Here is a 72,089-nt window from a genome sequence, read left to right as displayed (position 1 = left end):
TTTGACTGCTGGAGGGTTGATTGGTATTTATTGTCTTCGTTTTATCGATGTTTATTTCAACTTACCAGTTTAAATAGGTTCGCTTGGCCAAAAAAAATTCGACGGGTGCGAAATATTCGTCTCACGGATGGTGTTTGACTAATGTATGTGATCCTATTTTGGATCAGCGTGACTCGTTTTGGTAGATGGTGTTCTGTTGGGTTATCCTTTTCTGTTCAAGCTCTTTACTTTGATGCCTCTTTACCTAATGTTGGTATTATTTTTCTGTATCAGGCACCGGGCATACATACTTTGGTTGTCTTAAAAAAATCATAAAGCCTCCTGAAAACATTTAACATCTCCTCTACTATGCATAAACTGTGACTAACACAGCCTGATATATGGACGACAACAAAACATAATTACTAGCAAGTAACTCAATTCAAGGATTCAGGTACAAATACACATTATTTAACTTCATATGAGAGATAGTCCAAATAGTATAGCAAATCTGTTAGTTAGGAAGGCCAAAAGGTGGTTTTAACACATTAAAGTCCAACATTTACCAAAAATAAAGAAGAAATCACTTACATAAAGTCTTGCAAAGTCTGCAGGCATATTTCGCTCTTTCGAAAGATGGAAATCAGAAATGAACTCAGCGGTAGACACTGAGATTATTAAGCCTTTGACCAGCTCAAAGGCTAGTCGGATAACTCTAGAAGTTTTCTCTTAAAGTAAACTATTATTCAAACTTCAATTCAACGTCCTTTACAGTAGACAAATTGACGTCTGAAAATGTCTTGTTGTTATTTTTCTTGAAGACTACTATTCTCCGAACTTTCAAGCACCGCTATGCAAAAGTTTCAACAATCTCTAGATCCAGATCGACCCTTTATACCGATTGAATGAAGGCCTATACATTGCTTCAGATTAATTATGGACTTCCTGAAGCAGCTCTCTCTGAACCCAATATATTCTCCCAAAATGTTCATACTCTTATATATATTTGATCATATCGATATTGGTATAAAGTACACGGTAAGACGTGGTTAATGCAGGGACGCATAAAAATTCGCATGGAATTTTAATAAAGTCACCCATTGCGGCAGCACAACATTTCAATTGAGTGGAATTTCATAGCCTCAGCGTAACCATAACAATTCGATTTGATGCGGTGCAATAAAAATTGGAAAACTGCGGCCAAAAGGCGACGAAGCAAAGTTGGGAGGGCAACCAACAGCAAACCAGCCAAATGCCGCGACTAAAGGCGAGACTGCACGACCTGATTTCAATAGCCGACATGCTAACTAACTGTAATGCTCGTTCGAAATTGTGACTGCAGGCAAATGCTCAGCATTCGCTTGGTTTGAGGGAAAATGAGAAGAAGAAAGGGTGGTGGGCGCAAACCACATAAACGGCATGATTGTTTCCGGGCTCACTTGGAGCGTGATGTTGAACGCCTGTGTGTATGCAATAAAAATTTGAAAGGCTATTGCCCTTTTATTTTTAATGGCTACAAAGGGCGATGGGAAGAGCCGCTGTTGGGTGATCGAAAGTGATTTGAAGGAACGCATTGAAAGCGATTAAATATTCATGAGCAATATGGTAATATGCGTACTTATGGCGTGCTCCTGCGACATCAGTGGCTCACCAGAAATTGCATGACAGATTTAATATTGTTTGTTTAAATATTTTTAATAAGTCTGCTCGCCGTCAATTGGTTTCCTGAAAATCTACTTAAGTCTGTGCCATATTTTTTTGCCCTTAACTTTGAGGAGAATATGTTGAGTGTTTAAAAAAAAAAAGTGGTGTATGTATATTAATAATAACTAAGTACGATGCTATATGGTCCTGTTATATGGTGCAGAGGCATGGACGATAACAACATCTGATGAGTCGACGTTAAGAGTTTTCGAGAGAAAGGTTCTGCGGAAGATTTATGGTCCCTTGCATATTGACCACGGCGAATAGCGCATTCGTTGGAACGATGATCTATATGTGATAAATGAAAACAATTACGTAGTTCAGCGAATTAAAAGACAGCGGCTACGCTGGCTAGGTCATGTCGTGCGGATGGACGAAAACACTCCAGCTCTAAAAGTATTCGATGCAGTACCTGCCGGGGGAAGCACAGGAAGAGGAAGACTTCCACTCCGTTGAAAAGACCAAGTGGAGAAGGACCGGACTTAGCTTGGAACATCCAATTGGCGTTACGTAGCGAAAAGGGGAAACGACTGGCGCGCTGTTGTTAATTCGGCTATAATCGCGTAAGCGGTGTCTACGCCAATAATGAAGAAGAATAATGCTTGTGAGTTCACTAATAACTTATTCTTAGCTTTAGATAGAATAAGAAAACTGTTGGTAGCAAAGCTATTTACAAAGATTTTTGCTCCAGAAGACTGTGTCATCAGTCACCACTGAATATGGATATATTCCAACTGAAACCGTTCATCTGATTCTACGGAAACTTTTAAAATCGTTCCTTTTATACCACTATTTTGGTTTATCTCGTTGCAATATTCAGTATTGGAGCTTATCTAGGGCTCACTGAGCTTAGCGAAGTTTTCCATCGTTAAGTGTTCCATATTATTCATGGAAAATTTATAAATTTCTAGTTATTCCAGAAGAGATAGCAGGAAGGTTGAAACATTCTAATCGCTTCTATGAGGGGACCATGCTAGTATTTAATCTATTTGCGATTAAGCGAAACTTTAAAAGGCACTTGCATTCCTGCCAGTTCGATTGGATGTCTGGAGGTATGTGCTCCCAAGTACTTAAGTTTTGACCTCCCAATGGTAGGACGGTCAAGAAGGACGTGTTGAGTTCATCTTCTACCATGCATTTTCTATTGATGGCGTCTGGTAGGATTCCCAGCCTTACTGCGTGGCTGTCAATAGGGCTATTGTCCATTAAAAGCTCCAAAACTAGAAAGAGAGGGTAGTCTTACTGAGGGTAAGAATCTGCGATCGATCTCAAGCCAAAACGGTACCGATGGCGGGCCAGCGCTGGCTTAGCTTCCGCGAAGCCCAGCTATCTAGTAGTAGAACACAAGAGAATATGGGAGCACCAACCCACTCCTTCTACCGATAGCGGTTTTTGGGTGCCTTTTATTGCTAGCTCATAGGCTTTACAGTTTCCTGCTATTTCGCTATGGCCTGGCACCAATACCAGTCTTATCATATAGTCACCGGTGCTATTGATAGCGAGGTTAGGCATTCTTTGATCAGTCCTGAACGCACTCTAATTGACTTCAAGGCTATTACCGTCGCTCTGCTATCTGAGTGGATGGTTACTCCTTTGAAGGCGGCTGTACTCCGGAGCAGTAAATCTACTGCTACCTTAATGACTGCAACCTTGGCCTGGAAGACAAGGAGTCTGAAACTGGAGCTCTTGGCAGTAGACCCCTCCATCAATCTTCCCCCCAAGCTTTGAGCCTCCTCCAACGGCTTATTCTCACCCACAACTTTCTCGCGGGTATATAGGTAGAGAAGGAGCCGCCAGAGTTCTGTCTGGCCACTCTACGATCCAAGTGATTCGGTTTGAAGTCACTGTGAGTGAAAATTTCCGAGTGTTCAGACCCATGTTCTTTTAGGAACCAGACTCTCTGTGTCTAATGGCAACTTCCTCAGCCATACATCTTCCGGCGATATCCACGGGAAATATGTGTAGGATGGCGTTAAGTGCCATGGTTGGAATAGACTTTAGTACTCTCGAGTTACTTGGCAAGTGTGGTTTTTCTAAAGCCCTCCCCCACAAAAAGACTCCATAGAACATAATGCTTGAATATGGTGTCGTAGAGAGGACCATTTCCGGTGAGAGACACCACCTTTTGCCAATGGCTCCTCTACAGCAGTACAAGGCAATCAATTTGTTTTCCCTTCGATATTGGTCTTCCATGAAAGCTTCCTATCCAGGATGAGGACTAGATATTTCACTGTATCCGCTGGTAGCTGACTATTTTTTACGACACCGAGATACCCCTCATATTTTTATTTCTTTACTTTTTGAATCAATACCTATCAGAGTCAGAGGAAAAAAGGGTCCAGGAATTGTAGTGAATTGTTGGTGAAAAACTGAGTCCTTTCAGAACTCCGAGTTCGACTGGAAATGTCTCCGATCTCTCTCGTCTCTCCTTCACTGATAACTATGAGAATGCGATTTTCAAAGACATGGCTTACGCCTTGGCTATTGTGTTATTGTGCCGATCATGCTTTGGAAAGCCACTGTTCTTGTGCGTCTTTTCAACCATTTGAAGTGTAAATAAGAAGAATTTTTTTAGTCTAAAAACGCATGTGTAACTTTATACCTGCAAAGATGTCGAAAATGACTTGAAACAATATTCAGGAAATTTTTTTAAATTTCAATTAGTCATTTCACATATCGGTCTATATATCGATATCTATCTGCCGAAAGGACGGATAATCTCACATTTGGGGTGCGGCATTATTAGAAGATATGAATCGATTTTAAGTATTTATGTCAAGAAACCTATAACACCCCGAAGGAAATGACGGTGAAAATATGAAATATATATAAATAATCAGCGTCCTTCAGTTTTAATGATATATATCTGAAAATTTATTTGTCGAAACCGCCGATATTCTACCACAATAGTCTGTTGCAATACAAAGCGAACGACCAAAATCCCCTTGCTGTAGGGAATACTTTTTTATTAAAGGATTATTGTTCAAAGCAACACTTCAGTATCTGAATAAATTTTGCAGATCGAACCATAGTGGACAACTCGATGATTTCGATGCCTCGTTCGCCCATTTCGACTGGTAACTAACGAATGATACGCGTGATGTTTTGCTCCAAAGCTTGACTTGTCCGCATAGACTTTAGACTTTACTTATCCCATGAAGAAGTCCAATAGTGTGTTATCAGACGATCTTGGTGGCAAATCGACTGAACCAAATCGTGAATTTATCTGCTCACCGAAGTGTTCTGTAAATAAATTCATTGATTGATGCGATGTGTGGGAAGTGGTGCTGTCTTGTTGAAACTAAATGTCGAACGAACTTCAATTTAAAGCATAAAATAATAGACGGTTACGTTCTCACCGTCATCATTTTTGAAGAAATATGGACCGATGATTCCACCGGCCTACAAACCTCACCAAACTGTGTTTTTTTTAATGAAATTGCTGCTTTTGAATATCTTTAAGTTGCTCCTCATCACAAATGTGGCAATTTTGCTTGTTTATATATCAATTGAGTCAGAAATGGGTTTCATCGCTGAATAAAATTTGGATCGAAAACGTCGGATCTTCTTTGAATTTTTCAAGAGACCAGAGAGCCAAGCGATGTCATAAAATTCGCCAAATCGTTCCATACGACTTCTTAATCACAAATGCGGTAATTTTGATTGCTTATATACCAATTGAGCCAGAAATGGACTTCATCGCTGAACAAAATTTGGATCGAAAACATCGGATGTTCTTGGAACTTTTCAAGTCCGAGTTACTGCGAATGGCACCAAATGAACTCCTCACGGTCTTCGTGCACACTCTCAGCTACGGCTGCTAATTTTTTACTGCTTGCTGGATCGCAAGATGGTTGATGGTGTCGCGAATAGTACGCTCAGTAGGCCGATTATGTGGATCATAAGTTGAGCGAAGCACACGAAACACATACTTTACAGACCGTGATTTTTTTTTTCGTAATAAAGTTGAACGATTTGTAAACGTTGTTCATGGAAAGACTTACTTCCATGATAAAATTCCAAACAATACTGAACAAAAATAAGATGACAGCTCGATACGACTATCACGTGATCTGTCAAAAAAAGGCTATTTGAAAAAGTCCCTCTATTAAGATCACCCGTTATTCTACTTAGCGCTATTCTTACTTCCATAACTCGCCTAAGGTAAGTATACTTACTTTTTTGAAAGTCTGAAAAGAGGTGAAAGGAGGCCGCGGCATTGATAGCCTACATATTCGATTTTTTTACTGTCTAGTTGACTGACTTTTTCAAGGTTTGGCGTCAATTTCGACGCATGCGCAGGTGTAAGCTGGCGTGAATCGGTCAAAAAATTCGACAGAGTAGAGCCCTGTGACCGTTTTGTCTTTTTTCATATAGTCGACGTATCTTTTCATTCCCCAAAAGAATGGTCTTTGACTTATCGACTTCTACTACAGTTTCCGTGATCTTTCTCTTGAAATAGTGATATCATCGGGTGATGAGGCTAAACAATTATCGTGCCGTTATTTTATGTACGTACATATACATACATATATGTATGTAAACGTTGTGTATTGTTGGAAGCACTTTTATAGAAATTTTGAAAATAATTTTAATTAACGCTTGAATGCACAAAATAAATGAATTTTTAATACACAAAGCGAAAAATCTCACAAAAGAATTTGCTTCTTTTATATTGTGCAATAAAAAGGAAAGTAAGAAATTCAGATAAATACAATAACGGTTAAGAGAAAATTCAATTTTTATTGAGGAGTATATAGGAGGAGCATATATGAGCAAATATGCACGAGTATGTATTCTAGGGAAATAAAAAAATCAAAGAAAGTGTATTTCAATGTTTACTTGCAGCCAAGATGTTGCAGCAAAACAAATCCGTCAACATTTTTGGTACTTAAAATACACACACACACAAAAAGCAAATAAAATTCATTGGCGGAAACGATTACCGAGTAAAAAATAATATATACTTAACGATAATCGCATGAGACGAATAATATGCGGAATATGAAAATAAAATTTGAAGTCTATGCGGAAAAAATGAAGAAACAAGTGAGAAGAAATTTGCATATCAAATAGAAGAAGGAACGAAAGAGTAAGTGTAGAAGCGGATTTTTTCGACTTTGATGTTATTGAAGCGAAAGAAAATGCGGCTGACTTGTGAAAAATTGCTTCGGTGACTGTTTTCTCGGCTGATTATGCGTCTGTGTGACTTTGGTATATTGAAAGAAAAGAGTTGACTTGCAAATATTTTATTTTAATGAGGCAGGGGATTTAAAAAATTCTTTGCATTTTATTATATCTATTTATAGACGTAAAGCCCTTGGGTGGAAGGAAGTATGTATTTTTGTTAATGAATTAAGGGATTAAAAAGGGGAAAGTACAATTTTTTTGGAATTTTCATTAATATTGAGTTATAATAAGCAGGTTTATTAAGATTTCATGCAAATCTCAACAAGTGTTTAGTGAGCTTTTGGTAAGCTTTAAAGCTTAAGAAACTTTAAAGACGGATGAAAACTTAATTTTATTAAAATAATTTGTTATATTTTAGGATTTGTTACGTTTTAAATATTTATTAAAAAATTATGTCAATGAAAATATCTAGGAAGTTTTCATTAGTTTTAAAGATTAGCAAGCTTCGGAGTTCCATAAAACCTTTTGTAACATTAATTTATTTATTAAATAATTAAAATACTGGAAGTGTCTAAGGAGCTTTCGCATGAAAGTTTAGTCTTATTAACATAATTTATTATATTTCGGAAATAATAATTTATCCGAAAAGAAAATAATTAAGCTTTGAAGGTTCGGTAGCTTCGAAGTGGTATAAAAACAAACTTTTATAAAGATAATTTGTTTTAATTCGGAAATAATAATTTAGTATGATTTAAAAATTATGAAATAATATATTGTTGAAAATGCCAAGGGAGCTTCAAATATTAAGAAGCTTCGAAGTCGTATGAAAGTATATTTTTTTGGATAATTTATTAAATTTCGAGAATAATGTTTTGCCAGAGAGCTTTCGTTAAGCTTTAAAGGTTAGGAAGTTTCGAAGTTCTGTGAACTTTGAACATAAATTTATTGTATTTTAGCGAAACTAATTTGCTATATTTTAAGGATTTATTAAATACATAATTTTTTAGACATAAGAAAGCTTTCGAGAGAGAAAGAACGTTAGATTTTAGACCATTGGTAATACTGTTTATACAGTATATTCTAGGACTGAGTCGATTTAAAAAAATTTATTAAACCAGTAATTACAATTCTTTCAAAACTTTCAAAATAGGCTCCTTCTGCGTCGATGCAGCGCTGCCAGCGCGATTTCCAACCATTGAAGGCATCACGAAAGGCATTCTCCGGAATAGCCTTAGAGCCGAAGTGGATGCTGCTTGGATCCCCTCTGTCGGAATCCCCACTCCCCACTCGGAAGATTGTCTCTTTCTATGACTCATCACCTGTCGGAATACCCATTCGGAAGATTGCCTCGTTGTCTCGGGATCATACTCAAAAATCCATGCCTCGTTACCTGTGATTACGTTATTCAAAAATTGGGGGTCACTTTCACACATGTTCAAATTTTCTTGGCATCCTTCCCCTCGCCGCAATTTCTGGTCTTCAGTGAGTACTTTGGGACCATCTTCACGCACACCTTGCGCATGTTCAAGTGCTCCGTCAGAATGTCATGAACCATAGATTTTGATAAATTTAACACCTGGGCAATTAAACAAATACTTAGTCGACGGTCTGAGTTCAAAACTTTGGGCACACCAGTCACATTGTCGGTTGTTGTCGAAGTCCAGGCCTCCCAGCACGGTCTTCATCAGCGACCTCTTCCCGGCCCTCCAAAAAGGCCAGGTGCCACCGAAACACACCACTTCTTGCTAAAGCATGATCTGGGTAAGCCTGCTTGATTATATCAAACGTCTCTGTCGCAGATTTACCGAGTTTCACACAGAATTTAATCGCTGCATTTCGACTTGCACCACTCACAGAAACACGTCGCGAGAAAATGTTTGTTCTGACTCTCCAGGTGCTCGGAGACAACTGACCTGCCGCTCCATTGTTAGCTAGGAACGCCCTCTACCGAATCCGGTCGGTACGCGCACGCTCCGAAGTACAGTCGCAGCGAAAGAAAAACAGTTCTAATACTTTCCGGCCTTAGGAAGGCCAACCAGTTCAGAGCAACTATATTCTGAGTAAAATTGAAGTCGAAATGAAAATAAGTGGGCTGCTTTTTGGTTTAAAGTATGTCAAAAACATACCCCTCAACTTTAGGTATGGTAAAATGTTGTTGTGAACTTTTAAAGGGTATCATTCTTCTTGTTTTGCCATTTAGACATTTTTAGCCTAGCTGCCACCAACTAAAGGGAAACCAGGTTCCATTCCACTATATATTTTGAGTATATGGGACTGCTTTTTTATCCACTACCCCCTCCTGGTACCCTCAAATAACTGGAGCCTATTTTTCTGCCGCTGAAGTATCTCGATGTCATCATTAAGTTTGTCTTTGGACTTAGTCACCGCCTGCGCTTATATACTCCTTTTCCATGGGTCTAAAGAACTGTAATAGACCCGTATTCATGTACCACCAAGTACTGTCAACTATTTAGGGGAATATTTTCTGCTGCTACATCAACACTATTGTTAATAAAGTAACCTACCCAAAATGAATTGCGCGAATCAAAAAAAAAATTAAAAAATATATATATGATTGAATGAATGGAATTGCCACTTTTTGGGCAAGAACTTGCTCATGAGTCGTCCATTTAACTCTGTTAATGACAATAGTATCGAAAACGTGAATAACAGTAGCTGCAAATCGTCGTGTCAGAGAGAGAGATAGCATCGTCATTAGAGATATAGCAGATCGACTTAACCATTTGATTAATATTTTAAGTATGAAGCGTGTTAATGCTAGACTTGAATCAGAAGACCTGAATGTTTTGCAAAAGGGACTTCGAGTAAAGGTCGAAGAAGAGATGCTTGATAACGCAGCTGAGAATCCGACAGTCAACAAATGTGTTACTATAGAAAATGGGGTGGGTTTATCAATAAGACTTCAAAACTGTCTATCAATCTAGCGATTGACGCTGCAAAATGCACCGAAACCGACAAAAGTTCGGTCAAAAATCAAATAGATGCTTATCGTCTTCTTTGATTACCGTGATGTAGTTCACCACCAATTCATTTCACTAGATCAAATGGTCAATAAGGAATACTACTTGACAGTTTTGAGAAGCCTATATAAGGTAGCTCGTTCTAAACGACCAGATTTAGGGAAATAAAATCCATGCGTTTTCAGGAGGCTAATGCCCTCCATCAGAAATTTGCTCCAACATTCTACGAATTTCGTCACTTTACCTCAAGTTTACATCGAAACTATTTTCGTTGGTTTTTAAAGCGATATCTGCTATTTAAAAGGCCCAATGAAAGTGGTCTGAGTTCCAAAGCAGATTTGATAGTATTAGCGCCTTTATAATTTGGTTTAGTTTGCCATCATCTCACATTTTTTCAATAGTAAAATCCTAAATTCCCGAATACCGCAACCAAATGAGTGGCCAGCGGTCTGACACAATCAATCAACAATCACTATGCGAAAGAACAACTACAACAGGGCAACAGCAGTCTGCAGCAAAACAAGTTAAATGGAAATTTCGTATTCCCGTGTCATATCCAGTGGTTTTCGCTGGGAAGTGTGAATTTTTTCGACACTATTTTTCACAAATAAAATAAGCACGTGACACAGTGATAAAATTCATACTCACCTTTATATATCTATGTATGAAAGGCAGCATTTCTGACACATGAGAAAAAATATCTCGACGAATTTCAGTTTTGGACAACAATTGTTGACTACCAGCGGCTAATTTTCACCGATTTACATTCTCAACCGAGTATCAGCTGCGTTGGTTTTGCGGTTTTTACTCTTTACCACACTTTGTGTATGTGTGTGTTTGTGCTTCCGTACTCGTCTGCATGTAAATTGTGTTTTCGATGTTGTTTTCCGGTTCGTGAAATTTTGTATAGTAATTTGTGGAAATTGTGTCGGAGCGAATGCATGCGCCTGCTGGCTGGTCCGGAAGGCAACGTTTGGTTGACGTGTCGGCCGGGGCTGATGAAATAAGTTGACGAATTTTATTTTGTTAACTGGTGTGAGAGAGGTTATAATTTGATAGAAAACTTTTAATTATTATAGAGAGAGCTCTTGAGGCCTTAAAGACATACGTGTTCGAATGTGGTTGTTTGGGGTTTGGGTTAAATCACTTGGTAGATTATGTGGTTCAAATAAATTATTTTTCGATATAAATGTTTCTCCCTAAATTTTATTTTGGAAACTCAATTGGTTCCAATGATAACTTCTAATTTTGTTGCTTCAGTAGATAAAATGACAATTTTCGAACAAAGGAAGAAAGAAACTCAATGAGTTCAAAGCATTTTGTCAAAACATGATGACGTTAAAAAAAATTGTCTTTAATTGTCTGTGCCTCAGAGATCAATCCAAAAATCCTAACCTAACCCCCCGATTATGGTAGAGTTGAACATTTCACAAACTGTTTATCAGTATAAGTCATTTAAAATAGAGGGAAGTTTAGAAAAGCCCCACAAGTATTTGGATATACTTAACAATAGAGTTGCCACCAACCGTAAAACTTAAAAAAATGAAAATTCAAGAAAATCTGTAAGTCAGCTTAAGTGTACTTTTTGAAAAGTTTTAATAAAAATATAATTTTAATGATGGTTGCCACCTTTTTCGTTTTATTATGAGTAAAAAAGTTGTATTATTAACGGTAAGTGACTGTTCTCTAAGAGAGAGATAACGTTTCTGTGTAGAACAGTTTTGAAAATCTAACATCCAATCAGTTTTCCACGTCGCTCTCCAACTTATCCTTCCAACGGAGTGAAGGTCTTCCACTCCCTCTGTTTCCACCAGCGGTTACTATACTAAACACGTTAAAAGCTGGAGTGCTTTGGCCATTCGAACGCCATAATTTTGACGCCATTAATGTTAGTTATGACACTTTATAGATTTTCGGTTAATAGCGTTTTGTGGGCGTGGCAGTGATTCGACTATGCCCATCTGCGAACTCGTAATTTTCCTTGTAGTAGTGAACCCGCAAACCTAGTTTCATATAGATATCATGGTTCTTACTCAAATTACTGTTGTGAAAAACAAAAACAAGAAATAAGGAAAGGCTAAGTTCGAGTGTAACTGAGAATGTCATACTCTTACAACTTTCTGCGATCAAAGCCAGGGAAATACCTTCAAGTACACTATTATTAGGAAGGGATTCTCATCGAATTTCTAGAATATGCCTGTCAGATTGACCGATATTTTCGACAAAAAATTTGTAACTGGAACTTTGATCCATAAATTCGGATTCTGGGGATTTGAAAATTTAGGTTGGATTTTGACAAATTGGTTATAAGGTGGTCTACTTTAGGCGCACTATTCGGGCGAAGTTTTATCCCGATACATTTATAGGTGCTAGATATGTATTTTGGAAAATGAAATAATCAGATGATATTTTAAATAGGATATATGGGAAATAGACGGGTTCGTAGTCTGATTTGGTTTGTTTTCGCACTGGAAATAAGGACTATAAGGCAACATTATTTACCAAATTTGGTCGAAATCCGTCGAGAGGATTCTCAGATATAGATTTTCACCGAAATGTGGGTGGTGCCACCCACATCATTAATGTTTGACCTCGCCTCTTATTTTTTATACCCTTTGTACCATTCCAAATGCACATTTTAATCCCTTTGTATTTATTTATTGATTTATCGAGATTTTAGTAGTTTTTAACGGAAAAGTTATAAGAGGTTTGGGCGGGGTTATTACCCGATTTCATCCATTTTACAGTGTCGGTTGTGGTACTGGTGTGATTTGTCCTGAGCGAATTTGGATGTTGTACCATAAGCGGCTTAGGAGATATGTAAATTGAAATTCTTAGACGGCGGGTTCTAACTCGCTTTTTAAGGTACGCTCATATCTCCGATACGATACCGAATCAACATCAAATTTTCGTAAAGTATTCTCAAGTCTATCAATAGCGACGATGTGATTTTTTTAGCTTGTGGCGGCTATGTTTGTTTAGGGACTTATGTAAAATTTTGCCAGTGTGTTCATCAGGTCACGTTTCACATTGGAACAATGCTTGGAATTTATTAATTGTTATTGATGTACACTTTTTCCTAATAGACTAATACTAAATTAGGAGTTTAACTGCCTTAATTAAGTCTGAAGAAAAACTATGAGAGAGACTCTTTGTAAGGATACTAATTTTTGACTGTTCTCTCTTTTTTCAATCGAATATCACCAACGCAAATACGAAATCATCAGGGAAACACAATAATTACACTAGTTTACCGTAATTTTGCGAATGTGATGATAAAAGCTGTTCTTTGCTAATTTTGGATTACTAAAATCGAAAATGGCAGTGAAAATTTTGCAGCACGTATAATTTTTTGTGTTGCAGTCAAAGGATACAGAAGTCAAACCACCACAATTTGCTAAAATGACAAAAATAGCTGTACGAGATGGAACATTTTTGAATTTAAATTCGTAATCAGCACACCTCAAATACCCACGACCTCTTAGAAGACCAGTCGCAAACTTTTCCTTCCGTTTTGTTGAGTAGTTTAATCTTTGAAAACAAACTGAACTATAATACCGGGTTCCAAACGATTTTAACACATTTCATTACACACTTGTCAACAAGTACGCTTGAATAAGTTTATTTCTACTGTTTAACTTTCTCCAGCAATGCGAAAAACGCCCCGCATACGCACAGGACCATTGAAGTGACAAATAAAATGCAAAATTATTGTTTTCCACGCGCCAAACCAAAATTTTCATCAACTTCAAGCTTGGTTAACTGCCTATTACCACGCTTGAGTGGTCGGTTGGCTGCCTAGCGAACTGCAAATATGAATATTGCCGAGCAATGCAATGCGGAGGCGCACTCGCGGCGCTCACACCCTGCAGCTAACGGTGTTGATAACGTTGACATCATCAGTCGAGCGTTGGAAAATTTGGCCGAAAAATTTTCCGGCAATACAAACGACAACAGGCGGCGATTTAGTAAAGCAGAGCGGTGATGTAAGCGCAAAGCGAAATGCGGAAAAGAAAACAAGTAAAAGCAAAAGCAATAAACAAAAACAATAAGCAAGCGCATAAAAACAAAATAGCGTCATTTTAATGACCTCAAGCTGTGAAATTTTTCGTTGCTCAAAGCGAGAGAGGAGGTGGGGCGTACGGATTGAGCAGAGCTAAGCTACTTTTGCTGCAGTTCGCGCAAGGATATATTGTATGCATGATTTTAGGTATGTATTTATATGCTATATGTCCGTATGTATTTATGTACGTTTATATGTTTGCGCGGGTGCGGAGAATGAGTGGCGCCATTTTGCAGACAGTTTATGACTTCATTGCACATTAATTTTATTTTGTTTTTGTAGACTTTGTTGCTTGCCAAGTGATGGTTGGCGTTTTCTTTTTTGTGTCAAAATAAATGTGGGTGGGCGTAATATGGGTTGATGAACCTAAAAAATCTATAGCCAAATTGTCGAATTCTCAACTCCCCTCGTTAAATTGTAAAGTTTTTAAATTTTTTTGCCTTTGACATTTTTGCCGCTTCCTGCATGGCAGCGCATAGAAATGGGAAATTTAGACTCAAGCAATAAGTTTTTTGCTTGCATATGTGGGAGGGTGGTCCGATAAGTATTTATGCTACAAAAGAATTTTTTTTTTTAGCTCGAAAGACTTTCAACATAATACTCTAACATCTTTGAAATTTTTTTGCGGGTCTGCAGTTTAACTCATCTAGTCCCTTCCACTGCGAAGCTGCTATATATCTAAGACAAGCTCTATATAAAGCTGTACAGAACCAGAGAAGGTGCTTCAGCAACTTTCTAATGCCTACTTCCCTGCACTTTTTGCATGTATCGTTGCTACTAATCCCCGTCCGGTTCGTATGCGATGCCGGTAAGTTGTGCTGTCATTGGGCCAACTATCGTCCGGCAGTTTTTTTTCACACCCTGTAGGTAAAAAACAATAGAGGTTCCTTCCTGGTTCTTGCATATGATCTTGGTCCTGAAGGTATTCCATCACACCTTGATCCGCATTTTAGCCCTTTCGAAAATATCATTATGTATCGTGTGTGACGGTTTACGTATCTCAACAACTATTTTGTTTCTTGGAGTGCTCTTTTGGCTTGGAACCCAGTATAAATGCAGCCACTACATCTACTGAAACCCTGCTTCTGAGGACATTCTCTGAAATAATGCGATATAAAATTATTGCCTAAATTGCCGTTTGACGATCGACGTATATATCGATCCTTTTATGTTGTTTCCTAAGCTGTTAGATATTTCAGTAGCTTTTTTAACCATAAGGAAGCCCGGAATATACTTCAGTATTCTGGAAGCATGAAGTGTCGCCTGAATATCCAATTGGCGCCACGTAGCGAAAAGAAGAAACGACTGGCGCGCGGTTGTTAACTCGGCTATAATCGCGTAAGCGGTGTCTACGACAATTAAGGAGAAGAATAAGTGTCGCCTGAGATCGAGATAAGAAAAATAGATGGCGGATTCCATACTATTAACCATTAATGGAACTTGTTTTATCTGTTGCAAGTTTCGCTGGAGAGTCGCATTCTCTTACGCCATCTGCTCTATTTTAACATTACCTTCACTCTCAGATAATGCGTGAGATCGTTTATTTTATCTACCAAACCTCAAACTTTTGTGGAGAATTTAATTAACGCCACCAGTCTAGCAACTGTGAGCCATAGAGACCTTGTGAATTCCAGAAAATGGTGGGCATTATGTTCATTTTCTGGACGACAGGCTACCTTTGTCTCAGATGAGTCCTATTGGATCCATGCTTTGTCGACGATTACACTACGGTATATAAAATACTTGGGAATGCGCTCAAATATTGTCAAGCACTATTGTAAAGGAGTCTCACGTATTATGTTTCTCGTCTGGAAGCAAACGTTGCACCCATCTCGCCGACAGGTTTCTTTGTTCAATATTTATTGCAGGATATGACCAACACAGTCTTTTGAAATGCCTACGGTCTCAGCTATCTCGCGCATCTTTAGTCGGTGGTGTGCGAATTTAAGATCATGGACTTCTGCCCCTTTATCTGGACGTAGCTAATCAAAGACCGATTTTTGAACCTGCGCTGTTAAAGCAAAACTACGGGTCTGATTCAGTTGAAATTGTGACGGTAGCCGTCTACGAGGACTATGCGATAAGAAAATTTCTGCGATAGTGGGAATGGGTCTAAGTATTTACTGGACCACTCTCGTACTTGCATAGTTTGGTAGCACATTTTAATGAGTCCAATGAGTAGTGGCAAGTGAAGCGTGTGGCAACCCAAAACGCCTACCGAAACTTTTTGCATAAACAAAGCAAACAATTATTTCGACTTTTAATGGTGTCAACTTTTCGACACTTATTTGCATTTCTTGCCTTCATATTGCCAAACGTAGTTGTGGAAATGTGGCAGCATTGTTTGAGCGTAGAAGTGAAGTTCTTTCTGTTATTAAAAGCTCAATTTTATGCTCGACAAAAAGTGGTTTGCTTTGCAGCGTTGTTGCTATGTGCGCTATGCCTCGTTATGTTGTGCTGTGTTGTGTTCAAATGCCATAAAGTATTTAGTTGGCATGTCATTGGGAGTATTAAAAAGCAATTGTGTGTATATTAAATTACTCCATTAGGTAAAGAAGGCTGAGAGGATTAAAAATGATTTTTACAACTTGATAATGTGCGTATTTGTTGGGGGAAATCGTGCGTGCGGTACTATTGTTAATTAAGTAAATTATGATAATGGGAATGTCGTCCGTTCTCTGCCGTTGATGTGTAACGAACTTCGAAACTCTCACGTTATTAAAAAAATATTTTACTCAAAAAATTTTCATAGGGTAGATTTACTTTTTAGTGTTTTCGCGATTTCAAAAGTAAGTAAATAAGTCTTTTCATTATCTTCCAAAGGCAGGACCTAAAAACTTAGAAGTGGACTGAATAAAACAATTAAGCTCTAAGACTTTCTTCATAATTGTACAATTCTTAATTTATTCTTCAAAATCTATGTCGTCCACTTGAAAGTAATCTCATGTGACCCAATATAATTGTGCCAACGTTTTTCCCAATCCTCGAAACAGTTGTTGAAGTCAATTTCCAGAATAGCCTTCAATGCGCGTATCGATTCACGTTTAATGGTTTCAATTCATTCAAAACGATTTCTCCGAAGCGGTCGTTTGAGTTTTCTGAATAAACAGAAGCCACACGGAGCTAAATCAGACGAATACGATGATTGAAGCACGCTATTGGTTTCTAATTTGGCGATAACTTCTCAAAGAATCAATGCAAAAAATTTATTGTAACTTCTTTGTTGATTGATTTCAGACGCCTCTGACAGTCATACCTACTTAGAAAAAAAATATTTCGTTGAATGGCTTTTCTCGCGTAATTAATTGTCTTATAGGACATTCGCGAAGAAAATGTTAAAACTGTATGTGATGAAATTATCAAGCTTACCGCATGAGATCTGATCGGGCAGTGGATATCCATAACTATTAAAGGTGAACTTTGCGGAGGATGAAAAGACCTTCAGATCTCTTATCCCAACGAAGCATCCACTAAGGAGCTCCTACTTGTTCACATTCTACAACTAGATAGACGGAAGTACCTAACCTAGGAAGCTCTTCAGCGTTTCAGTTTTCTCCAATTCCACTGTGGCTAGTCCCCCAAACCTGTCCAATCATTAAGTATTTCAATGGTAAATATAAAAAGTCTACACATCACTTCACTAGTTTCGAGCCAGAGAACTCGGGGCTTGTATCGCTGCATTATTATCAGAGTTCATAGTCACCACTCTGGAGGAGGATGCGTTTTGAAGCAGTAAATTTACTGCCATCTTAATGCCAGACACTTCTGCTTGGCAAGCTCTGCATTCATACAAGATTATAGACTTGACTATGTTTTCATAGATTCACATAACTATTTTTGGTGAGAAACTCAAATCTTCTACCAAACAAAAATCTAGGACAAACAATGTATTCCATCCTCTTTCCTTGATATTGAGATTTCAAGAGAGCTTTTTGTCTACGATGAACCCTAGTTTTTAAATATCTCCAAAGATCAGTGTTATGTTTCGGTCATCGAACATAGATGCGCTAGCAAGTTCATATTCTTCTTCTTCTTTACTGGCGTAGAAACCACTTACGCGATTATAGCCGAGTTAACAACAGCGCGCCAGTCGTCTCTTCTTTTCGCAAGGTGGCACCAATTGGAGATTCCAAGCGAAGCTAGGTCCTTCTCCACCTGGTCCTTTCAACGGAGTGGAGGTCTCTTCCTCTGCTTCCCCCGGCGGGTACTGCATCGAATACTCTTAGAGCTGAATAGGCATATTTGATATATGATGTCCTATGTAAAGAACTATAGACTATTTATAATCCAGTGCTAATTATCAATTATCCGAATGAAAACGAATGATTTTTTTAAGGGTAAAGTAAAATTCAGGAAGTGGCTATAAGCTCTGAAATTTTGCAACAAAATTATCATTAATCGTAACAGTGTAAGTAAGCACATCATGTTGCATTAAAGCGGCAAATCCCTTTTACATGCATTCCGGTTTATCGGCTTGACAGCCTTGATGTATGCTACGATTGGTAGAGAGCAAGAAGTGTGGGTAAGACCCTGCTGCTTAGTTTCTTTCAGTAAATGATGTGTGAAATGCAGCTTTGCTCGATGCAATAGACTATGAACGAAAGCTTTCGAAGCAAGCGGGTAGCCAAATGAGAGAATGGGTGAGCATTAGCTCGGATAGAGTTGCAGTATGCATCAGCATGCGAGTACATTTGCAACAGCGCCGAATGATTGAATTTTTATGCTGCTGCGACGTTGAGTACTCAAATTTGAATATCCCCATTTAAGAGCGCATACACATTCACATACATACGTACATATGTCTATGTATATGTAAATCTACACACGTGTGCGCATACTTTGATGTGCACTCCCACAGGATTGCTTTCTCCCACACTTTCGCTTTGAGTTGTGTCTTTTAAATTCGCTGCATTCTCGGCATGCGTGGACGTAGTAAGCGAGTGCCTAAGCGCTTAGCATAGGTAATAGCTTTATTTCATATTCCAGTCACGTTTAGCCACTTGAGCGATTTTTGCGTCAACACGAAAGCACCTTAATGTAGCCACCTACATTTGTATAGGGACATAGCCGCCTGTCGATTGCTTTTCTCTTGGCGAATGCTCAGTTTGATTTCTCGCCGCCTTCGACACATCGTCCGTATGTCACTTTTTAAAACGATTCATAGGCGCTGGGCGTTTATTCAATTTATGTGCTTTTTAATGTATTTATATTTAACTAGATTTTCTCAATTTTCTAATTTAGAATTTACTTGGAATTGCTGATGTTTGTTTGAGGAGGAAATAAAATATTAAATATTTTTCTACATAAAACTTCGTTTCTTCTCAAGGTTTTCATTTCCTTCTGAGAAGAAACATTATCTAATCATGGATCATTTAGTTTAAAAAATGAATCGATGTACAAGTATAAGTAAGTTTACGCAAAGAAGGTCTCTTTCTTCTTCAGTTACTATTTGTACGAAAAGCGTTCATTATTTTCAGAACTGAAGATATTGCAACTCTTCATAACTGTTCTGCCGACATGATTAAGCTAATTTAGCTGTTATTTTTTATTTGAAGATATGATATTTATGAAGTGCGGTTCAGTTCATATTTCAAATATTTTTTTCTTCGAAAGCTTCAAGAGCTGCCACCTGTTATCATACTCCATTTATATTTAAGTACATTAAGGATCTATTATACCTCTTTTAAGTCTTAGTTTTGTGAGTCGAAAGTAGGTACTTCCACCTAAACCTGCCTAATTATGAAGTAATTCGTTCCAGAAGATAGTCTCCACAAAGGTCAGTGAGCTCAAAGCTGGTAGCGCATTGATACTATTAAAATAGATGATTGCCGATCTAGATGAGACTACGTTTTGATTTACTGCGCCTTTAATGACAGTAATTTATGCTTGAAAGACGCTGCAGTGGTTAGATAGCTTGAAACTGGAGTTAACTGATAAATCCCGAAGTATTTTCCAATACTCCCCGCTCTCACCGATCCCAAAGAACCTCATCGGTCCTCTTCTCTAGCGACTTCCTCTCTCTCATAAGTAAGATAGAGAAGATAGTTGCATTCATGAGCCGGGAACGCATATCGATAGCTATGGTCAAAGAAACGCTCTCAGATCTTCTGAGTTGAGCAGGTTTCAACGTTATACGTAAGGATCGCGAGCGAGATAATGATGGAGGCCTAGCCTACATACTGCATAACACCGATGTCGACATCGACCGCAGGTAATAGCTATCCAACTAGGCTTGTTGAGAGTAAGCTTCTTAATCAAGTTCCTCAACTTGTCGAAACCGGTTTTTGGTCCATATTCACTTAGGCAACGTTGTTCAGAGTAATTCGCATAATATTTTTCCCATAAGGGATTTTATAGTAAAATAATCGATCCGCTCGTCTTAGTGAAAACATCCTGGCTCGCTATGACCTGAAAAGACTTGTCAAGTGCGTTCGAACTTAACGGTTATGCATACTGTGTTTTTCGACTTTAATGATCTAGTACTTCATGAATTCTTGCCTCAAGGTCAAAGGGTCGATACGGAGTATCACTTACAACTTCATCGTCGTCTGCGTGAAGCAAACCAAACACGGATGCGGATTTGTGGAATTCGTTCAATTCATGACTTTTGCACAACGATGGTTACGTTATGACATTTTCGATATAAGGTGATGGAATGTCCAAACCTCCTCTTGTCCAATTGCTCAAATGATTTATTCCTAATATTTATGTACGTATGTAAATTCATTGACATTCATTATTAAAAGTGACTTAATTTAAATGAATATTTAATTATTTTAATACGTGTAAATCAGCGTATCATAATAAACAAACACATTACTGCAAAAACAAATACTTTGGCAACATTTCAGCCACAATTGCAGAACATTTTCAATTTTCATTTTGCTTGTGGACATACCATATTAATAAAATGCAAATAAAGCAGACACATTTAATATGTTTATTATATCATTGCTCCATTAATACTGATTGTCATAATACATTAAATTTTGCTGCAAACATACACATACAGACATGTATGATAACATATTTTTAACTGAATTATGTAGATACGAGGCACGCAATGTGACCGCAAAATGCTATTTATTTATGCAGTTTGAGATTTTTTGCGGGTTTCAAAATACATATCAGTAAATGTTTAATAAAATGTATATTATATACTTATAAATATGGTATTTTTTACATATAAATAAATTATTGTGTATAAATTGTTGTTGATTTATTTTGAAAATAATATATTTTATTAGTGGCATTAAATATGTATCAGAACAGACCACAAATATGAGAGATATTAAACCATTGTAGATAATAATTCTCTATTCAAATAATATATGTAATAAAAGCTTGATAATTGGCATTTAAACAGATTTGTTAAAAAAGAAGCTTAAAATAATAACAATAAAATTTTGTTATAAATAAGTCCGACCAAAACCCATGTTGTTTCACTTTAGCAAGGATTAATCAAGCGCCAATAGAAATATGGGAATACAATTTCGTAGAAATAGTGCCTCTAAGATGTGGCAACTGTCATCGACAAAATGTCGAATAAGATTTGATTCTTTCAAACCAACTGAAATCGAGAATGAACACTTCCTGTGCCTCTTTCTGACTTATATTGAAAAAATCGGTCAGTTTGCAAAACCCTTAAATAAAATAAATTAATATCTTTTTCTGATAGCAATTTGGTACCAAAAATGAATAAAATCAGTTATTCTCTTTGCTGACAAATATATGTCAAAAATAATGATTTTCGAATTTCCATTTAAAATCGGTCCTTAAATTACCTTGGTTATATGTAGATATGCAGCCATCTTCTGAATGCTTATAATTTGGATTATTTGTAAACTTATCACAGTGTGTCAAATTCAATGACAGTGTTTGTCAAACTAGTGAGTGATAGGTTGTCATTCAACTTCTATACTGCTGACGAGATTTCAACTCAATTAAAATTTTTAACTTCTATTGCGTTTACATATTTTGTATCATATTTTCGATAGAAACCCAAGTTCAATGTCTTTTCAGCGTGAGTAAATTTGGTATATTGAAATTTCGGACATTAGTCGGTGCGCAGATCACCCTCCTATAATAAATATTTGTATGGCATATAACAAGAACATAGAGATGATGGATAGGATTTGGAAAATATTTCGGCCCTAGTGCCACTTTGCTGATAGATTTTTACCCAGATATACCACTGGTACTATATAAAGCCTTTAGTATTTTTTCTAAACATAAACATATGCAAATCTTTTATATTTTTGTTGTTTCTTGCTTATGAGAAATTAAAAGTGGCAAAATGTTGTGGTTCTCCGTAGATCATAACTCTGATTCTTCTCATAGTAAAACAGAAGTGTAGATCTAGAAAGATCGCACATGGACTGCTATATGTAGCCCATTGCGAAACCATAGACAAGAAGAACTCCTGTGTTCGAACTTATAAATTAGCAAAAATGTTTAGTTGCTAATTAATTTGCACAATCGTTTATTTTCCATTTCTGCCAGTTTGGTGGAATATCTGAAAGTGTTGAGTTGTTTCCACCTTGTATTCCTTTATTAAACTTTTGCAGATGACGTCTGGTTAAATTCACAGTCATATAGCATCGGCGCCAATAGAACAATGGCTTGTTAAAACCCCCCACAACTAGGGAGGGGCTAGCCTAGATCTCTTGCGATTGATCTTGGGCCAAAAGTGTTATGCGACAGCGTATATACCGATAGTGGACTACCGCTGGCCCATCTCCCGCAAAGCGCAGATGTTTAGGAGTAGAACACAAGAGAATAGGAAAGCACCAACCCGTTCCCATATTACTGATAGCGGTCTTTACCTTGCAATTTCCTGCGATTCCGCTGTGGTCTGCAACCCATATTATTTTTATCACAAAGAGACTCTATGTTATTGATAACGAGGTTACGAATTCCTTGACGAATCTTGAGTGCATCCACCCTTAATGAATTCTAGGCTAGTATCACCGCCTTGCTATATAAGTAGATGGTCACTTCTCTGAAGGTGGTTGCAATGGTCAGGAAGTCTGAAGCTGGATTTGATAGAGAGATCTTGACAGTAAACACCTAAAGCAACCTTCCCCCCAGCTTTGACCATCCTCTCCTTCAACGGCTTCTTCCATCCTTAACTAGCTCGCCGGTATATGGGCAGAGAAGGAGCTGCCAGCATCGGTTTGACGAGGTGTTCCGGTATTAAGTTAAAGTGTGTGAGAATTTCCGAGGGTTCAGATACGTGTTCTTTTGGGAGCCCAGATTCCCTGAGGCTGATAGCAATTTTCGGAGCCATACAAGATTGCGTACATAGTGCCCGTAGACATTGTCGGAAGGTGTATGGCTCCGAGAGTTGCTATCAGACTCAGAGAATCTATAGAATAAATAGAAGTGCTATGGTCGCAGTGGAGGCTAGTGCACCACACATGCTGAAGAACACCACCCGTTAAACGCTCTCGACTTTCTTTTTAAGTGTGGTACTATGGTGTCGTAAAGTCAGAGGACCCCAGCTTTTGCCAATGGTTCCTCTGTAGCAGTATAAGGCAATCAATGCCTTTTTTACTATAGATATCCTAGATATTTCACTATATTCGCCGGTTATAGACGGTGTCACCGGGGTCTTGTATCTTCTAGTAAATAAAACCATCTAGGCTTTATTTGGGTTGATGGCTACTGTCCAATTCGTTACAACGCGGATATACTCTTGCGTCGATTCGTACAAGATACTCAGGAACTTTCCTTTGATTATAGTGCTACATCGTCTGCATAGGCAATTACTCGGCAGCCGTCTTTTAAGCAGGTCGTTAACGACCAGAATTTATACATAAACGAGGAGAGAACTCCACCGTGTATGGTTCCCCTGCTCACATTTCGTCGAGAACGTGCATTGCTCCATTCCGTTTTAATCACTCTGTTGCACAGGAGACTAAAAATAAGGTTTTTGAGTTTTGATTCAACTCCAAGACCGACCAGAATACAAGATGCCTTCCAAAGTAAACAGGGCTTTTTGAATCTAGAACCCTCTGGTAGGGCCATCTATATGTCGACTGGTGCGTTAGAATCTGCTGTCTTTATCGATTGTCCAGTGAGAATTTCATGACATTTCCTTGATGGGAAGTGAAGTTATTGTGTTTTAAGTGTCGGTATGTGTGTGTTATCGGTGCAAAAATGAGCTTCTAACAAAGAGCCAAATTAAATTTTGCTTTAAAATTGGTAAAACTTTTAACGAAACGTTTCACTTGATGAAACAAGTTGATGGCGATGGTTGTCTTTCCCGTAGCAGAGTGCACGAGTCGTTTTAACGTTTTCAAAGTGGTCGTGAGGACATAAATGACGATCAATATGTGGGCCAGTCAAAATACGTGGTCACCGGAAATTTCAACGAAACTGTGCATGAATCCATCAAAAATTCAGACGAAATCATCATTGAAATTCATGGAAATGGAATTCAACATCTCCAAAACATCAATTTATCGCATTTTGAACGAAAATTTGGACCAACGAAAGGTGTGTGCATGGTTTGTTCCGCACAAATTGACTGACGACCAAATATTGCTTAGAATCCAACATTCGATCGACGCTCGTGACTGATTATTTGACCAAAAATCGCATTTAAACCATGCTTCCTTTTCGGAAAAGTGCATTTGCCCTTAAAGGGAAAACGTTATGCAGACGTTGAGGCCATTCAAAAAGCTTGCACCGGTATATTGGCGGCCATAACGGCCAACGAGCTAAAACACTCGTTCGACATGATTTTGGACCATGAAAAACGCTGTATTGAAGCAGAAGGAGACTGTTTTGAATAAAATAAATTGATTTTGCTGAAAAACCTCGCGACGTGTGGAATTAGATCTTTGGCATTAAATTATCTTTTATTTAATCTAAAAAAACTAAGAAGATTCAAGTTTTAACAGATTTTAAACAACATAAAGTAAACTTTTTTTGACCAAAAAACACTTTTTTTTAATTTTTAAAAAATTTGTAAAATTTTACCCTTTTTTTTAGAATATTTTACTATAACTAGAAGATAAATTATTAAAAAATATGAATATCTTTGAATTTTTTGTTTCCGATAGAAATTGCGACCTGCATCCTGCCCGCCGTCCGACAAATGTACATGCGACATGCATCGGGCAATTGCTTCCCAAAGGCGAATGATGTTTAAATATGTAACTATTTCTTTCCCTCCCAAAAAAATCCTCAAAAAAATCGATTGTTTAAGCCTCTAAAGCAGGCTCTCCCCTTAAACTATCCTTCGCAGTGCCTTGCGTGGGTTTTTCAACCCAAATTCAGCCCACACTGAAGGATCGTCGGTTCTTCTGTTGCTAGCTGTCCATTAGCTTTATTTCCAAACCACCACCGCTTCTTCTTCTTCTTTACTGGCGTAGAAACCGCTTACGCGATTATAGCCGAGTCAGCAACAGCGCGCTAGTCGTATCTTCTCTTCGCTACGGGGCGCCAATTGGATATTCCAAGCGAAGCCAGTCCTTCTCCACTTGATCCTTCCAACGGAGTGGAGGTCTTCCTCTACTTCCCACGGCGGGTACTGCGTCGAATACTTTCAAAGCTGGAGTGTGTAACGTGGCTTTTACCACCTTACAATAATTTACTTCAACACTGTACATCATTTAACCTTACCATACCTCAATATAGAGCTTTCCACCATACTAGAATTATCCTACACGTACTAAACTTTACCTCACCGCATTGACCAAACAGAGAACGTCTATCCAGAGAACATAAAACATAGAGAAGGTGCAAATCGAAATCTGTATGATGTTCGATTGGACGGCTAACAGAACTTATAAGATTGCGACAGGGAATTCACCATTCTCGTTGCTATTTAACAGAAATGACCACGTTCTCTGGCAGAAATATATGTAAAACGACTGAATTCATGCGAGAATATATAAAGAGATATGGCATATACATATGTATATTATTCCTTTCTCACATTTGTCTTGTTTGTTTACGAACACATTTTTTTGGCATCTACGTTGTCACGGGCAACCAAGGGCAAAAAAAAAATAAAGTAATGGCCGCCGATTGTCCCCGCTTTCCTTGCCGCTGTGACAGTTTCGCCTACAAACGTGCGTAAATATGTATGTATGTTACGTATGATCGTGAATACATATCGACGCAGATTTTTGCGAGAAGTACCAGAAAGTTGTGCAATTTATGATTTTTAGCTTTTGCCATCGTCGCGAAAAGACGACTTGTTGGCAAAGGCATGCTCGGGGAGATGTTACGGCGTCTGTTTTTATGAATGAAGCGAGGTCGCTTGTGGAATTTGCGCCTGCGTTTATGAATGAAATCGTTTTTGTTGTAAAATTTACTACATTTGTTCTTCGCCAATTCGGCTGCCATACTGACTTGTGATGCTTCTGCTATTTAGACGATTGTTGTTTTTGTAGAACAATGTTTCAATTTTTTGTTGGTGACATATTCATATGTGTACGCATATGTATGTTTGTATGCTTGTGCATTATTTGTTCGGCAATCTATACAAATATGTGTACATATAAGTATATATGAATGTATGAACATGCAAATCTTTTGCGCGCACATGTAATATATTGATAACTGATAAAATCATGATTTGAATTTCTGAACGCGCACATGCGTATACATGCATTCATACTAAAGGGCTGCATGAATACGCAAAAAACAAACTTTGAGTCACTGTCCAAAAATTTCAACTTGCACTCACTCACACAACGTAAAAATTAATTCTCATGTTTGGGTAAAATAAGGACCGAGTCTCATTAGTGAGAACAACAACGAGTTCGCTCAACTCATAGCATTCTCACAAGTAACGATCCACTCTCTGCAGAATTGGTCTACCAAAGCATTTCATTGTGTTGGTGTGATTTAATTCTGTGCAAGAAGGATGTTGGCTGAGTGAATGAAGTGCTGAATACAATACGACGACAGACGACAAACGACATCTGTCAAATATTAGAATACACACGTTCTTATGGACACTGTTATTTTCACGACGACACGACTACAACAACAGTTGTCGTTCTCGATAACTTCAATATTCTCCTATATTTGCCAACGACAGTAGGACGACAGTAGAATTGACAGTAGAATGGAAGATAGATAGATGAGGAAGAGTGATGATGCCACTAATATGTAAAAATGTAAAATTATTCACAGCTTTAACAAACTTGACGTTATTTTACAAACTAGAGCATAAAATAGCTCTATTAAACCATTTGTAATAACAATTGATAATTTAAAACAAATAAATTTACCTATTTACATATTTTTTGCATAAAAAATTTCACTTTGAACAAAATATTAAAATTTCATAAAGTGCAAGCTATTAGTATGGCCACAACGAAATTGTGTACATGCAAAATGGAGAGCTGTGTTGTCTTGTTCATGTAGTAGGATGCACAACGCCGTTTTCAGTTCACTGTCGTTCTGTCGTGTCGTGTCGTAAGCATTGTAAACAACATATGATGTTCGTGTGAATTAACCACTGTTAATTCGAGTTATTCTAGTTGCACGACTAGAAAGAAGTATGTAAATACGCATAGATAATTACATACGAATGTGGATAAAAAAAATGTTTCCAATATTCAATTTTATTGCAACTTTTCATGAAGTTTATTTAGGGATTAATAGATTTAACAAAATATTACAAAAAAATAAAAATATTTTAGAACTAAAACCTGTCCTTTGGAACAATTGATAAAAAACTCTTCTTAAATCACAAAATACATACAACTTTTAGTTCCAAAGTATCACAATTTTTATTAGTTCCATTCGCGTTCATTTCCAGTCCAATTAACTCATGTGTAAATATACCTATATATTATGCTGATAAACTGTCGATAAATCGTAAAAAAACATTAGGGAAAACCAAAAAACATCGTACGTGCGACGTACGAGTCTCTTTATATCGACTAACGAGAAACTTATACATATCATGAAATGAAATTGTAATGAAAAGCATCAAATACCATACATGGATACATATATTTTTTTATTTTATGTATTCTAAACTATAAAATAAAAAAGAAATTCACTTATACAACAAAAAAATATACACATAATTCTTGTATTAAAAAATAAAATATAAGGCCCTTCAGTCTCATATAACTTAAAAAAATTGCGCTATTAAAAACTTAAACAAAAAAGAAGCAATTCATTTATCTAACAAAAATATACAATATATACATAATTCATTTATTTAAAAAAAAATGTGTAAAACATTCACCAGTCTTTTTGAACTTAAAAATAATTTATTTAAAAAATTAATGACTTCAGAAATTTAGAAAAGATAATTATCAAATTTGTTTCCAATGTTGCACATGTGTTTCCTATTAGTTTAAACTCTAGAAATAATTAATTAATTTACATATTCGTATGTAAAAACATGATTTTTCCTAGAGTCACAGGGTTAAACCCAATAACACAACGCTTTTCAGAAAGTAAATTTTTGGCATTTGAGAATATTCTCTCAGACGAGGCACTACTAGCCGGTGTTGCTAAGATTTTTAAACTCAATTTTAAATTGGATTTGAAGGCTGAAGAAATCCTGAGAAAAGTTGTTCCTTATTATTTGAGAGAGAATTTAATTGACTACTTTCGTTATTGCTTTGATCTTGCTCAATAATCAATGCTTCTAGCATGTTTTTGCAATGTAGTTTTATATAATTTTTTTCTTCATTTGTAAACTGTAATAATTTATTAGTCGGTGGAAACAAAAACAAAGCAATTTTGTGAAAAAATGTTAAGTTTTTAATTACGACATCATTTATCAATGTGCTGGGTTTAATTTTTAACCATTTTATGCATTCTGAATCATCATCGCTATTTGTTTCACATATTCGTTTTAAAAAGTAAACATGCATAATAACTAAATTTAAAGTAGGGTAGTTATCTCCTTCTAATTCTTTTGATGTTTCTTCGAACTTTTTCAAAATATTTATTATATCTGTTAAAGTATTTAAGCTGATGTTACTTATTCTATGGGTCTGACTTTTTATCTGTAAAATGTTTATAATATCGATCCAATTGCTTTGAACAGATTGCAATAAATAATAGATTGAGTTCCATCTGGTTACAGAAAAACTTTTTAGTGTGGCTTTTAGTTGTGCATTAGCTCCAGACTTTTTAAAATATGTTACAAGTTTGATGTACTTTTTACATATTTCCCTTATATCTGAACACTCCTCAATAGATTTTTGAACTATGTTGTGCAGCATATGACTGACGCAGAATATGTGATCGTATGTACTAAATGCAGCTTTCATATTGGAGCCGCTGTCTGTAACAATTATCCCCTTATCAAGACTACAATCAAACTCCTTCAATGCCGCCTTCGTTTTTAAATATGAAACTTTCGCAAGTATAATGAAAAACTAAAAATTAAAAAAAAATACATATACATACAAGATTCAAAATCCATTGATCGAAAAGCAATAATCTTTATTCCAATTTTTCCGCTTTTTATATAGTGAATAGTCATAGACAAAAACGATTGTTTTAAATAATTATCGGTCCATAAATCTGAGGTAAGTCCAAAGGTACTAAGTTCACTTAGTTCTAATTTTAAGGAATCGTGGGCTATATGGTATAGATTGTCTATGTTTCTGGATATCGTTGTTGGATGAGGTAATAGTTGATCAGTATCTACGTTCGACCCATACTTAGCTCCAATTGAAAGTATTAGATCCGTATATTTTTTCAGTCCTGCATCTTCGATCATCTTGAATGGTCTGCAATTTTTAATGACCCATTCAGTGAATGTATCAGCAACATTTTTTTTTATGTCGTTGTCCACTAATACCTTTGGGTTATCCAAACGGTTTTTTAAATTTTTATAGCATTTATGTTTCACAAGGTTAGACGTGCTATTCATAAATTTAAAAACGCTGTTACAATTTTCGCATGCAACAACATCTCTTACCAAACTGCCGCTATTTTCAACCTTGCCAAAAATTTCCCAAACCTTGCCTTTCCCAGCTTCAATAACCACTGTATATTTCCCTTTCACTATATTATCCTTAATTTCATTAAGCTGCTGCCTTAGTACAGGTGTCGACTGGGTTGACGATGCAGATTCATCTATTTTTGTAAAACAGAGACACAGGTGTAAATTGTATTACAACATGGCAAATATTAGCAAACAATTGCACTGAATTTCGCGGTCAATTACTTACATCCATTATTTTTGATGAAAAATATGAAATATTAAAATAAAAACCTGCAAAACTATTTTACCCCCTTTTATCACCGTATACACAAAACAAATGACAAATTTAAATATTTAATAAACTGTCTCGGTTAGGAAAACCCTTCCGTTTATCTTCTCTACTTGCTTGCTTAGCTGAACACTATGGGTGCACCCTGTCCTGTTAAAAGAATGAGAGAAACAATGAATTCACATAACAATAAGTGACGATCACACACTATTCCACTACTAAGCGAACGCTAACGCTTTGCATTCACTGCTGGTTGATGATATGAGTGTGAGTTGGGTTTGTTTATGAGAGGAATGAGCTGAGTCTACCTGTTAGCGATAAACAACAACTCACAATGTCTTCTCTGTCACTGCATTCACATAATTCCAACTCAGCGTCGGCGCTCAACTCCAGTTATGAGATGAATTCATAAATTCTCTGTTGCATTCATAGCGTGAATTAATTCTTGCAACCCTTTAATTCATACTCGTATGAGCATGTGCAGATACATAAAATTAATATGATAGAAGATGTACATACATACAAACATATGTATATATTGTTGTGATAAATTTAATTTTTATTAGTAAGAAATATAATACAAAAATATTTATACTTAGTATAGTATGTTATGTAAAAATCAAATAAAATTATTAAATATGCAAGCGCAAATTGACTATAAATATTACTATGCATTCACACAAAATTATACTCATATCATAATTATTTTTACATGCCAATATGGAACTGCCGACGGCAAAACGTAAAAGCATGCATATTTGCATACATTGCGATTCCCAAGTTGAAAGCAAAAATTGAAGCATGAAAATATCACAATGCTGTTGTTGGGAGCATCATCATGGGCATGCATGCATATATTTCTGTCTCTTCATATTCTCTGCTTGGGCATATATGTATGCCAGTCATTATATGCCGAAAATACATATATTTACTTCTCTTCATATTCTCTGTTTGAGAATGTGAGAGAACTGTTAAAAATGTTAACATTTCACATCGTGAATTCTGAGGTTGTGAGGTGAATTCCGTTCCAGAATCCTATAAAATGTTCGCTGTCGAACCTGCACCTTCTCTATGTTTTAAGTACTCTGGCCTCACTACGCTGACGAAAGCTGCGTTATGTTGCTATATAAGCAAGCACTTCACACCGAATGCGATCATTTCTTCTAGTTCGCCAGCGTGGACGGTCGCCCAGCAGTCAGCAGCAATAGGTAGTGGTAAGTGAAGTAGCTAGTTATGGTAGACATTGCGTTGAAAAGGTAGCACACCAATCGGTGTGTTACCAGTGCACGCAATTAGAGTTAGGTATTCTTTTAGGCCTCGCAGGCATTGCGTTGAAAAGGTATCACGCCTCGGTGGGATGCCAGTGCTCGCAATGACTCTGCCTTATATACAGTAGAATTGGGTACTTTGCAGGCATTGCGTTGAAAAGGTATCACGCCTCAGTGTGATGCCAGTGCTCGAAAATGACTCTACCTTATATACAGTAGAATGGCTCGATCGTAGTCTCAGTCGTGTCGCGATACAGCGATATCACAACTGCGCTGCCTCGAGCAGCGTCACTACCGCAGCCTGCACACTAGTGCACCGTTAACATATCAGTCACAGTTGCGCTGCCTCAAACAGCGTCGGTACCACTGCTTGCACACCATAGTGCACCCTTACCAAACTAACGCGATTAAAAGGCGACTCGCATGTAAGTACAGACTAGAGAAAAGGAATAGTGCTGGGTGAGCTGCTAACCGGAGGTCAACGCGTTCAGTCGATATTTAATTTTATAATTTCTCTTTCGCAGGGGAGCCGGGAAAATACTGCCCTGTATAGTACAGTCAACTGCGTCTGGGAGTGACTACTCCTCACCAGAAGCCAAAAGGACCATCACCACCTTAGCGAAATCACCGTGCCAACTTCAACAAGAGCCAACGCCCCGCACGCCAATTTCGCTCGCTTCCACCTGACTCGCCGTATAAATACAAGCTGGTGTGGCTGTCCACATAAGGGGTGTGGATACATCTTTACAAAAGTAAACATTTTTCTTTGCTAAGGGTTCGTGGGTCCCAAGGCTGACCCTGGAGCGGCTGAGCATACCTCAGCTATGGACGAAACCCCATTACAAATGGCGCCCGAGCAGGACCCTGACTTTGTGAGTGACAGTGAAAAACATGAAACGGTCATCAACGCTCATGAATCAGGTTCGCCACATCCCCTACATAATCATAAGCATCGGAAAGTTTGTTGGCGATGTAAGCAGCCGGGACACCGAAGGCACCAATGTCGCAACCAGCAGCGAATATTTTGCTTTCGCTGTGGACGCGACGGAATCATGTCTCGAGACTGCAATTGTCCTACACATGCGACAGTGCGAGCTACTCCGTCCAAACCCAGTACAACAGCACTCAAACCACCGCTTCCGTACCCAGAAGGGAAACAAGATGGCCGTCATTATTTGCCCATTACTGTCGCAGGCATGCAGATAGAAGCTCTGGTGGACACCGGAGCCTCGCTCACATATATCGGTAAAGAACTTCAACGTCATCTAGATAAACACCAAATTAAAGCCAGACGCCAGACCCGTCGCATTCAGCTAGCTAACCAGACGTATATACCTATCACGAAATTGTATCCTGTCACTATAGAGCTGGGTAACAAGTCTACGCACCTACTTGTATCAGCTCTACCGACGCTTTCGGAACATGTCATCTTAGGCATGGATTTCTTAAGGAAGCGAGACCTGACTATCACCATCGATGGTCAACCCCTAACCGCTACACGCCTAAGCACACAGGCACCTACCGATTCACCCAAAGGCTCAAACGACCACGACGGCGCTGCCCAAACGACGGCCACGGCCCACGTCGAGTCGACACCGATTCACCCAAAGGCCCAAACGACGGCCACGGCTCACGTCGAGACGACACCGGTTCACCCAAAGGCCCAACCGACCGACGATGGGGCGTCTGCACAAACGACGGCCACGGCCCACGTCGAGACGACACCGATTCACCCAGAGGCCCAAACGACCACGACGGCGACACAAAGTCCCATGGCTGAGACCAGCGCACGACCAGCCCCGCCTATCACGTCGCCCGAAGAAGAAACACCAGCGAACGAAATTCCAGGGTTCCTGGAAGGGCTGACCATGACGCGACAGCATTTCATCAAGCGCTCCAGGAGAACGCTATTCTTCCGAGGCCGACGTTTAGCCCTGCAGAAGTTGGAAGGCGATCGCGTATTGGTGCGATACGGCAGGGAAAGATGCGTGCTACATTTGTACGAGTAAACCCATAAGGCCGGCGATTAACATTAATTTTATTAGTTTTAAGTACTCATTTGTGCATTTGCACAACTAAATTAAAATTGGTGTTACTAGTTGTAAGTACTCATAATCATAGGACATAGGTTAAGAAATTGCTGCTAAATAAAGATTTCCACACAGGCAGTGTTAAGTTAAGTAGCTAGTTGTGGTAGACATTGCGTTGAAAAGGTAGCACACCAATCGGTGTGTTACCAGTGCGCGCAATTAGAGTTAGGTATTCTGTTAGGCCTCGCAGGCATTGCGTTGAAAAGGTATCACGCCTCGGTGTGATGCCAGTGCTCGTAATGACTCTGCTTTATAACTCAACCGATGTGTTAGTTTTCGCAGTCGTTGCGTCGAGACGATATCACCCCGACTCGTTGTGATATCAGTGCGCGCCATTACAAGTGTTTTCATCCATCCGGAGAACATGACCTAGCCAGCGTAGCCGCTGTCTTTTAATTCGCTGAACTATGTCAATGTCGTCGTATATCTCGTACAGCTCGTTGTTCCATTGAATGCGATATTCGCCGTGGCCAATGCGCAAAGGACCATAAATCTTTCGCAGAACCTTTCACTCGAAAACTCGTAACGTCGACTCATTAGTTGTTGTCATCAGAGAGGACTTTACTTTTCAATTGCCTACTCAGTCCGAAGTAGCACCTGTTGGCAAGAGTAATCCTGCGTTGGATTTTCAGGCTGACATTGTTGGTGGTGTTAATGCTGGTTCCTAAATAGACGAAATTATCTACAACTTCAAAGTTATGACTGTCAACATTGACGTGAGAGCCAAGTCGCGAGTGCGACGACTGTTTGTTTGTCTTGCCCTCGTTCACTGCCAGACCCATTTGGTTGTTCAGCCTGGAGAAAGCAGAAATAACGGCGCGGGTGTTGGGACCGATGATATTGATGATTGATGCTGGCATACGCCAGCAGTTGTACACTCTTATAAAAGATTGTACCTGCTCGATTAAGGTCTGCAGCTCGAATAATTTTCTCCAGAAGCAGATTGAAGAAGTCGCACGATAGGGAGTCGCCTTGTCTGAAACCTCGTTAGATATCGAACGGCTCGGAGAGGTCCTTCCCGATCCTGACGGAGCTTTTGGTGCTGCTCAACGTCAGTTTACACAGCCGTATTAGTTTTGCGGGGATACCAAATTCAGACATCGCGGCATAAAGGTAGCTCCTTTTCGTGCTGTCGAAAGCAGCTTTGAAATCGACGAATAGGTGGTGCGTGTCGATTCTCCTTTCACGGGTCTTTTCCAAAATTTGGCGCATGGTGAATATCTGGTCGGTTGTTGATTTTCCAGGTCTAAAGCCACATTGATAAGGTCCAATCAGTTTGTTGACGGTGGGCTTTAATCTTTCACACAATACGCTCGATAGAACCTTGTACGCGATGTTGAGGAGCTTTATCCCACGGTAGTTGGCGCAGATTGTGGGGTCTCCTTTTTTATGGATTGGGCATAGCACACTTAAATTCCAATCGTTGGGCATGCTTTCGTCCGACCATATTTTGCAAAGAAGCTGATGCATCCTCCTTATCAGTTCTTCGCCGCCGTGTTTGAATAGCTCGGCCGACAATCCATCGGCCCCCGCCGCTTTGTTGTTCTTCAGGCGGGTAATTGCTATTCGAACTTCTTCATGGTCGGGCAATGGAACGTCTGCTCCATCGTCATTGATTGGGGAATCGGGTTCGCCTTCTCCTGGCGTTGTACGTTGACTGCCATTCAGCCGGCTGAAGCAGCAGAAGTGTTCCCTCCATAATTTAAGTATTCTCCGGCCATCGGTGACTAGATCACCGTTGGGGGTTCTACAAGAGTATGCTCCGGTCTTGAAACCTTTTGTAAGTCGCCGCATTTTTTCGTAGAATTTTCGATCATTACCCCTGTCTGCCAGCTTATCAATCTCTTCGTACTCACGCATTTCGGCCTCTTTTTTTTCTATCTACAAATGCGTCTCGCTTCCCTCTCTACTTCAACTCTCGGTATCTATCCCATCCCGCACGTGTTGTGGTCGATCGTAACATTGCGAGGTAGGCAGCCTGTTTTCTCTCCGCTGCGACACGGCATTCCTCGTCGTACCAGCTGTTCTTTTGCACTTTCCGAAAACCAAGGGTTTCGGTTGCAGCTGTACGTAAGGAGTTTGAAATGCCGTCCCACAGTTCCTCTATACCGAGTTGTTGACGAGTGCTCTCCACCGCTTATAATTGGGAATTTGGCCTTCTTCAGATTGGTAATATTTTATTCCGGCCATACCAGCCTTAAGCTTGCGGGCTATAATTCCAAGACCAGTCAAGTAGTGTTTAGACTCTTGCATTCTACTACTTCGTGATGTAACAAGTAATATATATAAGTAGATGCCGTGCTATAACGGCATCGCTGGAAACTGTAAAATCATTGACCCAATAACAAGGGGAACTATCGTCAAAATATCATCAGAATGGGAATAAGTCGGTTCTCCGAGGTTTATTTACGATCTAGTAATTGAGTTTTACGTGAGCGGTTTTCATTTTCCAGCTGTGATTTTACCAGCGAGTTAAATGCCTTCAGGAAAAGTCTGCAATGATAATTTTAGTGGAAAGATATTCTGTTTCCGAAAAGAATCCAGAGAGCTCATTGATATAATTTGTAGCTTTAAGCAGCTTGTCATCTTGTGCTGGTTGTACCGGTTTTTAGCAGATATAGCTCTGTAGGCATATATTCACTGAAGCTAGAAAAAGACGATGAAGAACATTCTCAACATTATTTTTCTCACCTGTGCTGTTTTCGCTAGACAAAGATGGAAGGAATCATCTTTAATGTTGTACTTTCAGCCAATTTTATAATAATTTTGATTACAATTAGTATGTGTTTTGGCATTTGTTTGTTTACTACAAGAAAAGGTTATCCATTGATTTTCACCACGGTAAAAATGAAGAACAAGTTTGTTTGAAATTGTGTATATGCTATGGGCTAAAGCTGCGGAATCGTTGAAAATCTTCTCGTTGAAATCTTGTCAAAATCAACGTGTTAGAATCAGAGAGATAATAGGGGCCTTAACATCTCTTATAATTTGACTTAACATGTTAATGGTTTAGGTATAAAGTTTGTCGAAGACGCTCGTTCCAAAATACCTGAATCTTAAGCACAAAAGAAGTAGAATATAAATAGAAAAATACTTGTAGATGCTTGAAAACATAGCTCTACATTTATCAACTGCATCATTACTGATGACAAAGCTTAGGTCTATTGGAGCTTTACTAGCTAAAGTTGGTCAAATATCAAGGCGATGCTCAACCTTTTCTTTAATTACTAGAAATACTTTTTTATGAGCAGAAAATTTAAAGATTTTTCACGATAATGTGCTGTCACGTTCTAACGTGATTGTGACTGACTTTGCAGTCAAACGCGAAATAGGAATTCTCGTCCAGTCACCGTATACACAAGATTTGGTTCTCTGTAACTTTGTTTCCCTTCGAAACTGAAAAAAACAGCTATTAGTCCATTGAAGCCATTAAAAACCATTGGCTAAAGGCACTGAAGCCAGTCCCTAACTTTATTGCTATAAAAGTTTATATTAGCTTAAAGACCTTAAATTCTAAAGTTTTAATTTATGTTCAGAAATCGATTCGCTTATATACATATTTATTTATAAACTCCCAAATACATACTTCTTGATATGTTTTCTGCAAAATTCTGTGATTTGCCATTTAAAATTACACCTGAAGGAGTGTTTCTTTACTTCATCGATATTATTTGTATGTCTTTCTGTTATTGACACATCCACACAAACACAACATATAAACCAACAACGAAAATAGCAATGCAGAAAAATTGAAATGAACATCGTGTGTCTACCTTATGCAATTGACAGATTGTGTAGAAAATGCTGCGACCAAGCTGATAAGCACTCAACCTTGCATAAATAAATAATCCAGCAGTGCAACATGGCGTATGAGTAACCAAATAAAATAAAATAAATATAAATGTTTTGTTAAACGTGTGTGTGTATGAGGAAAAAGAGTTGAAACTACACTAAGCAATTGAGTTGATCATACACTCACACATATGTACATATACACACACTCCATAAAAGGCCAACAATAAAACAGTTTTGCTCTGCGCTTTTTCCTGCTTTGAGTCTCTGGGGCTTCGTTACGGCAGGGGTTGGGCACATTGGCGCCGACTACTCAAGCATATTGTCAGTCGCCAAAGTTATTGTGTGGCTGGCAAATAGTTCAAATGCATGTCTGCAATTTTCTACAGGCAGACAACGGATTTCTTTACATGTGTATGTGTTCGTGTTCATATATGAATATGCGCATGTATGCGTGTTGTATGCTTCTATATATGTATGTATTTGTTTTTCGCTGCACTTTTAGTTGTTTTTGTGTGTTTGCAGCCGCTTTTCTACTTAAATGAGCAAAAATAATTACCAAAAAAAGATGTCGAAAGTAAAGACTTTCTTGGCTAAAAAAAAAAAACAAATATAATTTCAGAGCAGGCACAAAAGATTGAAAGTTAAAGCAATGAAGCGAAAACACTACAAGGCGATTACAAATGAAATAATAAAATATTTTGAATGAGGGTAGCTTTCGAAAGCAAGCAGTTCTGATTCAGCAAAAAGCATATGAATTCCTTTAGTATTCGGAACAATGATTTCTGTTCGATACCAAACGAGATGGGTCTAGTGTTGAACGAGGGCAATCTTCTGTCATCAAAAAAAAAAAGTGTCGCACTCGCGACTAGGACAGTTATAACTTCGAAGTCGTAGATAGTTTCGTATACGTATATTTGGGAACCAGTTTCAACACCATCAATAATGTCAGCTTCGAAATCCAACACAGAATATTTCTTGCCAAAATGTGCTACTTCGGACTTCTTAATGAACAAAAACCAAACTCTATAAGTCACTCACCCGTCTTGCTATATGGTGCAGAGGTATGGACGATGACAACATTTGAGGAGTCGACTATACGAGTTTTAGAGAGAAAGGCTTTGCGAAAGATTTATGGTCCTTTGGGCATTTGCCATGGCGAATATCGCATTCGTTGAAACTATGAACTGTATGAGGTATGTGACGACTTTGACATAGTTCAGCGAATTAAAAGACAGCGGATACGCTGGCTAGGTCATGTTGTCGAATGGACGAAAACGCTCCAGCTCTAAAAGTATTCAACGCAATACCCACCGGGGGAAGCAGGAGAAGAGAAAGGCCTCCACACTATTCGAAAGATCAGGTGGAAAAAGACTTGGCTTCGCTTGAAATCTCCAATACGCGCCACCTTGCGAAAAGAAGAAACGACTGGTGCGCTGCTGTCAACTGGACCATAACCTCGTAAGCGCTTGTTAATAATTTCAATATATCGATCTTTGTCGATAAGTCTTCCACTGTTATTTAAATTTTCAACAAAGTAAGCAAATTCTTAGGATAGACGTTAGCTATATCTTTCTAATTTTTGCTGACAATTTGAATAATGGTGTGTCGAACAATCATTACGGTATTAATCTATCGATAAGTTCTCACCTCGAAGCAGTGACGTTGATAGTTTGATATCGAAATTTGCCGACAAAACCTCACCGCGTTAGAATTATTTTTGGAAGATTTCGAACGGGGCCACCTTTGTACAGTTATCTCCATCCAAAAAGACTTCAGTGTACAACTACATTTGAGCTTATGATCTGTCAACAGAGTGAACAACTTAGTCCAGAAAATTTGTATATATAGGCATCTTTTGTGCAGAAATGTGCGTGGATAACCAACTCGTCATTGGACGTATATTCTTTTCTCACAAATCTATTCATTAGAAAGAATATGAGAGTGAAAATTGTAATCGAATAGAAGATTGGAATCGGAAACAAAAAATGAAGTGCAAAACCTACCAATCTAAAGATGAAGTGGAAAACCGTTCATCCATCGGCAAAATAAAGTATCCCAGAAAATTTCGCGATCTCTCTGACTTATCAGACAGCTCTCGTATAAAGGTTATGCCATATAAATATATATCCAGCCAATTGCAGCAAATAAAAACAATAAAGCAGAAAACTTGATGACACGAAAAGACCGCTTCATCTGCTTTGTTATTGTGCTTGCTGAGTTTCATTTTCTTATGAATAGTGCAGACAGGGTTGATATAATGACGGTACTCACTGTTTTATTGTCGTGCTATTTTATTTATTTTAGTACAAATATTCCACACATATATACGACAAAGAGTAGGTTGCATACCCTTCCGGTCGCACATGTCAACTTGTGTATATTAAATATCTTTTTGCCAAGAATTCTTCACAGAGGACTATTCTAAGTAGTTATGGCATATTTCATTCATAGAGAGTTCTTACAGAATCGTAGCGAAAAGTTGAGGTTAGTACTGAAGTGATGGCATATGAAAATACTTGTATATTAAAGCATAAGAGAACTCACAAAAAAGCAACTTCTCAAATTACGGCAATCAACTTTTCTGCTTTATTATTATTGTCTCTTCCCTTTTTGGCATTTACTGCCAATTTATAGAAAATCGATTGAACGTAAAGTTTAGGTCTGTTTAGTATTTCGTTTCTTATGAAATACGGATAGTGTACATACATACATAAAAATTTACATTTTCACAAAACTGAAGTTTTATGTATAGAGTTTGTACTCAAATAGGATTGAGAAGAATAACCAGTTTCAGTATCCAGTGAAGGACCTATTTTTGATGATGAATTGGAAAATAGGTACATGTGACTTTTGAGCTTAAGTAAGTTGTGTGAGGAAACCGAACTTTGAGAAATGTTTTTGAGATAATTATTTAAACTATATGTTCAAAGTTAAAGGCTAATGTTTGAGCGAATATATATCACCGGTTATTTCTTTAATAGAAATATCATAGTTGAAGGGAATTGAATGTTTTGGTACTAAAACCCAAATACTCAAATTCTAAAGCGCATTAAATTTTAAAAATATGAAACAAGTACTAATTCCCGGTTGGACTTTAGTATATTAAAACCTTGGTGAAAAGAGATATATCTTTAATATGCAGATATAGACTAACCAATAATAAATTTTTTATTATAGTACTTTGACAATAAGGGAGTAAAGAGAGGTCAGTTCATGGAATGGACTTTGGAAAGACGCTTCAATCGTGTTTAAGTTTTTCGCTATTGAAATTATATTGAATATCATGAAATCGAGCTGCAGAACTTAATCGAGCAGGTACAATCTTTTATAAGAGTGTACAGCTGCTGGCGTATATGCCCACGATATTGATATCATCAATCTCAACACCCGCACCGTTAGTTCTGCTTTCTCCAGACTGAACAAGGAAGCAACGCAAATGGGTCTGGCAGTGAACGAGGGCAAGACGAAATATCTCCTGTCATCAAAAAAACAGTCATATCTTTGAAGTTGTAGATAATTTCGTCTATTTAGGAAGTAGCATTAACACCACCAACAATGTCAGCCTGGAAATCCAACGCAGGATTACTCTTGCCAACAGGTGCTACTTCGGACTGAGTAGGCAATTGAAAAGTAAAGTCCTCTCTCGACGAACAAAAGCCAAACTCTATAAGTCGCTCATAATTCCCGTCCTGCTATGTGGTGCAGAGGCTTGGACGATGACAACAACCGATGAGTCGACGTTGCGAGTTTTCGAGAGAAAAGTTCTGCGAAAGATTTATGGTCCCTTGCGCGTTGGACGCGACGAATATCGCATTCGATGGAACGATGAGCTGTACGAGATATACGACGACATTGACATAGTTGAGCGAATTAAAAGACAGCAGCTACGCTGGCTAGGTCATGTTGTCCGGATGGATGAAAACACTCCAGCTCTGAAAGTATTCGACGCAGTACCCGCCGGGGGAAGCAGAGGAAGAGGAAGACCTCCACTCCGTTGGAAGAACCAATTGGAGAAGGACCTGGCTTCGCTTGGAATATCCAATTGGCGCCACTTAGCGAAGAGAAGAAACGACTGGCGCGCTGTTGCTGACTCGGCTATAATCGCATAAGCGGTGTCTACACCAGTCAAAAAGAAGAAGATCATGAAATAGAAACTTCTCACGAAATTACGTTGACTCCATTGTTCACTATGAACTTCCAATCCAATTATGACATCTGCAATGGCTGGCTCAAGGACAGGTTTTAGAGACGTCAACTTTAAAGTTTACTATTTAAGGTTGACTGCAGGAGAACTTTACTCCAGTGTCTGTTTCGTGTCTTGGTAGGGTTTGAGACCCATCTACAATCTCTGCCGTACTTTAAGTTTGGCTACCGGTTGCAACGCAACTCCATATTGAGTGATCAAAACATTCTTACCGCTTTCGGCTATTAAACCACGACACACCTCGCTAACATTTAATCGTTTATCTGTCCAACTGATCTCCATTGTCCCAAAGTTACTACGCCTCAAGCCTAGAAGCCTCTTGCTCCTTAAGTAACCCGCCCTCTGCACATCAAAATCGAAAATTTAATAATTCTGCAGTAATGACACACTTCAGCTTCTTCTCAGCCAGAATGTAACAGCAAGCTGTGTAACAATCAGATCAAGAGGTGGCAGACTTTACAATATCTGCATTGCATCAGTTGAGATGGTGCCACATACTGGCAAATAGGCAAGCATCATTCAGCGCTTTATCACCATATAACGGCTCCATAAGTAGCATAGGTCACAAATAAATCGCGATATATAGTACGAACCCCACGACGTCCAATGCCCCAATAATTCCATTAGATTCGTCTGAAAGCTTCCTGCGGCTATAATTTATATATATTCTTAATCTGAAGAATTTCCTCTATCCGACCATACCCATTTTATTCCCGAAATCCTGGGACGGTATACTAAAGCCGACCCATGATGACTTCCGGCTGAGATTTATCCATACTTTCGGGCACAATCTCTCAACAGTACCTTTTCAACACTTGATTAGTTTCACTTACTCCATATCTTTGCAAACCGCGCGAATATAGTTATATACCGACCATAACTACGATAAAGCCAAGATTGTGAAGTCTTAATCTCGAAACCACAACAGTTTTTTAATAATAAATTATCGATAAAAATTAACGAAACTTCAAGAGGAATGAAAACAATTTTAGAAATGTTAAAAGTCAAGAAATTCTTTCCAGAACTGTGAAATGTATGAACTGGTCCACTTATTTATAAAACTCAAAAAAAGTTCTTTTGAATTATTTCAGCAATATTACATTTATTTTTCTAATTCATGATTTAATTCAACGGAAAATATTAATCCTAAAATGATTATAAACCAAACAGCGATTACGAAATATTCTCTGTTATTCTTTGCCTCAAAAAAACCTGAGAAAAACTGAAATAACTTTTCTTCTTTGTTACTTTAAATGACCTTTTGCACAATATTCGTATAACCGCAAATAACAATTGAAAACGTATTCACCATTTTGATTTGTCTGCCCATTTGCTATGGCTTGCCTTGTGCCCTTATCCCTTACCATTCTCCACAACCACATTTCTACATTCTTTGCCCAATTTCTTCATTTGTAATTTAGTATTTTTATTTGTGTCCAATCGTCTGCACTCACCCACACATTGTGCACCCCTGGAAGCCTGATAAACATCTTAATCGTTTGCAATTTGTCTTCATTTTGAAGAACACCCACGCCGCAGACTTGGGAGAGCGAAAGAAATTGAGTGCAAAATACATGAAAATAAGAAAGTTATTATAAAATCACATTAGCCCTACTGTGTGGGGACGGGGGATGTTTATTTTTAAAGAAAAAGGTCAAGCCTTAGCAATAGTGATATAAAACTGTTAGGTTTTAAGGGCATGGTGGTGGTAGTCAACATTTTTTGAGGTCACAAAAGTGTCAATTACACTTTTGTGTTTGTTGTAAAACCAATTGATTATTTTTGGCGAAATTGGAAATTTTGTTGGAAATGAGTCAAAGCAGCGAGCTAAAGCCTTAAAATGGGTGAGAATATGAGCGACTTTTTCGAACAATGCAGCGAACAGTGCAAAGATTTTCAAAAAAAATTAAAAAAAATATAATCAAATAACGGTAATATTTCTAAACATTAATTTTTTTATGCCTACGCTCCTAAAATAAATTTCCACAGTTTTGAACTCAGTCAAACATAAAGTTCTTTGCACTCATTCACTTAATCGGCTGCTGTATTTGTATGGCTTACCTTTATTGTTGTTTAGTTGTTACTGTTTTTGTTCGTTTAATACCCAATATGTCTGGTAGCGATAACAATAATTGCCTGCCACGTTTAGTACAACAATAATAGAGTATCAACTGACCGCTTCAATTATTTCTACAACCATTTGAGCTTATCTACCTTTACACCTACAGCAAAATTGACACACTAATACTTCAGCAAGCAAATAAAGCTACTATTATGTGCCTATTATTTGGATTAAATATTTATGTATATACTTTCAACCGATTATTATCTTAATTAAGTGCCAATTGTTGTGGGTGAACTAATGAAATTTGTAATTTTGTCGACAGGGCGTATGAGTAATATTGCGTTAGAAGCACTATACGTAATTATAGAGTGCAATATTTGTATACAAATGTTATACAAAACAAATAATTATGAAATACAATATAATTTGTTGAAAACAGTGTGAAATTATATATTATTTATGTTCAGTGAATTATGTGAAAATGAAACTTTTTCAATGCAATTGCAGTGCTGCAATTTCTTTTGTGGAACTTGGTTAGTTGAAATGGGAAACGCAGGTGAGCCAAACCGCAGAGGGACGAACTTAAGCCATCATTAAACTCTTTTTGTTCTGAAGTGGTAATCAATTAAGCCTGACTTGCTGAATCTCAGTGAAATTAATAAAAAAAACCTATTTTTTTTCTTCCCCAGCTGTCCATTGTATTTTAAGTTGAAAACTTGAAACCGTTCTCGTTCTACCGCCTGAAGGCTGAGCATTCACAAAGATAATGTTCTAGCATCTTACTAATTTTCTGAAGTTTGGATCGTTCAGGTAGTTGCCATTTGACCTCTTCAATATTGATCTCTTGCCCTTAAGTAAGTTAAGTGGTGTTCTGTCCACCATCAACACTTAAATAGTAAATTTGTGCGATTCTCTCTGTTCCAAGGTCTGATGTGTTTATATAAAGTCTCTAGAAGAAGCTGAAGGCTTAGTGCAGGTGCTACAGATAGCCTTAATTTATCCTTAGCAATCCAGTGAAAAGTTAATGAACGTCTTGTCTTCTGTTATTTCAACAATTTCAGTGTGAAAGACTGTATAGATTATAGTATGATTATTATAAAAGAATATCTTCCTTTTTCCCTTTCACTCTTTTTACCTATTGGTGATTATATAGATTTCGCAGTTGGAACTGGCCATCAAAGAATCATTGACTCACTATTTCCACAGGGGAAAAAAACGTCATGTTTTATTCCCCATGAAGTCCATTGAAAATTTAACCCGAGTTCAGTAAAAAAAAAAAAACGAGATCATGCCGACAATGAGCCTGAACCTGACTCCAATGCCATGAATCAGTGAGTATGTTACCCATAAGTATGCAATATTATTACATCATCTTTTGGATATAAATATATATGGATATCTAAGACTTGTTGTTCAGCAATTAGTATTAGCTGAAACCAAAAAAGTTGATTAAATATTTATTGATCATCCTGCAAGGTTATCGGAACTCATATTTACAAATTTTTTGGGTAAAGGGACTTGTAATTAGGTTAAAAAGGTTACTGGCCCTGTTTTTGCTATTGTGGTTCTTGTTCTAGTGACAGAAAACATTTGGAACAATGTTAGAGAGTTGACATTTTTGGTCGTTAAAAATCTAGATCCGAGTAGATCCGAATGTCATGGGAATGGCTTACTTAGTTCTGAAATAGGAATAGGTTGATCTAAAACGCGTTTCTTAATTAAAATAGATATAATATTCCATATCACGAAGAAGTTAATTCTGAAAAAGTTTAACCCTTTAAAATTTATTCAAATATGATAAAGTAGTTGTAAGGAATGAGCGTATGCCGTTTAATTGCTTTTTAATTTTTGGGCCAAGCTGAGAGAGAACGTTTCATTACGCAGTTTTATGATATGATTTAGAAAAGAATCATCACACATTTTATGGTTCTGTTAAAAACCATCCGACCATTGAATATTTTGTCAGTTGCAACAGCTGCTTAGAAGAAGGTGAATAGTCATGTTAACACTTCCTACTCGAACGTCCTACCTTTGCCAGATCAATGCTCAATACCTCGGATATCATTCTTTTAGACATATAGTTGAAATGACATAAATAGAAGTAAAACACCTAAGCAGATTTGATTGATTCAAGGCGATTCACTGATAGCTTATATTTAACTGCAGGGGCGGTTTTATAAGGACTATTCATTGCAGGCTAAGCTTCATAAAATGCTGGACCTATTTGAAAAGGATTTAATCCATCATATTTTAATTGTATAATTGTTGTGAACAGAACAAATCTAAAAAATGTCATTTGCAAGACCGTCAGTTGTTTTTATGGACCGAATGGTGTTCCTCAAATATTTCAACTCTGATTCAAAAATATGCAGAAACACTTACACCGTCCAAGACCAAATGAATTCCAGTCGTTAAATACAGATTTATGGAACAAGAAAAACGTTAACTTCGGTTGCACCGAAGCTAAAGCTCTTCTTCTCCATTAATTTAAAGTGTAGCCATCTCCTTCTGGTGCCCATTGCTGGAAATGTTTTCATCTATTCAAACGACATGACCTACCCAGCGTAAGCGCTGTCTCTTAATTCGTAGAACTATGTCAACCGTATATCTCTTACAGCTCATCGTTCCATCGATGCCAATGCGCAAAGAACCGTAAATTTTCCGCAGAAGTTTTCTCACGGAAACTCGTAATGTTGACTCATCAGATGTCCTCATCGTCCATACCTCTGCAAAATATAGCAGGACGTGTATGATGAGTGAGTTGTAGTATTTGGTCTTTGTTCATCAAGAGGACTTTACTTTTCAATTGCCTACTTAGTCCCAAGTAGCACTTATTGCCAATAGTTATTCTGGGTTGGATTTCTAGGCTGACGTTGTGGTTGGTGTTAATTTTGCTTCCAAGATATAAGAAATCATCTACGACTTCGAAGTCATGACTGTTAACAGTGACTTGGAAGCCAAGTATCGAGTGCGGCGGCTGTTCGTTTGATGACAGAAGATATTTTGTATTGTCCTCGTTCTTCATCAGACTCATTTACTAGGCTTACTTATCCAGTCTGGAGAAAGCAGAACTAACGACGCGGATGATGAAGCCAATTATATCAATATCATCAGAATATGCCAGCATTCTTATAAAAGATTGTCAATTTTCAATTCAGCTATGCAGCTCGAATTGTATTCTCCAGGAGTAGATTGAAGTGGTAGCACGATAGGGAGTCGCCTTGTCTGACGTTTTTGTTGCCGTTCCGACAAATAAGTAGCTTCTTAGGCAGAAAAGGGATGTTTTCAGACGAATATCTCAAAAACTGACAATAAAATTAAGTTCTTTCTAATCTAATTTCATTTGATTATCCAATCCAATCCATTTTATTTATACTAGTTCTATCTTCGATTCGCTACTATCATCAGCTCATTCGTCTAGGGGAAAATTTAGGAAAATTATGCAACCTTAAAACAAGCCCCTATGAATGATAAATTAAATGAATTAAATAGATGTGAATTACTCAATAATAAATCATTCAATTACATATAGTACATCTTTAAAAATTATTCACTTTTATAAACATACAAGCACATAAATATACGAACTATTTATAAATTATATACTTTTACTACGCATATATGTATATAAACGACAATTTCACGGCCCGTGGAAGTTCACTGGGAATGTCTAAATTAGGCCAAAGTGTGAATTTATTCGAGTGGAAAACTAACGTCATCGGCACAACGTGACGAAAACGGTTAAAACGAAATCAGGTTAAGGAATAACAACAGAAGCAAACACATACACAGACAACACTGTTTTGGATAATTGGAGGGAAAGGCGTTCTTCTTTATACCTCACGCACTGATTTACGCATTGTTCAGCGAATATTCCGCCAACTGATTAACATTTAGATGAGATGTCAAGCTGCCGATTTGTATTAGCTGGCAAGCAGATGCGTTGCTAAAAGGATAAAGTCAAATGCACACAAAAGAAGTTGACTTAATTTAACATAAATGAATTGACTTATTTTTCTCAATCGAAGGTAATAAATTACGAAGATGCTATCAATAATGAAGCCGAAGAGTTCAGTTTAAGAGCACTTGGAAAGTACGAAAATATTCAAAAAGCTTAAAATGATGGCGATTTTGGATAATTGATGCTGAAGAAATAAATAAATAAAATTTTAAGACAAGGAAAGAATTTTTTAAATAAATCACAGAAAAATTATTGAAACTTCAACACTTTATAAATAATAATTATATTCCTCTAAAAATACTCAATATATGCCCCATAGAAAAGCAGCTCCTTTCAAAAAATCAGCAAGAAAAAATATTAGCTCCGGCTGTACCCTTTGTTGGCGCACAAGAGAGCAGCGTCCTTGGCAAAAAAGAAGGTGTACAAAATTTCAGATCGATACCTCATAAACTGAGGGATTTGGACCACACCATAGTTAGGTGATCGAATTTGGCGTGGCATGCAATGAGGTGGTTGGTATTATGTGGGGCTTCTTTGCATGAAGAATGTATGATTGATATGTCGGAGTCTACTCTGGATAGGTAGGAGTTTAATGTACTACAATATCCGGAACGAAGTTGCGTGAGGGACACTTTGATTTGACAATAATTTTTCGACTCCATGGATGCCATTCATTTGGAAGCAGTCAATGAAAGTGTTAGTAGCTCCATTGAGAATGTAGTTCAGGATTTGTTTGAAGTTTGTGGCATCTCAAATTAAGTACTGGTCAATGCATTGCAGGAATGTTCTCTTGCTGTTACTAGGCTATTTGAGTAAATGAAGGGCGCTCTCTGCGCAAGCAAGAATGGAGGGAAGTGCGTTAAGCTCTTTAACTGAGAGGAATGAGACCTCATAATGTCGTTGCATAACTGTACAGAGCGTGGTGTTCTGATGTGTTGCAACTGCGTCCTGCTATACAGGTGTACATAGTGATTTTTCGTAACTTTCGCCGGTCGATTGTCTTGATAGTGGCCAGTTACGTTTCTTCATTCTTACCATTCAGGTGCTGGCTTCAGACTTGTGGATCTTGTTGTGGTTGTGCTTTGGTTATGGTTGCGATCGTATGATTAGTACATACTTAAACGTAACACACAAAATCTTTGGATGACTATTGACTGCCAGAATATTGGGGTGATCGAAAAAAAAGGTCTAGTCTGCATTCCTTTATCTAGTTTGTAATAGGCAGAAGTTTTAGGCTCTTTTTAGGAAGAAACGAGAAATATCGTGTAGTGGTTTGAGTTGACGTCAATATTCCGCAGTCTCCAGCTTAGGAGGTATTGGAAATTGGAATTGGTATAGTGGTTGGCGAGTATTTAGATGTACATGTTAAACAGTAACGGTAAGAGGACATCTACCTGCGGAACCCCCTGCTAATTTTTCTTAACTTTGAATATAAACCTCGTAAGAGTTCAAACTCTGCTTAAAGCTTATACCAGTCCAATGCTGCTAGTACTATCCTTGCAGAGGACGATTTTAAATTGAGGTCATGAGTTAACTGGACTTTATAATGTGGTGGTACTGGCACTGTCCATATTGGTCATTAGCTATGATCAAATAGTTGGGAGTAGAAAAACCTCAAGTTTCTTTACTACTGAGAAAAGGAGACGAGATTGGATGTTTAGACTTCCTTAAGTTGACAGGATTTCCAGGTTTCAGCAGTGAACCGATTTTCCACAGTTTGGGTATTCCAAGTTTTGAATCTTGGTGAGATACACTACTCCCGTCGAGTCAAGCTGCTTTAGCAGCAACAAGGTAATGTCATCTGAGCTATTGAATTTAGAGGATTGGTCTTGTGGAGGACACCTTGAACCACTTTCTTGTTGAATGCAAATAGTACGCAGTATTTTGGCATTTGACGTGACCTCCGGGTTACACGTCGTTTAGCCCTGACCATCGAAGGATGTTATATGGTATTTTACAGGTGAAATTTTAAATGATATACTTATCGAAGCGATGATTTTCAAGAAGCAGAGAAATTGAAGCTCTTTCGAAAAACCACGTGAAAAAAACTGTAGCACTCGGTGTCTACGATTTTCGTAATTTTTATATCACCTACTTTTCCAACATGGCCCCGGCACTTCCACATCCACCGGCAAACGTATCGACGCTCTTCACATTCATTGATTTGTAATTGAAAGCCACAATTCTCTCCGAATATGTCTGCGAAATCGCGGGCCGTAATGATGCTGACGCTGATGAGGAAAATTGAAATGTGAAAATGTGCAAAGGAAATTGGTGTAAAAATGGAAATTGCCAAATTTGAAATGCAAATTATTTCCTGCTTCCTTTTAACTTGACTTTCTTTCATCACAGCAATGAGCGGGTAATTCACAAATGAGTGAAGAAAAAAGTGGAAAGAATGGAAACCAACAACAGCTTGCGTTCATTGCGTCTAAAGCATTCAAGAATTATTGCCGACTTCGGCGCCTTGCGTTTCGCATTCGCATTCGCATTCGCATTCGCCTTCAAGCCAATTTTGTTCGTAATTTATGCGTAATTCTTTGGCATTCATTCGCTCGTTTCACACACACACACATATACATATACATTTGCATGTACCCCGCTCATTGCTTTGAAACAATGCCAAGGCGCAGCGCTGCGGAAATGCATTTAAAACAATAATACAAATTCTGATTGCTTCGGTTTGCTTCAGATTTGGCGCAATGAAAAATGCCCGTACAGACTTTTAACTTAAGGCGCATAAATTTTAAAGCAACCACACACATGTTTAAATACAATACAGCAAGCGTATGCGTTGCTCGCTTATAAATTACTCAATTACTTTTGCAAATTAAATTTATACACTTCAAATAAATAAACAGAAACTAACGCTGCTCAGCCAAAAACGACTGTATTTGCTTAAACAACAACTAAATCTTATTGCTTAGCGAACGCAATATACCGTTAGTCGTTGCTGCAAATATCAGCAACACATTCGTATATGTATTTACTTATACTTGTATTCGTGTATGCCATTTCCTTTGTGGCTCTGCAGTTGATGCCTTCATTATTCTTTAATAAAATATTTCACGAATTCACCGCACAGCAGCTTCGTCTGAGCCTTTCCCAGTGCTAAGCAATCTTTTCGGCTGCACCTTGATTACTTTGCTTGTTCGGTCGGTATTTCACTTTAAATTTCGCTCATTTATCAAATTGCTTAGTGTGGCTTGTTTGGTTATACTGTAAATACTAAATATGCTCTTGTCTGTATATATGCACAGACGAATATATCTACACTAACTATATGTTTCTTGAATGAATGTTTACGTTGAATCTTTTTTTTAGGGCAAAAATTTAATCTTCAGGTGGCGTTTGCAAAAACCCAAAACAACTCCGAAATATGAACACCCTATTGTACTAGTTATATATTATACTATAATTTTCATGAATAACACTTGTGTGTATGTAATGTAGACTGGTTTCGGAAAATACAGATAACTTGTAATTAAAAATGGATTCTATTTACAGATTTCCAAAACATATTTGAATTTCAGAAGGATTTTTTGTTTTGCTGAATATAGATTGTCACAGCTAGGGTACATAATAATAATGAAAGAAGAAGAAATCACACATTCTTGAGAAAGTTTCAAGTCGGTAAAGGAACTCCAAAACTTCGGAAACTGGAATATTGTGTAAGGTTTGGTCGGAAGAAATTTATGATGTTTGCATCCAATTTAAGACTTTATTTACCATAATTAATATAATCCAATTTAGGTCAAATATGCACCGTTTCCTTCGGTAATTTGTTGTGATTTTGAAGGCTGAAACATTTTCTTACACCTTCTGACATTAAGGTGATTTTTGATGCGATTAAGGTCCTTTGTGGCTATATGATAAACTGTAGATACATATATGATATATGAAAGTAGTTGTTGTTCGGCGACGGAAAGAACCATACCTAAACTAACCCTACTGCAGACATAAGGCTATTGGATCACACTATGATATAAGATCGCGAAAAGGTTTATTAAAGGCAGAAAAACATCTTACGTAGATCTCCACCGTCAGCCATACAGTTGATTTTTGACGGCTTGCAAATACATATTCAAAATCTGAGATCCAACTATGAGATCTGATTTGAGAACCAGTACTATATTAAACGAATGTAACTGTTGTGATTTATTTACCACCAGAAAAATGCTGCTTTTGCTTATTACCCTGAGTTAGGAAGTGGTATGAAGAAGAAATTATATAATATCAGCATATCATAAAATAACAGCGAAACAGTTGGAAATTATGCTATGAGACAAACTCCATTTGCGTGTTTTTTTCATAATGCCACTCTTATAGAAATCCTCGTTCTTGTTGGCAAAAAATCATTCGTTTCCCCGGTAAAATCATCATAGGTGGCTTATCCGGATTATAAGCAGGACATATAAGAATCTCTTAACCAAGCGCCCGGAGCTTCTGGTGAGTTAATATCGATGTGTGTGGCCGCAGGTTGTTCTGATGAAATACAATTCCTCTCTTATTTGTCAAAGTGAGCCTTTTCAGATCAGTTGTTTCCTTCATCATTGTTGACAGTACATACCCGCATTAAGAGTTAGGCGAGCAGTTCATAGTAGACAATTCGCTCATAATTCCTCCAAGCTCATGGCAAAACATTTCTGACCGTCAACTCTGCTCCAATTCCATCCACTTCGGGAATAGATCGAATATGGTACGATTCAGCACCGATTTGCGGATAAAAAGTCCGTCCATATTTTTTTCAGCTAACAAGTGTTGAATCTATATATTGACATTATTTTTGCTCTTAGCTTTATTTAAATGGTTTTAAACGGATTGTTTACCTCGAAGAAGATTTCCATTATTTCATCAAAGTCATCCAGAGAGTGCTGTATCTTTGGAAACAAAATTGCCGGAATGGAATCGACAATTGGCAGTTGCAGTATCAGGACCATGAATATCATTCATAAATTGGATGCTAGACAACCACAAAAATCGTTGACGAAATAGAAGTAAGAATAGGTCATTCCGTTACGAACAAGTTTATGTCGGAGAGACCTCGATGGGTAGGGATGCTTTCTGCTACAAAGAAAAGATTCCTGTTTTGCACGTATTCATATGTATGGATGCTTGTTACGAGTAGATAGACATTCTGAACACTAGTTGAAATGGATAGATCGCCAAATATTTTTATGAAGCAAAATATTTTCGTATTTATTCGGATTGATTGTGAATAGAAATCCCATAAAAATACTGATTATGTTTATTTAATTTTGGATAATATATGCCATTCTGGAAATGGGTATATGAAAAGGTTTAAACATGGATATTCTAAATTTATTTTCTTTTTCAACTGTATCTTTTAAAACTTGAACCATTGCGACGAAGAGTTTACTCTTGTTGGCGTTTTCAATGTTTACGTACTGGTGAAGGATATGTGAACGACGTAGGGAGAGCTTTCATTCCGATATTAGCTATATATATTAGCGGCTATACTAGCACTGAGCTCGCTCATTGTACGCTCAAAATTAGTGAAGGAGTGTTTTTTCTCAATATCAATACCAAGTAGGAACGACTTGGATCCCCGTTGTCCTTTAATGGTCTAACACTGAACCTATGGACCTCGCTTGGGCCTATCACATTTTTCGACCTCGAGATCTTTCGGCACTACTTGCTCTTTTCACGGTTCATCCTGCCGCGTTAAAGATATATGAAAAAAGGTGATTTGGAAACATCCAATCACTTTCTATGCCATTGTCTAGATTTTGCAAATCTGTAGTTTAAACGTCTCTACAATCATATTTTCGACGAACTGGGAGAGATAGCCGAAACTGATAATAACTACTTTCTCAAATTTGTGAGGCTCAAAGTGGTTTGAGGAATGTTATATCTGAAATGAAATATTTAAGTTTTATGACCAGAGTGCTAAGCTTTCCAAATCAGTCCTGTTGGCGTTTGTAATAGGCTCTAGTTTTGTGACATAATTCAACCTAACCCAGTTTATTTACTTTCAGTTTTGTTGTGTTAAATAAGCCTATGAATCTTAAAAAATACTATGTTTGTTGTAAGTGATGTTGTTGCGAGCCAAACGAAGCCACTTGATATTATTAGGAGCCAAATGAGCTATGACTTGAGCATCTCTGTAGCGGAAGGTTAACCAAAGGTGGATAATCAGCAATTCGAATAGAACTGAACCGAATGGTTGCCTGATGAGCTAAGGAGCATGCATCAGCTTCTTTGTAGAACATGGTCGGACGGAGGCATGCCTGACGATTGGAATTTAAGTGTGCTTTACCCAATCCACAAAAAGTGAGACTACTCTGCGCCAACTACTGGAAATAGCCGCCTCCTGTATACTCGTATATTGCGTTAAGAATATATAGCGTCTGGCGTACGACGATGATATTAATATCATTGGCTTCAACAACAGCGCCGTCAGTTCTGCTTTCTCCAGACTGGATAAGGAAGCGAAGCAAAGGCTCTATCAGTGAACGAGGGCAAGACGAAATATCTCTTGTCATCAAACAAATAGCCGTCATTAAACAAATACTCGCGACTAGGCTTCCCACGTCACTGTTGACAGTCATAACTTCGAAGTCCAAATAATTTAGTATATCTTAGAACCAGTATTAACACCAACAGCAACGTCAGCTTCGAAATCCAACGCAGAATAACTCTTGCTTCCTCTCTCGACGAACAAAGAGAAAATCCTACAAGCCGCTTATTATCCCCGTCCTGCTGTATGATGCAGAGGCAAGGACAATGACAACACGTGATGAGTCGGCATTACGAGTTATCGAGAAAAAAGACCACAATCAATGGAACTATGAGATGTCGTATATCTCGACGAAATTGACATAGTTTCGCGAATTAAGGGTCAATGGCTACGCTGGCTAGGTCATGTCGTTTGATTGGATGAAAACACTCTAGCTCTAAGAGTAATCGACGCAGTAACCGCCGGGGGAACTAGAAGAAGGCGAAGACCTCCACTCCGTTGGAAAGACTAGGTGGAGAAATTTTTGCTACACTTGGAATCCCCAATTGGTGTCGAACAGCGCTGTTGGAAACTCGGCTATAACCGCGTAAGCGTTGTCTACGTTAATAAAGAAGAAGAGGTTCTAGAATGAATTTGTTATAGGAAACTATATCTGAGTTTGGAACCTCCACAAAATAAGACGTTTTATTGTTTTTTTATTTTGTGAAGGGTATTTGAGCTTTGGCCCAACCAAAGTTAACTTTTTTTCTTGTTTAATAAATCATTTCTATTCGTAATTAAGCATACATATGTCATTTCCAAATAATTGCGAAAACATAATGTGGTTTTTGTGGGTTTTTGGTGGCAGAAAATATTTCTTACAGAAAATTATGGAATTCTCGATCAGCGAACGCTTCATATGCTTCACAAAAACCAACAACAACTCTATATGAAGTAAAGTTAAATGAGAAGTAATCAGCAGACGGAAGCGAGTATGTGTATGTATGTATGTATGTATGCTCCCATATAGCCATCAAGTGCGCACACAAACCACGGAATTGTTTGTTTATCTTGCGAAATTTAGTTGATGCAAACAAGAAATTTTGCTTACACAAGCAATTTGCCACAAGATAAATTCAAACACACACACACATACACACTCAATCATAACTTAAATTTCTCGCGAAGGAAACAATTCAACAACCACAACAAGTGCGAGTGGAAGTAAGCAATTTGCAGTCGTTGCATATGTCACGTGACAGCACAGACACAGCGCAAAGTGAGCAAAATAAAGCAAACTTAGAGCGGATCTCTAGTAAAAGCGCATGCAAATGCCAAGGACTAAAAGTGAAGTGGGCAAAGTTGGAAATTCGAGCTGGAAATGGCTGCAGTTATAAATGCATGTATGTATGTATGTATGTGTGTATGTGTGAGTGTAAGTAGCGAAGAAATTGCGAGGCACTTGACAGGAAGTAAACTTTGCTTACAGCAAGCAACACTAATCATAATAACACTAACAACAATAAAAACAACATCTGCCAGAACCTGAGCCTGAGCCATAAACTGTAGCAACTAAACTTGAAATGGAAGACTTAAATACGCATCTGCATCGTTAAGACATAGGTGAGAATTGAGAAAATTGCTAAACAACTTGTCGTGAAGATACGGACAAGTTAGGCAAGCAACTATTCGTTTAACATATGGGGAGTAGGGGCACAATGGTACAGCCTGAACATTTAATGGAAAGAAAGTTGGTGCTGGGAAAATTATCCAGGCACCCATAAAAGCTTTACATTATTGAAGTGAAGAGCAGTTAAGTCAAGTAATAAGTAATAAGGGATAAGAGTTTGGTATTATGTTTTTAAAATGATTTCGGACAAGTGACCGCCATGGCTGACTCGAATAAATTCCAATTTTCGACCAAGTTTCGTAATAATTGGGGCCATAACATATGTCAGCAATAACGCGTCGAATATTTGCTTCAAAGTCGCGAATCTGTTGTATATTGTGGATAAAATGTCAGCTCTTGAATCTTTTCAGGTTGATTTGCGTCCCAAATGCGTCAATTGTGTGTTTACATACCCACTGACCTTGAAAGAGACCCATTATCGTTGAACAAAATTTGGCTCGAAAACATCGGATATTCTTGAAAATTTTCAGGATCTCAAAGAACGAGCGGTGTCGCTTGGGAAGGCTTAGTTCTTGTACAAACTTTCAATTTAAGGGGCTATACCAATTTTACATTAAAAAAAAAAATGTTTTTTTTTTTATTTGCTTTTTAGATAGCTTATATTTCTATAAATATCCTGTGAAATCGTACTGGTATATCCCCTTAAGATCTCGATGTAAATTGGGCCAAATCGTTCTATACGTCAGTCCGAGTTGCAAACGGCACCGAATCGATTCACCACGGTCTACGGCTGCTATATTTTTTCGTTGCATGCTGTATGTAGTCTATTCGGTCGAATATTATTCAATAATGAACTCTCGGTCTCCAGGTGGGTGATTTTATTGCAAATAGTAACCTCAATAAGTCGATTACGTTGACCATAAATTGAGGGAAGCGCGCGAGAAGCATTTTTTACAGTTAATTTTCGTAATAAAGTTGAATGATTTGTAATAGTTGTGGAGGCGTAAGTCTTTCCATAATGAAATGCCAAACAATATTAAACAAAAGTAACATGACAGTTTGCCATAACTCACGCGTAATCTGTCAAAAAAGGTCACTGAAAAAAGTTCCCCTGCTTTGATTACCTGTTATAAGGCCAGCGTACTTTTGATTGAATAAGTTCGCTTTTTAAATGAAGAGACAACTTATTGCTGTTGCAGAGAACAATGGGTCAAAAGTGAGCTCGATAAGTGTAACAAAGGTGCAGTAGGTTAGGTTAGGTTAGGTTAGATGGCTGATCAAGAGATCGCACGTGGACTAATAGAAGTAGTCCTTTGTGAAGCCATTGAAAAACGAACTCCCGTGTTCGGACTTAGATATCGGCAAACCGTTTAGTATCTTATACAAATTTACATTTAATTTCTATGTCCGCTATCTTGGGCCAAAAGGACTTTGCGACCGCGCAGGTATCAATGCTGGACCATCGCTGACCGAGCAGCCGCGAGGCCCAGCCATCCAGTAGTAGAGAACAGGAGGATGCAGGAGCACTTACCCGTTCCCATTCTACCGATAGCGATTCAAGGGTGCCTTTCCTTGCCAGCTCATCAGCTTTGCAGTTACCTACGATTCCGCTGTGTCCCGGCACTCACAAAAGTCTTATAATAAAAGCTCTCGCCGCCAGAGACAGTGACGCCAGACACTCTTCGACCAACCTTGAACGCACTGTGAATTGTGAGCTTTGGAAGAGTCCACCTACAGAAGTACTGAATTTTCGAAATGTTATGCTTTTATAATTATGGTCATACACATAAGTATTGGTCTTTAATTAACTATAATATCTGAGACATATATTTATATGGAATATTTTCCACAATAATCACACTGTGCGATGGATTTACATTCTCACTAGCATACCTTGAGGCGCATGGGAAGTACACTGATGTATTTATTTTGTAGTTAGAAAAGAAGAAAAGACCAAAAAAGGATACGAAACTGTAAAATGCTGTATAACGAATCGAGTCTAAAGTTCCTTTTCATGTATTTCGCCTTGCACTTTTAGTTGCTAGCTGCGTTGTTGTTGTTGATGACGACAGGAGGTTTGTGTTAAGTGTCTAGGATTTGTTTTGTATATCATTTTACTTATAGTTTCTTGCACCTCTGGGCATTGCACCTCTTCAAGATTTTTGCTCATCAAGAGCACATACAAATATGTCGAAGTATGTGTGGAGTATTACGCATGCTGCATAGATCAACCTGATTGCATGTAATGCTCTATATATCCTGCGGGAAATTGTTTGTTGAATGCAGGGATTAAATTGTAGATATACCAATGTCTCTAGTATTAATATAGTACTTGGTTTTTACTTGAAAGTAATAAATATTAATGCTTTATAAATTAATGATAAGCGTTGAGAGCTAAATTAAAGCTCAATCGAGGGGTACCTGTCTTGCACTTTACTTAGATCTGGAGGTATTTTGGTGTCTTGTTTGGCTTTAAGTAGACCCCTGGTCGAGGAAATGGAGGAGATTCAATTTCGGAAAATTTATTTAGTTCTTATTTCAAATAGTTTCTTTCCCTGACTCTCCCACGGATCCACCAGATAAGGTATTACTTCGTGGGAGTGACAATATATTTTACGTCTCTTCTATAGCACGGACGGACTGACGCCTGTTCTGCTGTAGCTGTCTTAATATTGTCGTGATGGAAGTTGCCGCTTCATGAACAGCTTTCCACTTCTCTGAGGACTGACACATAAGTGCAGTCAAACTTTCCACCGTTAAACTACTAGCTAGTGCTGTTTCTAACTTTTCCCTTATGAAAAGTTTTTTGAAACCGAGGACAATGGAAAAACACATTTTCAGAGTCTTCTAATGACATTCATTTTGAAATTTGTATAGATAACCTCTGATGCATCCATGCCCACTTAATATTTGGGTCAGATGAAAATCCAGGTCCCCATGTTGTCTACTTATCCACGTATGGATGTCAGGCATAAGTCTGTGGGCCCGCCGTCCTTTAGTCGAGCCACCGTTGCTGCCATATAGTTTTGCTCTTTCTCTCTTCTTTTTTTGGCTTTCTGTAATTGGCGCTGAAGTTCATATAATCTCGTGAACTCGTCTCCCTGGATGTCTATGGGTGGCATACTAGATAGTACTTCAACTGTATTTAATGGTCTGGCATACGATTTTATGCTTAGTACCTGTATTCATACTGGAGCTGCATATAGTCTAACTGAGCTCATCGTTTTTGCGATTAAGAGTCGGCGGCTGGAACCCACACAACTTTTGTTTGCCATCATTCTTGATAAGGCATTATAAATCTTATTTGCTTTATTTGCTTTGTTGGCCAAGTGCTTAAATTTCAGTTTGGAGTCCAATATTACCCCTAAATACTTCATCTGTGGTTGTAAAGTAATCACGCACTCTCCTATAGTGAGAGTTATTTTTTCCTCAATTTTCCTGATGCTTAACGTTTTTTGGCTGTGGAATTCTTAGCACCCCATCATAAACTAGATTCCATAAGAAAGGGCTTAAAACACCTTGTGGTACTCCACTTGTAATAAGGTAGCTCTTGATGCCTTCGTTAGTGTCGTAGATCAGCCTTCTATTTTAAAAATAACTCATACCGATATTTCTGAATTACTGAGGGACGCGTATTCCATAGGCTTCGAATATATTTGTCCATTTAGTAGAGTTGAATGCATTCTTCACATCCAGGGTGATCAGCGCACAATATTTTTTGTACCATCTTTCCATTTTTTGCCCCATACTGCACTTTTCGGAGTGTCGACACTTTTTTTAATGCATCGACAGTAGACCTCTGTTTTCTGAAGCCGTCTTGTCTTCTGATAGTCAGCCGGTTTCCTGGATTGCAAAATCCAAGCGGTTTTTTTATTATGCTTTCGTACACTTTGCCCATTGTGTCGATCATACATAGAGGTCGATACGAACAAGGTTCATCTGGTCCTTGAGATTACGGCTAGAAGAAATACCCTAAAGGCGGCTCTAGTGCCAAGCCTCCCACCTATGGACCTCTCAGCTGAAAGTTGAGTGACAAAATCCGCGAGATGGCTATTGGCTGCAAAAGTGTTTCCACATATAGTAGATCCTTCGGGTATAGGTGGGTCATGGCGTTAGGCAAGCACCGACTGCCTGACCCAACTTTTCAATTGGAAAATAATGCTTAGCGTAAACATAGAAAAAGCTAGCTGCGCCTAATACATTAAATATGCATACGGATGGCTCGAAAATGGAGGATAGAGTTAGTGCTGGCATCTTTGGCTCTTTGCCAAATCTGCAGGAAGTAAAGCGAAGTAGAATCATTTTGTCACTTTCTCTTCCGTTGCCCGGCTTTTTCTAGAATCAGATTGAAATATATCAGTAAACACACCCTAGCGAAGTGCCTTGTATTGATATAAACCGTCTTAATAAATTTATTGTAAGCTCAAAACGCTTCGTCGCATCTTTGAGGATCTGGTGATCCACTTTTAGGAGTTTATTGGTAACAAAACGTGTAAACCGAATTTTTTAAATTTATTTTTATTCATACATAAAGGAATGCCCTAATAATTACACATATTTATAGATAAGTACCTCCAGTTCTTAGTATTTTCAAAGGAGCATTTTGCAGTTACATGAAATAACAAGTTCAAGTTCTAATAAATATTGATATAGTTTGTAGATTAGGGTGTTTTTTTTTTTTTTGAACTATTAATTTTTTCAATCCCATCATGAAATTTCCTTGGAAATACCCTAAAAAATTCCCTAAAAATTTGAGCCCTTAATATTAACATTAAGGACTGGACCAAGGCGTTCAAAAATTGTCCATTGAAAATACACGACAATCGTGATTATTTGTCTTTAAATTTCTATAACTCAGAGGTATTTTGTGGCATCGCTTTAATTTTAGACACATATTCCTCAGAATTGAACACTCTACAAAAGTGCCTATTGCGACAAAATCGAAACTCACACCGGCGAGGTAGAACGGGGCTCTAAACCTGATTTTTCCACGAAATTCGCATTTTTTTGTATATATCTCATAAATGATAAGAGCTATAGAAAAAATGTGCATGAAAAACTTGTAGGAAATTGTATTTGCTACAAAAAAGGTCTAGGGGAAATCGCTATCATTAATACTTCTCGAGATATTCAGCTTTTTAAGTAAGGCTGTATGGAATTTTCATAGATGGTATGTAAAAAAAAAGTAGTTTAGTAAAGAAAAATTTCCAATAAACTCGAGTTTATGGATCAACGTATAATAAATTTACTTCATGCATTATACCCTTCACAGAGTTGTAGGGTGTGTAAAGGAGGTTTCATTATCAGGAAAGAAAATCTTTAAACTTTCAAGAAATTTTTTTTTAATTGCAATTTACAGAGTTATTTTCTGTCTCTTTAAACTTGCGCATAAGCAACTCCACGACCATTTCACCAAAACATTGTAGTGCTGGCAGCATTTATTGCAAAACTTTCTTCGCTTGTTTGCTGGAGCTGTCATTTACTCATCATCAAGTGCTGCCTCCAGCGCTCCTTAATGTACATGCACACATACACATATTTGTAGTAAAGTTTAAGCGCCATCGTAGAGCTTATGGTTGGCATTGTTATTATCTTAAGCCAACACTAAGCTAAGCAGTCGCGCATAAAGGAAGGAATGAAGTGATTAAAGCGTTGGGGAAACTTAATTGGCTGCCAGTGCCACTTAAAAACGTAATAAAACTAAAAATTGTCGCCATTTTAATTTTAGACATTAGCAATCCACTCAGGCACTATGCGCTCAAGGCAACAAACGATTGCGAAAAGAGCGTGTATAACAGCGAATGTGAGAAAAAGGTCGCTAAAATATGCTCGGTTGTAGAGAAAATTTCACTTTAAGTGCCGCATTTAAGATTTGAATGCAAAGCAATTTAAAAATTTCTCTCCTTTTCAGTTGCCACAATTACATTCATGCTCGTGTAATTAAATTTTCAAAGAGAGCAGCTGTTGGAGAGCGTTGGCGTGGAAATAAGGCGAATTAAAATGATGGTTTGGCGGCAAGGAATGTGTACTTATATTTAAAATACATATATATGTACACATATATTATCTTTATATACATACATCTACTTCATCATATAGATTTATTTTGCTCTCAGAAAAAAGTAACGTATACGCAACGTACGCCAAAGGCTGCAAACAAATTCTCTTATTTTCTCACAAGCAAAGCTGCATACCAAAAGCGCTGCAACGTAAACAAACCATTTTATTTCTTCTGCTACTATTTCCTTGTGTCTTCTGCTGGCACATTATAGCACGTACTTTACAAAGTTGTGGTTAACAAGCATTACATACAAAAATGTTGTGGCAATTATGCTTGAGTAAAGATAGCTGCTGAGAAAGAGTACAAAAAATCCAAGCATACCTGTAGATATGGTTATGAGAAAGTGTTAATGGTACAAGTATATATATACATACATACATAATTATTACATATGTAGTTGTAAAATTTTATTAGTTGTGTATATGAGTGCTTATGACTTAATAGTTTCTTCAGCGTACACGTCGTAAGGAAGTAAAAGCAATTAACTGAAAATGTTGTAGACAACTTTTTCAGAAGAAGCTGAGAGTACATGAAGCCGGTTACAAAACATGGCTACAACACATCGTTATCAAATTGCCGAGGTGTAATAATTGCTATAAAATTAGATTTCTGTGGTATCAAAAAAAATACAAATAAAATAAATTTTCGACTTTAGTAGCATATGGAAGACTCTCATGAGGGTAGTTGAAGAAAATAAAAAAATAGTAATAATTTTGTAAGTTTAGTTTAGCTAGCTGATTTGCAAAGAAGGCGGAGGAATTAAACTTCGACTAATAAATAAAAACCTCTGTGGAGCTATTTAAAAACTTCTGTAGTTGGATATTAACTCCCGACAAAATGCCTTCAACTTGTCCGAATTATGTTTAGGCACTTTATTTCTATTTCTTTAGCCCAAAAAGTGCGAGATCCGAGATATTTTAGCCTTGATCTGGCAAAGTGCTGAGATTATTTTATCTTATTCTTTTCTAAGCAGCTTCTTTAACTGGCATCCGGTAAAATGTTAAATTGTACTTCATGAATCCAGCTAATCTGCGCCAATTACCGTCGAATAAGCCTCCTTAATTTCTTAATTTAATTAGGTCTTATAGATCGTGGTGTGGGAAAAGCTGAAGCCTACCGTCAACAAACTGAATGTACCTTACTAGTGTTGCTGTGGATCTGGAAAATATGTTATCAACCGGATTTTCATCATGCTCCAAACCTTGAAGAAAATCCCTTAAAAAAAGTTCGACACATACTACTTCTTTGTCGGTGTTAAAGTTGCCTTCGACAGCACGAACAGGAACTGCCTCTATGCCGCTATGGCTGAACTAGGTATCCCCGCAAAGTTAATACAGCTGTGTAAGCTGACATTGAACAACATCAAAAGCTCCGTCAGGATCGGGAAAAGCCTCTCCGAACCGTTCGACACCAATCAAGGTTTCAGTCAAGGTGACCTTTGCGAATGGTAGGCACCTTGCCGGGATGTCGGGTACCGCATGCGTGCGCTAACCAAGAGCTACCACCTCCTAATCCAGGGTGTTATGCGACTCCCGTGCCCATTGGAGCTTTGCAGCCAGGAGGTAAATGTGGCTGTAGTCTAACAGAGCCTGCGGCAAGTAGTAGTCTAACAGCGGTAGGCAAGGGGGGTCGAGGGGCTAAGCAGAAGTTTAGCTTCCTTGACACTCTTACGCCAGAGGAGCGGTCGCTGTTTGAAGAGCACGCCAGGGAGGATGATGACTACGTGCCCTCTTGCAGCGGCGCTCACCTGGCGAAAACGCCTTGTAGCAGCCATGAGCGCCGCCAAGACTCGGGTGAGTCACATCAGGCAGAGCCTGAAGGCGCTCGCAAAAGAAGAAGGAGAAGGCGCAGACGAGGCGAGCAACGCCCCCTCCCAGAAGCTGGTAAGCCCGGTGTGTGCGACAATCCACACAGGAAGGGAATGAGTGGTTCCACCATGAAATGGTGCCTACGGTACCTCCGTGACGGGAAGACTCCGGAGGTAGCGGAAGCTCTAGCAAGGAACAAAGGCAAAGGGAGCAACGCATCCCCGGCAAAGGGGCACGACAAAAACGTGTCAGCTCACGCGCAAGGCAGCTGAACCGGAAACCTTGGCCCGGTCAGTACCACCCTGACCGCAAGGCGGGGCGATAGCAGGGCAATGCCCGCAGACACGTATGCCCAAGCCGCAAAACGTAAGAGCGGCCAGATCACGCCGCAGGAGCCCCCCAGCTCCAAAAGGTTGCGAGGCATCAATCCAAAGGAAGCCGGGGGCCAACTATCTGGACTGGCTCACCATCGGGTGGAGGAGGGGCGGCGCAGATATGCGGATGCTGTTAAAGGCATCCGCATGGCTATGCTGCCTCTTAACTAACCGGCGGAGTCGCTGAAGTCGATAGTATACATCTTTACGAACCCTCCCTGTAAGTTTTGAATCAGAGAAAATACTGGCTCGGTTCTAAGATCTAGTAAGTAATTTAGAGCTACAGAGTTTAACAGTTTTATTCATCTAATGGTTATTTCTTTCATCAAAAACGAATAGAGATTTATAAGGATTATGTATAAACCAGACGAGTTGATTTCCGGGTAACTGATAACTTGAGTAAAAATTGATATATTTTAATGAAACTCGGTACCCCGTCGACAGTGTTTAAAGGGGTGAAATCTGGCAAACAGCTACGCGCATTCTCCATAATATTGGTCAAAAACGGTTCATAGTTGTTCAGGCCCCCAGCTACCGAATAAGTGCACCTCGGTACCTATGACTGAGTTTTTACTAAGAATATAAATTTATCTAAGAGATATATTATTAAATTCAGAAAGAATTTTTTCTGATAATAACGCACCCTTGTATCAAATATACGTTGAATCTTCTAACCTAATGCCATCATTGTCGCGTACTCTTCTGTTCAGGATCCCAAAATAAGCAGATGATACCTTAGCCTGAATGGATCCATATGAAACCGTGCTAACTACCTTTATTTTCTAAATTTCTGGGTAAAAGCTTCGCATACTAATATCCGCATCTTAAGGCAGCGGTTTATCACAAAAGAGATTTTCTGATCAGAGATGGCTGGGTTTTTTCACTTCGGATGAAAAGCGAAAACGTAAGACCGCTTTATGATAGTATTTGAGGATCTTTAAGAGCAATTCGAATGGAGTTTATATATATTAATGTGGACGTGGTATACGCCAGGGGCCAAGAAACTGTAGAAATAATGATTTTCAGATCAGATCAGAGAGGTGATCGGCACTGCTTTCCGTGCTCCACAAAATAAATCGATTCTTTTGAGAAAGGTATAATAGAGACATAGTTTTATTATGTCGATTTATTGTGCCAGTTCGATTTCGAGTTGCAGGAGAAATTACCAAATTGACAAATAAGAAAGCACCGTTCTCGCATATTATTGTTTTTTCATTAGTTGAAGACCGCTTTGACAAAATGCACTACACTTCTGTTTGACAGCTGTCTTTACTTTTCACCAGTTCAATCACTTTCATTTTCTGATACACGTCAACTGTCAGAATGAAACTCCTTCATCTTAAGATTATCCCACACCTCAAAGTGAGATGAGGAAGGAAAATTGCTATCTATTTAAAATTCTAAGCAACACATTCGCTGTGTGCGCTAAAAATTCTTTGAAATTGAAAGTTATACTTTTCTTGGTGGTTTTTACTGTCAAAACGCCCACTTTTATACACTTTCTTCGAATGCGGTTGAGCTCAGGTAGCTATGAGCGTTAAGTATTTGTATGCTGGATGCATAGTCACGTCAGCTCGCCTTTTATGAACATCAACTCGACTTTCGCTTGTCGCCCGCTATACATATGTACAATTGTAAAGTGCATAAGTTTTGAGACATCTTAGACAGGACGCATTGAAATGCAGACGGCAGATTGTATGAGTGAAAGGTGTATTCGAAGTGCGCTGCTAAACAGTTTATATGCTGCTACGTGTTTTAGTTACACTTTTCTACGAGTATTCAAGTTCTTTCAGACAATCGCTTTGGCTGGTGGTAGTTTAATGGTATTAATTCCGCCTTCTTTGTTTGTGTTTATTTTTTGATAGTCTACATGAGATGATTGCGTTAAGTTCGTTTTTAGTTTAGAAAAAAAACTCGTTGATTTGATTTGAATTGAATTTTTCTCATTTACTTGATTATGCAATATAATTGAAATTGTTGTTTGATTCATGGTTGGTAGAAAAGCGAGGTCACAAAAATGCCTAACTGCAAATGGCCGCACTTAAGCTGTAATTCAAAGCAATACTATATGCATAGGTCGTGTCTACATCTCCTACTACTTTTCCCGGTCTCTTTGCTAATCTCTTCCCAGTTCTTTCATTTCTCAATTGTTTAAATATATGCTTCTGTTGCCCAGTAACGGTGCAGTTCCTTTTAAATTTGATAGAAGAAACTTCAGTTAGTAATGTGGTTCAGTAAATTAAAAGGTGGGAGTTATTTGTAGCACAGAAAGGAATGTATCCTTTTTACCAAAGAAAACAATCTTTATTTTACCACAGAGATATTCCATACCACCGTGCGAAACGTTTCGGAGAGACAAACAGAAAACTTAAACCCAGAATATTTGCAGATAGTTATGTAGATAGATTAGATAGAAAAAATTGTCTGAATGCGTCTGTATAAAGAATTTGTAGTAGAGCTAAAAGTTCCATTAAGTTGAAGTACTGAGGTTGACACTGTGAGGAGCTCAGGCTAGGCCATTGTCAAATTATGGAGGAATACTGAAAGAAAGATAATCACTCTGTACCTCCGTAGTCCTAAGTAATTTATATACCTGATTGATATCAATTCCATATAATTCTCGGATTTTAATTATCACAAAAGAAGGTCAAAGGGATAGAAGATGCTTTACCTGCAACCATCACAATCAACCTTTAGAAGAGGATTGCGGAAGGAAAAAAAACATTCATATTCAATAAGGGTGCTACAAATACTTTGTTTTTTGAACTTACCCAGCGAAACAAGTATAGAAGGATACAACCAAAAAATTCTCTGACAGATTATAAGCCTTCACAGACACAAACTGAGATTGCTTGCTTACTTGCACATGAACCACTGCAGCCTGATGTGTCGGATGTACAAAATGGGAATTTGGTTGAAGGATCAGTTTAGTGATCTTTTGAACAAAAAACCAACGCATTTACTGCCTGGAGGCGCAGTGATTGCAATAGTAAGAAACAAAGTCATCGGAAATACAAATCAGTAATAAGAGCAGGAGGATGGAGTCATGTGTAGAAGTTCACGCAAGTGAGGAAAGTTCTCTGATCGCCATTCACTTGGGAGTGGCCAGAAACGATTCTTTTACATATGACTCAAGCAGCTCACGACTTCCGGCCTTTGACCAAGTATCCTCTGGGTAGCCTAAGAACATCCGTTTGAAGGCGAGCTAAAGTGAGAAGGCGAAATATCCCCTACTTAGGGTTGTGCGCTGGGTTTGGGATCCGCCACGTAAAAAAACACCCCCAATGAAAAAGCAAACACAGCCTCGGATGAGAGACCCCCCTTTTGATGACGACCATGGCAAACGAAATAAGGACTATGATTTGAGGGCATGCACCTGGAATGTCCGGTTCCTTAATTGGGAAGGTGCCACTGCCCAGCTGGTTGATGTCCTCGTGAAAACAAAGGCTGACATCACCGCCGTCCAAGAAATGCGATGGACGGGACAAGGACAGAGACGAGTAGGTCCTTGTGACATTTACTACAGTGGCCAGTACTATCATTCACTCCGGAGAATGAACGTCTAGCCACAATCCACATCAAAGCGAGGTTCTTCAACATATCGCTGATTTCACGCCCCGACGGAAGAGAAGGACGATGTGACCAAAGATGATTTTTATGAGTGCTTGGAGCGCACTTATGAGAGATGCCCCCGCCACGATGTCAAAATCGTGCTTGGCGACTTCAACGCCAGGGTGGGCAAAGAAGGTATCTTTGGCACTACGGTCGGTAAATTCAGCCTCCACGAGCAAACATCCCCAAATGGGTTGAGGCTGATCGACTTCGCCGGGGCCCGAAATATGGTTATCTGTAGTACTAGATTCCAGCATAAGAAGATACATCAAGCTACCTGGCTGTCTCCGGATCGAAAAACCACCAACCAGATCGATCATGTTGGATTAGACGGAAGACACGTCTCCAGTGTTTTAGATGTGTGTGCGCTCCGAGGTCCTAACATCGACTCGGACCACTATCTTGTTGCAGCCAAGATTCGCACCCGCCTCTGTGCAGCAAAAAAAGCACGCCAACAAACACAAGGAAGGTTCGACGTCGAGAAGCTGCAATCACAACAGACAGCCGAACGATTTTCTACTCGGCTTGCACTCCTGCTCTCTGAGAGCACTCGTCAACAACTCGGTATAAGGGAACTGTGGACGGCATTTCAAACTCCTTACGTACAGCTGCAACCGAAACCATTGGTTTTCGGAAAGTGCAAAAGAACAGCCCGTGTCGCAGCGGAGAGAAAACAGGCTGCCTACCTCGCAACGTTGCGATCGACCACAACACGTGCGGGATGGGATAGATACCGAGAGTTGAAGAGGGAAGCGAGACGCATGTGCAGACAGAAGGCCGACAGGGGTAATGCTCGAAAATTCCACGAAAAGATGCGGCGACTTACAGAAGGTTTCAAGACCGGAGCATACTCCTGTAGAACCCCCAAAGGTGATCTAGCCACCGATGCCCAGAGCATACTTAGATTATGGAGGGAACACTTCTCCAGCCTGCTGAATGGCAGTGAACACATAGCACCAGGAGAAGGCGAACCCGATTCCCCAATCGATGACGATGGAGCAGACGTTTCATTGCCCGGCCATGACGAAGTTCGAATAGCAGTTGCCCGCCTGAAGAACAACCAAGCGGCAGGGGCCGACGGATTGCCGGCCGAGCTATTCAAACACGGCGGCGAAGAACTGATAAGGAGCATGCATCAGCTTCTTTGCAAAATATGGTCGGATGAGAGCATGCCCAACGATTGGAATTTACGTGTGCTATGCCCAATCCATAAAAAAGGAGACCCCACAATCTGCGCCAACTACCGTGGAATTAGCCTCCTCAACATCGCGTACAAGGTTCTATCGAGCGTATTGTGTGAAAGATTAAAGCCCACCGTCAACAAACTGATTGGACCTTATCAGTGTGGCTTCATACCTGGTAAATCAACAACCGACCAGATATTCACCATGCGCCAAATCTTGGAAAAGACCCGTGAAAGGAGAATCGACACTCACCACCTATTCGTCGATTTCAAAGCTGCTTTCGACAGCACGAAAAGGAGGTGCCTTTATGCCGCGATGTCTGAATTTGGTATCCCCGCAAAACTAATACGGCTGTGTAAACTGACGTTGAGCAACACGAAAAGCTCCGTCAGGATCGGGAAGGACCTCTCCGAGCCGTTCGATACCAAACGAGGTTTCAGACAAGGCGACTCCCTATCGTGCGACTTTTTCAATCTGCTGCTGGAGAAAATTATTCGAGCTGCAGAACTGAATCGAGCAGGTACAATCTTTTATAAGAGTGTACAGCTGCAGGCGTATGCCGATGATATTGATATCATCCGTTAGTTCTGCTTTCTCCAGACTGAACAAGGAAGCAACGCAAATGGGTCTGGCAGTGAACGAGGGCAAGACGAAATATCTCCTGTCATCAAAGAAACAGTGGTCGCACTCGCGTCTTGGCTCTCACGTCACTGATGACAGTCATAACTTTGAAGTTGTAGATAATTTCGTCTATTTAGGAACCAGCATTAACACCACCAACAATGTCAGCCTAGAAATCCAACGCAGGATTACTCTTGCCAACAGGTGCTACTTCGGACTGAGTAGGCAATTGAAAAGTAAAGTCCTCTCTCGACGAACAAAAACCAAACTCTATAAGTCGCTCATAATTCCCGTCCTGCTATATGGTGCAGAGGCTTGGACGATGACAAAAACCGATGAGTCGACGTTGCGAGTTTTCGAGAGAAAAGTTCTGCGGAAGATTTATGGTCCTTTGCGCGTTGGCCACGGCGAATACCGCATACGATGGAACGATGAGCTGTACGAGATATACGACGACATCGACATAGTTCAGCGAATTAAAAGACAGCGGCTACGCTGGCTAGGTCATGTTGTCCGGATGGATCTATCTACATGCACTATTCGTAAGGTATATGCTCCAGAAGTTCTAGTTAACTTTATAGGTAGCAAGGAATCGGAAGGTCAGTCTTATGAAATATTTATAAAAAGAACATGTAAGGTCCTGGTTTGCAATGACATGGTTTTCTGGGGTCCACATAATCGGGAGGTGGATTCTTGAAAGGATTTAGTCTAATTTCGAAAATTTGTGCCCATAAGATAAAATATCTCAAGGGCACTATTTGTGTAAAGTTTTATCGAGATACATTGCTACGTTCTCGATTTTTTTTTACTGGAAAGTAAAAGGCTCACATTGAATTTAAAATTGTGTTATGGGAAAAATAGGAGTGGCTTTTATTTAATTTCACCCATTTAGTCTCGAGATATAGATTTTAACCAAAATGGGCGGTGCCATGCCCATCGTCCAATTTTAACCCCTACTCCTTATAAATAACATTTTGGTATTGTCTTAATACTTTATTGTGAATGCCTTATTGGCTATTACAGCCTCGGTTCTACGTGGCAAGGAGTCGACCAAGTCCTGGCAATCTGCGTACATGCCTCTTGAACAACCTGCCAAATCTGCAGCTTAGAAGACCGGGGTTCCTTTAAAACAAAGCGATTGGCGTCTCCCCATAAGTTTTCTATGGTGGTCCGGGGATTGAGCTGACCATGGCATAAAGTTTTTCTTGGCTGAGCCAATTTTTAGTTAATTTGCTGATGTCTTGTGGATCGTTATCATGCTGGAATGTCCATTTAAAAGCCATATTCCAACTGGCATATGGCAGCTTAACCTTCTTTATTATCTCCATGTACACATTTTGATCCAATCGATCATATGTATTGGGTCCACACCGCTATAGGAAAAACAGGCCCATATCAAAATATTGAGCCACCGTGATTTACTATCTTGAACGTATAATTTGTAATATACTCCGTGTTTGGGAGTCGACGGACATATGTCTAGGGCCTGCTTCACAAAACAAAACAATTTTGAACTGTCTGTCCATAGGATATTGCGCCATTTTGATATTGGCCAGTTCAAATGGCTTTTGGCAAACTCCAACCGGGCTTTGATATGTCTTTGACTAAGTAAAGCCACCTTTCGTGGGCTTCGCGCATTTCAATTTTCATTCAACAGTCGTCATCGAATGGTTACGTCGCTGATCCCCTTCGCATTTATTTCCCTAGAGGATGCAAATGGACTGTTTTTGCTGCAGTGCATTATGTGTTGGTCGTCTAAATTTGCAGTTTTGCGTAGGGTACCACGTTTTTCGGGCCTCAATTCATAATTTATGGCATTGTATACCATCTTGGCAGAACATTTTAAAGGATTTTGTATTTCTTTGTTTGTTTTCTACTCCTTTCTTAGCTAAAAAATTAAAAGCCTATCTTCCTTGGAGCAGTGAGGTCCTCTACCCATTAAAATTTAAATTTTATACCCTGAACAGGATATATTAAGTTTGCCACGAAGTTTGTAACACCCAAAAGGAAGCGTCGGAGACTCTATAAAGTATATACACTAGGCATCAAATGAAAGTATAAATATGATATATAAATATATTACATATATTGGCAACATCAGATCATTAATTTACTTCCTACATTTTCGCTTTAGAATCAATTCATAAAGCATTTTATGTAGATGCACCGTTATGTAAATAAACAGTTTTAGTAGTATTTGCACTTATTATTTTGACGCAAAAAATATTTACTCCATCGAGGGTGATTAGTTTTCGATGGTGAGCCTATGAGTGCGCGTCAAATGAAAGTATAATTTTAGTTTTGGTTCATTTATTTCAAGATAAAACTGAGTTTTACTACAGATTGAATAAATTTGTATTTACTAAGGGAATTTCTGTTATGGCGAAATTTTTTTTCTGTTCTTAGTAAAAAATATAAAAAAATTGTAGAGAATCGGATCTTAATTGTAGAAGATGGGAATAAGGGTGAAACGTATCAAAAAGTTTATGAAAAATATTCCATTTCGATCAGAGAGTAAAGAAGAAAGATTTTTGAATACTCCAAGAGAAGAAAAACATGCAAGACTCAATACAGTGGAGGTCCAAAGTCCAAAATTTCTATTCACGCTGAGCGACTTGTACGAGAAAAGCTCCAGAAAACCCTGAAATTTTATCGCGGGAGTTGATTGAAAGTTTTGGTTTGGTTGTTTCCATTAGTACAATGAAAAGAAAACTACAAAAATAAAGTTTTAAAAACTATATCGCAAAAAAATGACCTATGTTTTCCATTTCGAGTAGGAAAAAAGGACTAGAGTTTGCAAAACAATATCCAAATTTGTCAACCACATTATGAGATAAAGTAATTTGGTCCGATTAATTCAAATTCGAGCTAAGGAGTTAAAAAAT

General features: G+C 38.4%; 1 protein-coding gene and 1 long non-coding RNA gene across 2 annotated transcripts; both read left to right on the top strand.

Moving 5' to 3' along the window:
* Window positions 1–31,154: 31,154 nt before the first annotated feature.
* LOC125778501 (uncharacterized) lies at window positions 31,155–33,423 on the top strand. Its single transcript, XM_049456678.1, has 2 exons — window positions 31,155–31,285; window positions 31,864–33,423. The coding sequence occupies exon 2, from the start codon at window positions 32,164–32,166 to the stop codon at window positions 33,346–33,348; it is 1,185 nt and encodes a 394-aa protein (XP_049312635.1). The 5' UTR covers window positions 31,155–31,285; window positions 31,864–32,163; the 3' UTR covers window positions 33,349–33,423.
* Window positions 31,246–33,638, top strand: LOC125778502 (uncharacterized). The gene is made up of 2 exons (XR_007422754.1): window positions 31,246–31,373; window positions 33,599–33,638. It is a non-coding gene; the product is annotated as an uncharacterized LOC125778502 (long non-coding RNA).
* The last annotated feature ends 38,451 nt before the right edge of the window (window positions 33,639–72,089 follow it).

Source organism: Bactrocera dorsalis, chromosome 1 (genome assembly GCF_023373825.1).
Source record: "Bactrocera dorsalis isolate Fly_Bdor chromosome 1, ASM2337382v1, whole genome shotgun sequence".
NCBI classification, from domain to species: Eukaryota; Metazoa; Arthropoda; class Insecta; order Diptera; family Tephritidae; genus Bactrocera; species Bactrocera dorsalis.
Note: the sequence above shows the minus strand (reverse complement) of the source record. Positions and strands in the feature narration are given on the sequence as shown.

What these genes read in the sequence shown, in the direction of transcription:
- LOC125778501 (XM_049456678.1), top strand. Translation starts at nt 32,164, where the DNA reads ATGGACGAAACCCCATTACAAATGGCGCCCGAGCAGGACCCTGACTTT.